The sequence below is a fragment of the Leptosomus discolor genome, chromosome 5 (genome assembly GCF_034619465.1).
Source record: "Leptosomus discolor isolate bLepDis1 chromosome 5, bLepDis1.hap2, whole genome shotgun sequence".
NCBI lineage: Eukaryota > Metazoa > Chordata > Aves > Leptosomiformes > Leptosomidae > Leptosomus > Leptosomus discolor.
The window spans coordinates 2,632,412-2,703,350 of NC_141395.1; the positions used below are offsets into that span (position 1 = coordinate 2,632,412).

Consider the following 70,939-nt stretch of genomic DNA (forward strand, 5'->3'; position numbering starts at 1 on the left):
GGAAATAGCTATCATCTATAGCTATAGCTATCATTTATCCTGGGCTTTTACTTTAAAAGGGGGGATTAAACAGTGTTGGAAACCCTATTTGAAAATCCTACAGCAGTATTTAACAGGAGGATAACTCCCACCCTCAGCCAGCCAGGGCAAACTGGAGGTCGGATGGGAGAAATACAGATCAGGTTCTTTGTCCATGTGAGCCACGTTGGGCAAGACACTTTGGAAACAATCAAATAACACAAGTGATTTAACTTGCTTTCCTAGGGAAGAAACTAGCCCAGAGCTCACCAGCCCGCACCCAGGAGCCCGGCTAGCAAGGTTCGGGTGGAGCGAGCCCAGCTCCCGGCGCTGCAGCCCCCAGCACGTTATTGCCTCTTGTCTTCAGCCAGGCTCGACACGCACCGCTGGAAATATTAACAAATTCACAGCCCTAAGGAAAGTTCTTCTGTTCAGGCACATCATTTCTGCTCCGACACCTGCTGCCCAACCCACAGGGCGCACGCCCGGCACTGAACCTGCTCCTCTGTGCCCACGCTGGGGCTGAAACCCCTCCTGCCCTCAGAAACGCCTGTCCCCCGTGGGCAGGTACCTCCTGGAAGCCCCTCAAATCCCAGTTCCATCCCCACCGCCTCTGCTCCTGGGGAGGTGACTTGGAAACACACGGGCTGGAGACAAGCCAACACCATCTTTGCAATAGAAATGTGTTTGCAACAAAAACGCACCCCAACAAATGCGAGAGAACGGTGCTCTCCGAAAATTTTTTTGCGGGTTTTTTTTTTGCTTCAGACACAAAGACTGGTGTTAATTAAGCAAAGCCGTGAGTGACCACAGCGGACCTTTGTGGGGTCCACCCTTCACAGCAGCCCACGTGGCCCCTGTGCACCCAGCCGCCCAAGGTCAACTCGTGGCAAACGGTCGAGCGAAATGAAAACTCTTCCTGCAGATGTCAACAGAAAAATCAAAGCGGGGAAGATGTTATCAGCGCTGGCACAAATGAGAGATTATCGCATTGCTGCGGCAATAACCTCAAGATAAAGGCAAAAATTCAAAGCAAGCTGATAGTTTATGTTGCTGTAGGAGAACGATGCTGAATAAATTCATCTTCGGCAGTGACACATGGAGCGAGGCATGACCTCCAGACTATTCAAGTGCTTACAACAACATAAGGACACTGATGAATTTGAAGCAGACGTCACTTTGACATATGAGAAAATCCAACGGATTCCGATTACAATATCCCGTGAAGCCATAATTAAGGCCTTTATGGCAACAAAGAAAATTGGATTACATTATTTCAGTGCTAAACAGCCAGAAGATTGCAGGAAAGCCAAGAGTATAGAGCGTAATGAGCCATAGACGTCTCTGACAGTAAACAAAGACATGGGCAATTGCAGGATATTTTTAAGCAGTCTTGTGTCTTTTGAAATGATAGAGGGCAAACCCACGAGTGGCAGCAGAGGAAATCATACCTTCATTTTCTCCTGGTTTCTTCGTACTTCATTTTTCCTAAGTAATCAAAGCAACTCTAAATGCAATCCACACATATTCTCGTTTCCTTCACAGTACGAACCAAGTTCTCTATTGCTGCTTTATTTAAATGAAAGCATCATCCATACCACAATGAGGGTGAGGAATTCCGAAAATCCCCGATAGGCACCGCAACCAACTGAACTTTCCATCCTTCAAAACAGCAAATCAAATCTATAAGAACCAGAATCACCCAAATTGCAAGTGAAAAGCAGGCATGGGGCAGCTCTAAACTATCTAGCCAGCTTAAAACCTTCTCTATTGCATAAATAATAAACAGAGTTTGTGTGTCAGGGAGGAGCATTTCAGAACCTGCCCACATCTCCTCTTCACTGCCTTCCTCCATCAAGCATAGCAGTATCTGCTCCCTCCTCTCCATTGTTTGAAAGAAGCTGGTTCATGGTCAGCAGTCCTCATTTTTGGTTTGCAGTGGTCCAAAAGAGCGGTGATTTGGCTCCTGACAAAATGTCCTTGTCTATGTATGTCCCTGCTCTGAACACAAATCCAAAACTCAGAGCAAAGCTCAGCCAAAACAGCTGATTTTCCTTGGTTCTTTGTCAAAGCCTTGTCAAACTTCAACATTTTGTCAAAAATCCCTCCCAATCCTTGTCAAAATGTTGTCTGATTTTAGCACAAGACATTAAATTACAAAATGATCTCCAAGTAGACAAACTGCGTAAAGCCATACTGAGGCACCCTTTTTTACAACAAACCAACAGAACAAGAGTTACGTTTTACTTAATAAGGGGCCACCACAGTTCCAACTGGCTTTAAAAAAAGCCACATTTTATTTTTCTGCCATGGTCCCTGCCCAGGTGACCGCCTTATCACATGGCCCCCATGCTCTGCATCCAGCTGTGCCTCCAGCTGTGCTCGTTGAGGAACATGGATATTGGAGGCATTGCAATGTGTCCTCACCACACTTCGGCTACAAATCTCAGACACCTAAAGTAAATAAAACTATTGTGTTCTCAAGCCAGAGAATAAATTCATTTTACTCTTCAGTTATACGACAGATTTACCGTGCACTTCGTAAAACATGAATATCATTTGTTTTAATAAAAGGAAGCCCACCAGGGAGTTGGCTTCGTCTTGGCTCTCAATTCATCGTTCGCAGGTCGCGTTTTGCTAGGTTTCTCAGCTGATGGTACATCAGTCACATCCCATCAGATCACAGACAAAGGTGTCAGCGTTCCATAATATTGTTTTTTCTAGTATTCTCCATCCTCTCATACTCTTTCATAAAAAATATGAATGTGTCAAACACCTTTCAGATTTATATTGATTTGCGACAGATCATAAACATTACATCTTCTTCTCTTCACCGAGCAAAAAGAGCTGTGAAAAATTTCATTGCTACTTTGTTTTTTTTTTCAGCAGAATTAGCAAATATCCAGGTGAAGATCCAAGTCAGAAATAATATCTGAAACACCTTATCAAAAATAGATTAATTTTATCAGATTCTTTCAGTGCATGGCCCCATCACTGCTCTTACCACTTGTTTCCTTCTGTGGAGCATAAATTCAGAGATTAATTAAAAATTAGCAGAACAGTGTTCAGGGAGGAATTAAGTGATACGTGAATTCTGGATGAATTTAGCAAATTCAGACATGGCAGAATGTTTCTTCCTACACTTCATTTCAAAATGGCAAAATCGATTCACTTGAAAAAGAAAAGAGGTTAAACAGCAAGATTAATTAACCTCACCCTCCCACCCCCCCAAGATTTCATCTAGGATATAATGAGATGTTTTGGGTTGACCCTAATGGAAAAAAATAAATATTTTATTTCACTTGAATCTACTTTCTCTCAGTTTACCTATTAATTATTTTTAAAAACCCAACTGTACTTCTCTTTCAGTACAAGCAAACTTGAGTTACCTGGAAATCTAATTTCTTTAAATATTCCAAGTCAAGAATTTTTATGGTACGGCAATATTTTGGGGGGTGTAAACTCCCCTCACAACCACCGACGACAAAAAAATAAAGCAGAGCCAGAAGTGCTGATTTGGAAGTCAAATAGCTTTGAGAACATTGCATACGACATCAAATCAGCAGTAATGTCAGGATATCAAACGTGTACCTCGAGCTATATTGGAGTCAATTAAAAAAAAAACACACAATCTACGCTGGGTTTATCAGATTGCTGAAAAATGTCAGAGCTGAAGTTGTTGGGTACACACATGCTACATGTTAGAGTACGTTGACCAAAAGGGCCTTGTGTGTTGGTAAGCCATAAAAGCATCTCCTTTAATACCTATAAAATGAAGCAATAGCTACTTTTCTCTTTTCCTCTTCCAGTATGTAGCTTGTCCAGTGCTGCCCCTGCAGCTGGGGAGCAGGGATGCAGCATCAGCTGCCGAGGTTTGTTCCCTGCATGGGCCAGGCCGGTGTTTGGGACGAGGAGCGATGACCATCAGCAGCATTTATACCCTCTCAGGGCATGGGGCTGCTGCCTCATTCAAAGTACAATAGCCCAAGGTGGGCAGTTGACCGACAGCCTCTGGGAAGCCTTTTGGCCACCAGTCCCCACCAGATGCTGGGATGTCCTGGGCACCCAGCGTCTAGGAGAAAAGCTCTTCCAGGGACCTACCACCACCAGAGGTTTCCCTAACACCAGCCGTCTCCTCCTTTAGGTATTGAACCTGGCCTTTAGCCCCTGACTCAGCCCATTGTGGTTACTGGCTAATGCATTTCTTAGTGGTCACCATCATCAAGCACATCCCTCTATGGCAGCCCACTCCACAGCAGCCACGTGGTCCATGGGGACCAGAAGACCCGACAAAAGAATCACAAATTTCTTCTTCCGCTCCATGTTTTAATTTTCCATCTGAAGCTCATCCCTGTTTTCAGACCCCATCCCAGTCACCCTCCACCCGATCTGCCGAGTAGTGCTGAACACACAGCACCCACTTCCAGCATCGCCAGCTTCCCACAGGATAGCCCACCCAGCCCTGCCGAATCCACGGGTTTCCCAAGGAGAAGGAAGGTAATTGCCATCGCTTTATGACTCATTTAATTACCTTGTGTTATATTGGATTCACACAAAAGTGAGTCAGATTACACACAAAATGATTAACTGATAAAAACAGAATATATTTTCTGTAATTAATTTTTAAATTTTTTATTATTATTATTCTCAATCAATATTCTGCTCTCAGAAAGAACTGCAACAAGGTAAACCTTAACAGGAAAATGGAGACCGTGCCATTGCCTTACACATGGACCCAAACCAAAGAGCTCTGAAATCTTGACCAACAGGGCTAGGAACGATCCAAAACAAAGAGCAGCCTCCTCCCACATTTCCATGAAGCTTTCTGTGCCAGGGCATCGGGATTGCAGGGAGGAGGATGCTCAGAGAGGGGGTGGTCGCACTCTTGGCAAATCGTTTTTCTTTCTATCTCAGAACCGCTTTCAGGAATCCTGGGTACGGCTGAAACCCTTTCAAGCCAGGAAAACACCAGTTTGACTTTTACTGCTTCAGTTAACCAGTGTGGTTATTCCCTACCCCAGGCTGCTATTTCTAACCTCCACCTTCCAACACCGGACCGGAGAGCTCTGCTTCGCAGGAATGTTTGTCTGCACATGTGCACGGAGCCAGCAGCCCTCCCTGCTCTGACAGTGGGGAAGAGCAGGCTACAGCAATTAGCTCCTCTATTTTTCCTCTTCCCTTTCCCTTTCCTATTTTTCCTCTTCTCTTTCCTTTTCCTTCTCCTTTCCTTTCCTTTCCTTTCCTTTCCTTTCCTTTCCTTTCCTTTCCTTTCCTTTCCTTTCCTTTCCTTTCCTTTCCTTTCCTTTCCTTTCCTTTCCTTTCCTTTCCTTTCCTTTCCTTTCCTTTCCTTTCCTTTCCTTTCCTTTCCTTTCCTTTCCTTTCCTTTCCTTTCCTTTCCTTTCCTTTCCTTTCCTTTCCTTTCCTTTCCTTTCCTTTCCTTTCCTTTCCTTTCCTTTCCTTTCCTTTCTTCATTTTTCTCTTCTCTTCTCTTCTCCCTTCCCTTCCCTTCCCTTCCCTTCCCTTCCCTTCCCTTCCCTTCTCTTCTCCCTTCCCTTCCCTTCCCTTCCCTTCCCTTCCCTTCCCTTCCCTTCCCTTCCCTTCCCTTCCCTTCCCTTCCCTTCCCTTCCCTTCCCTTCCCTTCCCTTCCCTTCCCTTCCCTTCCCTTCCCTTCCCTTCCCTTCCCTTCCCTTCCCTTCCCTTCCCTTCCCTTCCCTTCCCTTCCCTTCCCTTCCCTTCCCTTCCCTTCCCTTCCCTTCCCTTCCCTTCCCTTCCTCTTTTCTCCTCTCTTTTTCTCTTTTCTCGTTTTCTCTTTTCTCTTTTCTCTCCTCTCCTCTCCTCTCCTCTCCTCTCCTCTCCTCTCCTCTCCTCTCCTCTCCTCTCCTCTCCTCTCCTCTCCTCTCCTCTCCTCTCCTCTCCTCTCCTCTCCTCTCCTCTCCTCTCCTCTCCTCTCCTCTCCTCTCTCTCTCCTCTCTCTCTCTCCTCTCTCTCTCTCCTCTCCTCTCCTCTCCTCTCCTCTCCTCTCCTCTCCTCTCCTCTCCTCTCCTCTCCTCTCCTCTCCTCTCCTCTCCTCTCCATTCTAATTTCCACTATTCCGTTCTTGGTCCCAAGCAGACATGAGAAGTACCCCGCTCACCCCAGCCCATCCAGGGACTGCACAGAGGCTTCAGCCCTGCTTTGGAGGCACCCCCCGACCACCAGTGAGCCAAGAGAACCAAGCGCCTGGCACAGCTCAGCCAGACCCGGGAAAGAAAGGAGGGCTTCAGCATTTCACCGCTGACCTGGAAGGTGGGGACTTACCCCAGCAGCGGCTGCTGGGTGGGGAGCACACTGCCATGCCCAAAGGCCTTAAGGATGGCTGGGACCCCCCAGGGCACCCCGAAAACGCCTTTGCAGAGCACCGGCTGTGCCAGGCACCAGGCCACTCCCGAGGTGGCAAGCAAGGGGGTGTTCAGACCTGTTCTGGAATAAGAAGGATGACAACATAGTGCAAATTATATGCCCAAAACCCAGAAGATGATGTAAAATCAAGACTTTACGCTTTTCCTTAACATAAATTACATCTTCAGAGAGAGCCTATTTTATATTCTATCTCCCATCCCTCTCACAGGTGAATAATATTCCTCCAGCAGCCAAAGCAATTGCTTCCATGGAAGAGCAATATTAGGAAAGTACTGATGCATTTTATTGACTTGCAAAAGTTTGGCCCAAGTGAGAGAAGTTGAAAAGAGGTCACCAGATGTTTTGGATTAGCACGGGCAGTAGAAATCTCCCGTAAATTAAAGAAGGGGTGATGTTTTAGATGTAAACCTTTTACATCGTGTGCCAGCACCAGCAGCATATGCATGAGAATGGACCCAAAACATGCATTACAGAAAGAGGAAAAAGGTTTGATGGAATTTACAATGAGACAGACACCTATCAAAATGGAATAAAAATGAAGCTAAAAGTCACCTCGGACGTTTATTAAACTTCCCCCTGATTTTGGCCCACAAAAGGATTTGGATTTGATTTAAAGAGGAAGATGATGGCATTCTCTAGTGGTACAAACAACAGGATGGAGCTACCCTGCCATATTCCCACAAAACATCTACCCTAAGACTGGATATTTATATTTTGTTTTCAAAATATATATACAGCAATGCAGCAATTTCTGGCTTGTGCTGCAGCAAGAGGTACAGGGCAGCAACTGCACTCCCTTAATCTGCCAAATGACCACAGAGTCGCCCCACCAGAGAAATACGGGGAGATCACAGGCTTTAGGTAGCAACAGGGGTTTAATTGGGTGCGCTGCTGTGCAATCACGGTACATAAAAACACGTCTGTATCATTCTGGTGTACCTCACTGGGAAGCAAACGACACCATTTTCTCTGCCCTGCCCGTGCACACTCTTTGCCCACTTTCCTGCCTTACAGAAGGGAGCCACCCGCCTGCCAGGTAAAAAGGGAAAATGAGAAAGGAAAACTTGAGCAGACGCTACCCGGCGTGACAGCGGCGTGGTGTACCCACATCCCGGAGACAGGAGGCAGGGACCGGTCACCAGACCTGTCCAAATGAGCTGTGGTATACAGCAGCATCGTTAAAACATATTTTTGCTACAAATGCAAATTCTGAAAGCCGCTTAAACACTATTATAAATATAACACTGGCATGCTTACTAAAAATCACAATTAATTCCAGTCTCCAAAGCCCCTAGGCAGGACATCAGGCCGGAGGGCTGTGAAATGTTCCCTGACGTACACCTACAAAGCCAAGGCAGCAAGGCAAGCTGTCTGCAGGACTTCAGGCTCAGAACAAATTGAAAATCACTAATGGAAGATTGTGCAGTTTGTTCATATTAGGAGCAGTCAAAAATCATACATAATGTAGCAATGTATACGCAACAGCAGGCTCACGCGAGATAATTTAACCATGAGGAAATGGTCTTTGAAGTGGTCCCTGATGAGATTTTGCTTGTTCCTAAGAGAATCCAGATGTATTCCAGAACAGCATTTTAAAACCACTTTCTAAAATTACACCCCCTCCCAGTCATTACGGTGCATTACAGTGACACTCTGCAGTTGGGATTTTATGGGGAAAATTACTTCCGAGTCGTATTTTTCTGTTAAATGCTCCCCCTCCAGTACCCGAAACCCCACTTTGATGCTTGCAGGCATTTCGTTACCTGACATACACATTCCTCGGGCTTTACATTTTGAAGAAGCTACATCATGGGCCAAATTCTGCCTTCTGTTATCCCTGGGAAGCTCATTAAAGGCTATTAATCTTGACTTCATGGGGGTTACGGTACAGTAACTGAAAGTAGAAGTTGGCCTGAACAGTCACGGTTTCACCCCAAAATGTTAACTCGTGGTTTTTACAGCTGCAAAGTGGAGCAAACCAAGGGGAACCAGGCACCCTTCCTCTCTTGGCTGCTCCTTGAGAAGGGAAATTAAGTGCATTATTAAAAGGGCTCCCTGATTTTGCACTTTGATGGGGAACTCCCTGCAAAACCGCAGAGCAGACAGCTCAGGAGGTTTGCAAGCCAGGAATATATAATTTTAAGATTTGTTCTTTACACTGCTTTGTCTCAAACACGATAGAAGCAACGTGCTGGATGCACCAACTGGCTCGGACTGCATAGGTCAAGGATGCCGCAGCTAAAACAGAGATACCCAAACCGCAACAAAGCCCGAATGACTCTCGTCCCGGCTGTAATTGGGTTCCTTACTGGTATTTTAAGTAAGACACAAACACAGACTCCTTGTACATATGTGGGGGGTTGACCCTGGCTGGAGGCCAGGTGCCCACCGAAGCCGCTCTGTCACTCCCCTCCTCAGCTGGACGGGGGAGAGAAAATAGAACGAAAGGCTGGTGGGTCGAGATAAGGGCAGGGAGAGATCACTTACCAGTTACTGCCATGGGCAAAACAGACTCGACTTGGGGAAATTAGTTTAATTTATTGCAAATCAAATCCGAGTAGGGCAATGAGAAATAAAACTGAATCTTAAAACACCTTCCCCCCACCCCTCCCTTCTTCCTGGGCTCAACTTTATTCCCGATTTCTCTCCCTCCTTCCCGTGAGCGGCGCAAGGGGACAGGGAATGGGGGTTGGGGTCAGTCCATCACATGTTGTCTCTGCTGCTCCTTCCTCCTCACTCTTCCCCTGCTCCAACGTGGGGTCCCTCCCAAGGCAGACAGTCCTCCTCCAACTTCTCCAACGTGAGTCCTTCCCAGGGGATGCAGTTCTTCATGAACTGCTCCTGCGTGGGTCCCTCCCATGGGGTGCAGCCCCTCAGGAACAGACCGCTCCAGCGCAGGTCCCCCACAGGCCCACAGCCTGCTCCAGCGTGGGCTCCCCATGGGGTCGCAGAATCCTTCGGGCACCCACCTGCTCTGGCGTGGGGTCCTCCATGGGCTGCAGGTGGGCATCTGCTCCATGAGGACCTCCATGGGCTGCAGGGGGACAGCCTGCACCATGATGGGCTTCACCATGGGCTGCAGGGGGATGTCTGCTCTGGCGCCTGCAGCACCTCTTCCCCCTCCTTCTCCACTGACACTTCCCTGGTGTCTGCAGAGCTGTTTCTCTCACCTATTCTCACTCTTCTCTTCCAGCTGCTGTTGTTCCACCCAGGTATTTTTGTCCCCCTCTTAAATACAGAGGCGCTGCCGCTGCCGCTGGTGAGGTTGGCCTTGGCCAGCGGTGGGTCCGTCTTGGAGCCGCCCGGCATTGGCTCTGTCACGGGGGAAGCTCCCAGCAGCTTCTCACAGAAGCCACCCCTGGAGCCCTGCAGCTACCAAAACCTCGCCACGCAAACCCAGTACAACATATAATTCAGACCTGCAACCTTGCCCTACCATGGCAGGGCTAAGAGAGAGCCTTGCTGTCACCCCCGTGGCTGCAATGACAGCGTCTACCAGCGCTGCAGACCCTCCTCCCACCGAAGCAGCGGTGGCAGATCCTTCCCATGGGATCTGCAAGAGAGGGGATACACCGGGCATCCACATTTCCCATTAGGACAGGGGTCACAAGACCTCTTTTTCTTTCTTTTTCTTGTCTTTTTTTTTAAAGATTTGACCTTCAGAAGGAAATTCATGGGCAACCCTAACAATAACCGACTTCCCCCATCTGCGTTAAGTGCTGGGGAAAGCCATCAGGCAAAGAAAATTGATTCCCTTTCAGAGACAGAAACAGACCCAGAGAGGGATTTCATTTCCCTGTAAGGCTATTATATTCAATGTTAACATTATTTAAAGGGGTTTGAATGGAGCTGTACTCCGCAACATCTCATTATGGAGTAAAATCATCTTAATGATTACGCTCTGCCAATACCCACTGCTTTATGGGCTGCTCTCATTACTGTTAGAGATGCTCTCCGTCTGGGAGTGACGTGCATCTATCACAGCCGCCTTGCAAGGATGAGAAAGAAAAGGAGACCGTCACTGTGCAATAATTGTTGGTGTTTCTGTCTGCAAAATCCCCAAAGTTGTAACAATTCGGTTCAAACACGCGGGATTTTGCATTTTCCTGCAGTGCTTTTTAGCACTAGAAGCCTTCAGAGAGTTTCATACATTAAACATAGGTTCTGTGCTTAATCTATTTGTACTGGCTGTTTCCTTTCCATACGGAACCTGTCAGGAGTTTAAAATAATCTGAAATGTGGTCATTTATTTCCACACTGCATTACTAAGTGTATGAACAGCACTTATCACCCAGTAACACACCTGCACTGCCGGCACCTTTGCATTTGTGGAACTAAACACATTTATTCAAGGGAATAAGTAACATGGACTTTTTACAGCTTTTCTTAGGCTTAGTCACGAAAGCCATTCCAATATTTTTTTTTCCCCCCTGAAAAAGTCTTCCAAGAAAATGAAATAACTCTGGGCTTTATAAAAATATTGCCTGGAAATGTTTGCACTTTCATTGAAAACGCCAAATCCTCTGACCAAACGATGCAAACAACCAAAATGTAAGAGACTGGGAAAAGATGCTTTGAGAAAATGGAACATCTTTTTTTTTTACATGTGGTGTTTGACCAAAAGCACCACAGCAATACGTGTCCTCGGGAGGAAGGCGTGAAGGGGTATTTACTTTTGTGCCTGCACTTTGTAAAACTGTTACAGGAAAAATTCTGTCCCACTTCTGGAGCCAAGAATACGAGGTGCTGGTAGGTTGAAAAGACTTGTTGTTCACTCAAAGAACAACATTAAATACGTTTTTATAGCAAAAGACTTAAGCTCAATAGATTAATCTTCTCAGGAAGGACAAGATTAACAGGTGACTTGGCCGTAATACGGAGCATATCCAATGTGCAGCGCTCTGCAGTCTAACAGGCAACATTATCAAAAGTTACCATAGTTGGAAGTCGAAATTCAGTCTGGTATAACTTAAATTAGATGGATTCCTTTCTGACCTTATGTGTGTTTAATAAAGGGAGCGATTTACCCACTGCAGCATGAATCAGTCATTAGGTCTGGGTCAGCCTTCCCAAGGGCGTGCACCAGGGCTCTCTTCCCTCCCCCTCCCAGCCCTTCTAACTGAAAAGAAATCCTGGCTTTCTAAGCTTTTTTTTCCTACTAATTGAATGCTCTTTAATGCAAACACGCCTATATTTACAACGAATGGGGGAAACATTTCTGCAGAGGCGTTGGTACTCGGTGGAAATACAGTCCTGCGTCGCATTGCAGCTCGTAACTCAAGTGCGTGCCTTGCAAAGACGTTTTATGGCCCTCAGAAGGAATAAATCCAGCACACCACGACCCTACAGCACCCTTGGCAAGTCGCACCCCGCTATGGACATGCAGCAGTGAGAGATTCCCTATCCCCAGATCCCAAAACCCAGCGCTTTCCCTCCGCCCTGGGCTTTGCCTCCCTGCCAGCGGGGGTGGAAAGAAACGGCTCCAATTCTGACGTGTTCCTGCAGACAAATAGAGATTTTTAAACTCCTTTTTTTCCCCCCAGTCTGCTATTAGTGTGATTAATGGAAGGAGAGAAGAACTGGGTAAGGAGAGGATAGAGGCATCCTGCTCCGCCGAGCCACGGCTGTCCGGCCAGCAGCCCACCCCTCCAATTGGAGATGGATGAGGTTGCTTCATGCTGGGAAGAGAAGCCAAGAAGCCAAGCTGAAATCCCGTCCCAAAACCGTGTTTAATATTTATAGCCGCACTATAGCACCAGGAGGATAAATCACACATGGGTTTTGAATTACTGGCGAGTTTTCCCCGCTCTGTCCTCTTCACCTCCAGCAGCAGCAGCAGTACCTCCATATGGAAGCATCTCAGCTACTCACCCAGCCAGCTCTGCAGACAGAAAGCAATTTGCCAGTCAACATACGCATTAACCAGAAAATCCCCCCAGGCAAAATTCCTACATGAGGCTCAATGAGCCGCAGATACCTTAGCGGAGTCCCCAAGCCCTCCAATGACTGGGTTTTAATAACTTTAATAAGTCCAATACTGTGAGCTAAAGTTAAAGATTAGGTTTGTAGCTTTTATTGTACTTATTTGGGTGTAGGAGTGTTTTGAATAGCTGGCGAGTGGCTTTAGTTGTTTTCCTTGTCAGCATGTTGGCCCTGGGCGTTGCAATTCAATGCTCAACTCAATTGCTCCGGTTTAACAATTTTTCCTTCTCCCAACTGCTTCAGTTTTCAAAATAGCCCTAAATCGCAAACTGGAAGAAAGAGAAACATGGGGGTTTTATGGGCATTTAAAGTCCACAAGGAGGGAGGTCCGCTCTGAAGAACACTAGCAGGTTCGCCTGTAGGCAGGAGTAGAAAGCCATTTCCAATGTCTCCTTCTGCAACGGTCCCCATCACCCTGCACTGCTCTGAGGAAGGCGGCATCCAGACCCCTGGCACTTACCAAAACCTCAGCAGAATTTATGAACTGCTGCCAGCAGCCTCCGCGCTTGTTAACGCCTCTTCATTTGCAAATCTAACCGCCGGAGAGGTCGGCCCCTCCGCGTACGGGAGACACGGGACTCTGGACCCGTCGCTGGTGGAAGATGCCCAACCGCGCCGACACGCAGCAGCCAGCTCAGCGCCGGTATTTTGTGCTCAGGGAACAGAGCAGCATGGCCAACCCTGCTGCTGCAGGCCACCATCCACAGTGGTCCTTCTTCCGGCATAGCTGCACTTGTGCAAGAAGCTCACTGCTTACAGAAGACCTTTTCCTTCCGAGCCTGTTTCTAGCGCACCAGTGCTGCCGTTACCACTACAAATAGAATCATAAAATGGTTTGGGTTGGAAGGGACCTTTAAAGGTCATCTAGTCCAATCCCCCTGCCCATGCAGTCTAGATCTTCAACTCGATCAGGTTGCTCAGAGCCCAGTCCAGCCTGACCTTGAATGATTCCAGGGATGGGGCTTCTACAGCCTCATCTAACCCACAAATGTTACCAGCTTCAAAGGAATTGTATCACGCATCCATGCGGCCCATAGAAACAAGCAGAGCAAAAGTAAAACTGTAAATTACCTCTTTTATAATGTGAAGATGCTGAGTCATGAGTTAATTAGTGGTAAGTTACATGAGAAAACTCCATCATGAGTCTCCAGCTTTCTGAGTCAGACGCCCACACGTCGGAGGAGGGAAGAAAGAGGGGGAGAACGGCTTGCAAAAGGATGCCCTGAGGAGCAGGACCAGAAGCGAGCGGCCATCCACCCGTCATATAATTCCCAAGAAAGAGTTATATAGAGCATGATGAGAGATGTCAATGCTCAAAAAAAAAAAAAACAAAACCCAACAACAAAAAAAGAAGAAATAAAATGCCAGAACTTACAAGCAACAATTTGCCAGAAAAAGCAAAACAGCTGAGAAGGAGTAATCTGATCCACATTTTTTTCTCGTTTTCTTCATTAATTTTAAATACCAAAACTTACAGGAAGGCAAGCCCTAAAAAAAAGAGAAAAGATTAACTCTTTCTTCTCTGTATGATTAAAGCAGCATAGGTTTTTCTAGTGATCTCTCCCTTCCAATGGAGAGGATGGGACCAGAGACAGCAGGCTGCTGAAGAAGCAGACAGCCATGACAAGGTGGCTGATGCTGAGAGCTAGGCCAGCTTAGATCCCATCAGGGGCTCTAGCCCAACACAGGCGCATGCCTCTGGAGGGGGAGATTTGGGAAAAGCCTCAGAGCTATTGGGCGGTCCTGCCTTCCCTTCACAGGGTGGCTAAGAGGGCAATCCACAGCTTTCCCTCCCGCCGCAGATACCAGGACCAGATGGTCTTCCTGAGATCTGTTCTTTGCCTCTGAATGCCACAGAAATGAGTAATCATCTGCTAAAAAGTGATTTATTCACAAGCCAACCCATGAGAGACTCTCTGGTATAACCGGCTTCTGGTTTGGTTTGGGATTGAGTGCAGAACGTGTCCCTCATCCACTCCCTGTCCTCCTTTCCTTTTCCCTGTCTCTTCCCTATACACAGCCAGAGGGCCACCGCAGTTTGATTAGTAACATCCTAAATGATGGTGGTTTATTCCATTCTGCATTTCTGACAGATGCTAGGATAGCTGGTCCTGAAGGATTTGCTACCTTTTGCACCCAGACTGGTATGAAACAAGGATGTCATCCATTAGTGGAAACACCTTGCAATAAAGATAAGGACACTTGGACCACAGTGGAACCTGTCACTCTGATGTGGTACCGAGCAAGAGCCATCAGGAGAATTAGCAATGCCTCAAAAGTACCAAATCCATTGGGTGCACCAAGTCCCACAGCCTCCACCGCTGCTTGTTGTGAGATGGGAGCTCCAGGTCCCTCTCCAGCCAAGCAGACATGCAACATCCAGACTTACAAGTGTATCACCAAAGGGAAAAACATTCCTGAAATATTTATTGCCAAGAAGCTGCTCCACTGGCGACTCGCAGAGACATTTATCTTTCCAGCTTTAACTCCAACATGCACTTCCTTACCCTGTACCTCTTGTGCAGGAGGATGGTCATGAAGACGAGACCCAAATGTCTCAGACAGCAGAAAGCAGCTGGCTTTCATCTCCCCACCGTGCACTGGTCAGCCCCTGTGTCCTCAAACTGTTTTCATCAAAATTCTCTTTGACCTGAGCGATCCTTTTATTTCCATAAAGGTACAGTGCTCAGAGACTATCCAAGTTTCTATTCCAGCTGAAACCCAAACCAGAGGTGCTCCAGGCCAGGTTGGTTAGGAGAAGTCGGGGAAACCACAGCCCTCATCCTGCAGCCTCGTTCCTCTCCAGCTGGTGGCCACGCTCTGACTAAAGCCACGGTCACACAAGTCACTTTTTGCTTAAAATTCAGAAATAATTTCCCAAATATGAACTGAAGCTTTTTGAGTCCCTATTTCCATGTCCCTCGATTTCAAAGCAGAGTCAGGTGAGCAGCGAGGACCCGGTCCTGCTCTCACCAAAACACCTACTCCTGGGTGCTCTGGCTTTCATCTGAAGTTTCACTTTTTCCCACTGACGAAACCACGATGAGAAAAAGACAGGAAAGAAAAATTCCTGTTCAGTATCTGTTTCCATAGAAACAGCGAAATTAAGAGAGAGACAACTTTTAGCATCACCCAGTCCACACACCTGCCAGGGCAGCCACGAGCACCAGTCGCAGTTTTGAGACCCGCTCACACCTGAGCTGACAAAACGCACCTTCATCTGAATTTTACAGACTTACTGACAACACCGACTTGAGAGCCATCCCAGACAGTTACGCGCTGGGATTTAATCAAGGAGCAAACGCTCCATGTGACCGTCTCCCAAGGGTACTCCTCTGGCTGTGAGCAAGCAGTGACGGGCACGAGACACCCTTACGCTCAGCTCTTGCCTTAGGAGCTCACATATATATTTAACTGACAAGACGCATAAAAATCACTCGCTGAGCAAGGCAAACATGGGAGTTATCTGGATAGGGTTAGCAGGTTTGCAATATCCAGATGGAACACACAGCTCCTCCAAGAATGTGAATATCGGGTTTTTTCCTTTTTTTGGAGCAAATTAATACGGGCCACGAGCCAGACTGTGTCAAGAGGAACGCTCACATAAGGGAAGCAATCACACTGCGGGCCTTTGCCCTAATAAATCACCAACGTATTTCCCATGGCTGCTGGTTTTAGAGCTAGAGCAAACAGACCAAGCAGGTTACCAGCCTGACACTAAGGTCCAGGGATCCCCCTGCTTATGACAAGACATGTACTCCCATCGATGGCTAGGAAGGAGGAATTTCATCTTCTCCTTTGCCTCTCATGTGAACGTTTGGAAGTGAAAACATATGTGCCAAGAAATCCCCAAAGCATTAATGAAAACTGGATGCTACTTCTTGTTACTTTCTAAATTTGATATATAACAGGAACACTGAAAAATGTGCAAAGGAATGTTCTTCCCCTCCTCCACTAAACGACAACAAGCTTTTCCCTGGTAGTTTGCAGCGCCGTCTCTGTTCCATAAAAACACAATAAAAATCACACTGAGAAACACTAGAAGAGATTGACAGAGTAAAATAGGAACAAAGTCTAAAACCAAAAGCATCAAGAATAAGCTCTTAAGTCTCTTCTTCCTGATCTTCCCAATGATCTTCTCCGCTGTTCTGCTTTATTACCTCTCAGAAGGGTTTCAGCTTTAATATATACTGGAATTACTGGGGAAAGGAAACATTTTAAACATTTAGGCATCCTAACTCTTTCAAGAGAGGTTTCTTAACCTTTAATCCTCCTTCCTCCACCCGCGGGCCATGCAATATGCCAGGCAAAAGGTCAGTAATGTGGACAAAGGCAGTAGGCTGAGTCTAACCCACTTTTCTTCTACCCAGGCTATCTGCCATCAGCGCACAAACACACATCACTGACTTTTATTACTGCTAAGGGCCGATGTGCTCAGATTAAATACTGGCAAGTACTTAAACCCCTGGACATCCACGCATGGCCAAGCAGAACAGCCTGTGGGCTTACCTGGGTTAGCTATAAGGGATGGAGAGGGGCACAGCTGGCAGACTGCAGAGCTGGGTCCTCTCCCCAGGAGCTCACGGTTGGCCAACCAGGTCCTCAGCTGATATGAATCGGTGCTGCTCCCTCTACCTGGGGTCTTTTTGGGGGCGAGCAGTTTATCTATGACGAGCTGTGCCCCGCCGTCCCCACCGCTGGAGCTGCTGGCCAGGCTCATTAGGGGCAGCAACCGTCACAAACATCACGATGGACGTGGGGTCTTTGCTGAGATGCCTGCCGCGGCCCCCTGTCACTGCCGAGCACCAAAACACTTCGTCTGTGTTTTGGGATGGTTCCTGGCATGCATTTTCTAAAGCAAACATCAGCAGCAAAATCAGGTCCAGACCCTTAAAGGCTGGGTAGCTCGATAGCAACGCTTAGCACTCCACGATAAATATTCACAAGGCGCTCCAGGGAGCAGTGCTTTCATTTCCTCTGCCCTGTCGCTGACAGGGTGACAGTCCTGCCCTGCATACATCCCCTACATCATCGAGAAGACCAGGGGGACAGGCAAGCTCGAAACGAGACTGCCAGGCAGTAATGTGCTACAAAAGAGACGTGCATACACCACAGCCACCCTGCCTCAGTGACCTTTGAAAACATATTCGCTTTATCCGTTCCATAATGTCATCCCCTTGTGCCCACTCTTACAAGAAATTTCATTTTCTCCACAAGCCACTTCACTCCCGACAAGCTCTCCAAGGAACAGGACAGACATGTGAAAAAGGCGCAGCCACCGGTGTGCGCAGGGACAGAGCAGCACGACCCACCAGCTGAAGGCAGCTTGCCAAAAAGCTTCTTCCTGGTGAAAAAGTGAACACAACAGAAATGGATACAGCTTTAAAAGAGATTCAGCCCTTCTGCTGGTCTTCCACACCAAACTGATTCACCCAACTAAATATTTGGCCTCGAGGCATTCTTCCCCCAAACTGATTTACTCTAAAACTCATTTTATTTAAGGCAGAAAGGATGGGTGAAGGCTGGCAAGCGGCAGCACAAGTCTGCCTCCTCCTTTCTCTCAAGCTATACATGCTATATAGGTTGATCAGAACAGGCTGTGAGCAGCTGAGCTGGGTTTGCTCCCAGGAGATGCTGCAGATGAGTTTCAGCATGATGAAATGATGATCTTACCATGACCTAATGGAGCTTCTTTGTCCGTCTATGGAGAAGCCTTTAATGAGCTCATAGCTCATATGGTTTATCACCATAGTTGGTGATGAGCAACTTTGGAACCGTTGTAGGGAGATGAATAAAGATGCAAGTTTGGATATTCAAGTACACAGAGATATGCTTGATGATGCCTTTTGTTAGACACCCCAGTCACTGATTTATACTCGCTGTCAAATGGAAGCTAAAGATAGTGTTTGGAAGACACCACGCGTTAAAATGTTGGGTCTGCTGTATGGAGCTTAAATAAAACTATATGTTCAAGAAAATTGTATGCACATTGCCATGTCTCTGGGTCTCACGTAGCTCATCCACAGGTTTGGAACAAATATTAATTCAGCTCCAGCTGAACGATACTTCAGCCAAAGCTGCGGCGGTCAAAGCTCTGCATCAACAATGGCCTTAGCCCATTTGGGCACTGGAGATGCACCTACAGATTCAGCCAGGAATCAGTAACATGGACTAGGAATGATCCCTTCCAAAGTAGCACCGCAGTTTGCCCCCACTAGACCCATTTCTTCTGATCACTATTTCTCCAAGAAGAAAACAGGATCAACTGATCATTTACACCACTGATTTTCTTTTTTTTTCAGCAGTTTGAAAGATACTGACAAATAAAAATGCAAAATGATCTGTCCTAAGCAAGCTTTCGGCTGTTCTTTGCAGGCTTAAATTTGAAATGCAGCATGTGGACCCATAGCATTTTATGGTTTCATCATATAAGCAGGGCATTTCAGCTAACTTTAGTCTCCCTTTGATCACCTTACGCGTCTCATCTGTTCATATCACAACTTTTGAAGAGGATGTCTGATGTTTTCTTGTGAAGTTCATGCAAGAAAAGTGAAGAGCCTTTATTTTAGGTTACCTTTGGAAAGGAGGAGGTTGACACGTGCAAAATGTAGTTTTCAGTCATTTGTTTTAGTCATTTCAACACGAGAAAAGGAATCTGTCAAGTGACAAGTTAGTAGGTTGTTTGTTATTCCTAAACTAGTAAAAGAGAATATTAAAAGTACCAGGAATGTGTTCTGGAAATTATACTATTCCTTGTTTTTTCTAAAGCATAAATAAGTGTTGTGCCATGGAATTAGGCCAAAAATGCCTTAGCAAAACAGCAAATTAGGAAGAAGAGTTTGGTGACAGAAGTACGTAATAGCACCTAACCAGATTCATCAGCAGAAGCATTTTGCTCTCCACAATGAAGATGCTCTCCAGGTTAATAGGTTTAGCTCTAGATGTATTACAAGGCAAAATGCAGTAACTTGAATGATTATTAGTTCATCTCATCGTCTCTACCCAAGGCTGATCTACAGAAACAATTTTACCCCCAAAGTACCAGACTGATGCTGGGCAGCCAGGACAGAGAGACTTCACATGTGGATTCTGTCTCATTCCGTGACTCAGGATGAGAAATATTTGGGGAATTACCAATATGCAATCTATCTTAATGTCTCTTTTTTATTCCAGTTTTCATTAAAGGCACCAGAAGGTCTTCTGTCGATTTTAATGCGCTCTGAATGTGGGTAACAAAAGTCCTGATGAGACTTTGCAAGAAGGTTTTCTGGGGCGATCTCTGAAATCCTGGGCACTACCCACCTCCCTCTCCGCAGAGCTGAGTCGTGGATTTGCTCCTAACGCACAGGACAAAAGAGGGCAGGATTCGAAGCATCCCTGCTATCGCACAGCAGCGGCATCCTTCACAGTGACTGATTTCCTCAAGCTTCCAGCCAGGAGGTTTAGTTAAGCTCTGTAAATTTTTACAGAAAGGGCCTCCAACTGTCCCGACTTACATGTCAGAAGAGGTACTTTATCACAACATCCATCATCCATCCCATCTCCTCAAAGTGGGAAGTTTTGCGATATCTGGTTTTACATACTGCCAGATGCTGGGCTCTTTCATTCACTGCCAGACAGGAACAGAGTCTCATAACTCAAAGGCAACACACAATGCCATAAACCTTTTTGCAAGACATACTTCATAACCATGAGGGTTAAAAAGTATGACCCCATATATTTAAAAAACAATAAATGAGGAATCCAGCGGAGCGAGTAGCCCATTAGGCATGGCACTATTGTTTAAGCATGAATTTTGACTTCTCAGGTTTTCTACGAGAACACTTTCCAGATGGAAAAATGAAGACTTACCAAAATAGAAACACCCTCTGAAAAGAATGGTTTTGATACAGTTCTGATGGGAACCTGTCTCCTTACCTGCCACCTAGCACATCTGGCACGCAGACCCAGAGTCGAGCGCCTGGCAGACCATGTTTCAGAGCAGAGGCACGGCTGAGGACCACCACGGCCAAGAGCCGGCACTCAGAGCGCTTCCAGCCTGCCGAGCCTGCTGTCTTTCCCACCAGGAGATCGAGGGGGAAAGCTCTACTTGCCTCTCCTCCTCCTCCTTGCAGATGTCTCCACCCAAGACCTGGGACCTCGGTCATGCAGAACAGCAATGTTCTGGTCTAGTCCCGATGCAAAACGGTCCCTTTTCCAGTTCAAGTTCAATGTGGAACAAATTCAGGTCACACTAAGGTTAGTCCGGGCTATTTCTGGCCTCCAGCCTTAGTGGCAATCTCAGTACTGAGTGTTTGACACCTGAATTCCCTATTTGCTCTCACAAAGAGGCAGATTCAGAGCAGCAGCAACACCTCCCAGTCGTAAATGTAAATACCTCCCAAAACACCCAACCTGCAAACATACCCTGTTCCACTTTCCAGGCAGCCTGGCCATGTTGGATGCAGCAGCATCCCAGAGGTGCTGGTGGAAGTGACACAAGGAGAGAAAAGAGACAGGAATCCCCCCCGACTCCCCTACCATGTCAGCGGGGAGGGCTGAAGGCAGGAGCGGCTCACGCTGCCACCCCAGGAAAAAAGATGCCTGCTTAATCCCTACCAAGCAAATTATAAAGCTTTTAAAGCTCAACCTCCCCCTCTTCAGCCAAACATTAAAGGCTAAAATAAGAACTGAGATGAATTAATGTCTGCCTTGCAGCTTCAGATCCATTCGGGTAACCACCCATCAGGGCTCCTATGCGAAGGAGGTCACCACATCTGGAGAGGGCACATCTCAGTTTAATATGCTGGATAAATTTCTCTCTTTGGTAGAAATGTAAACTGGTAGTTTACAGATACAGGGGAAGTTATGCTGGTAAAGGATTTCCAGTAAAGCTCCCTAAGCTCCGGCAGAGTTAGACCCAGCCAGTTATGGGGGAAATGCTCACTTCCTTCGGATGTTCCTTCAAACGGGCAGGGAACAGAATGAGACACAGAGCAACGCCCTGAGATAAAGGAGGAAATCCCTTTCGGGTTCACAGAAATAAATCCAGGGGGGATGTCTTTCCAAAAAGAAAACAAATCATGCTAAGACTTATCTCCTGCATTTGCACCACTTACTAAAAAGCCTCTTTCCTCAGCGGTAGAAAACAAATCTCCCAGCCTAGTATCTGGAAATGCCAGAAGAAAGCGATTGGTCATATAAACACGCACATTTCCAGGGGAAGTTTACTCTTCCTATAGCCAGAGGATGTTTACTTTTCGAGAAAAAGAGTATGTTAAAACCTTTCTTCCCTTCTACTTCATCACCATTTCACTGGCACTTAGGAACAGACATTCCCCATTTCAAACACAAGGTTTAGCAGGTCAAGTGAAGGGGGAGCCATGGTTGTGTACACAAGAAAAAATAAATAGGGGGAACGAAATTAATAAACAACGAGGTTGAGCTAGACCTCAGAGATGAGAAGTTCCCTGACCAGGGCAGTGACACGGGCAGGCAATGTGACGGCTGAAGGCTGTCAAGCCAAAGAGCAGGAGCCCAGGGCTAAGCTCTGCAGGTCAGACCCACGGTGCTCCTCAGTGTCACAGGGACCACAGGCTGAGAGCCTCCTCCCTCCCTCTGCCATCGCTCACATAGCACTTTTGAACCACGGGGAATGCGGGCGGCACGCTACGAGAGTCGGCTGGCTCTTGGTATGCTCGGTTACTGGCGTGCTGCGAGGAGGTTTTAGAGATCAAAAATCAATGTCAACGATTTTAACTTCGGTTTAACAAAGTCCTAATGAAGTTTAATGGATGCCATTAGGTAAATTGCTAGCACTATCCATCACCGCACAGAAATGGAGAGACTTTAAAACACATTTTAAAGCTTCTTATATAAGTACAATAAGAATAAAGGATATCTCATTATTTTTATGACCACTTAACAAGCTTCTGCAGTATTCAGACAAGCACCTACAAGAAAAAAAACCAACCACTGCTCTTATAATTAGGTACAATCCTGCTGCCTCCAGATGAATCACACGCAACTAACTGCAGGGTAAACTGGGCCATATAAGCAGCAAAGACCCACGTTAAGGATGAAACCCTGGTTTTGGGAAAATAGGCAAAAGCTGCAACTCTTAACGCTTAGGGAAGAATTCCAAAAGCCTCTATTTGGACAGGCTTAAAAAAAATGTACCTTTCAGCTAATGAACAAAGATGAAGACAAAGAGGTTTTGATGAAGGCTTTTTTTTTCCTGCAACAAGTGAAGAGGAAGGACAGGAGAACCCCCTCGAGGCTGGGCTTTATATAGCAGCGTACGTGCTTCAGGAACACTGGCAAGACACACCTCCCCCATGCTGAACAGGACAGGAATCCAAGTCCATCACTCAAACCCCAAGTAAAGAGGTTACAACAGTGGTACCACAGAGTGGAGCAGATCCTGGAGACGCCACGTCCGTACCAGTGCAGGTGCTGGCTGACAAACACCGAACTCTCCAGGAGCATTTGTAATGCATGTTTGTGTGAGAAGAGCCCTCTGGTTTTCAGGAATGCAGAGGCACCTGATCACAGGAAAAGCCCATTTCCACGCTGGATCTCTGGAGTTCTCCAGTGCAATTCCAGGACCTCATCCCATTGAGTTTTGAAGACCTCCAAGGATGGAGTTTCCGCAGCCTCTCTGGGACCCTGGAAGAGCAGAGTGGGGAAGGGCTGAAAATTCGCCCTTCGCTTGTCTGAGGTACCAAAACAGCTTCTCGGAGGCACCTCTGGCTCCTCTGCTTGCAGACCAAGGAATCCAGCAAGGCTGGGGATGGCGAAGGAGAACACCAAGTAGGGCTTGGAGCTCAGTTTTCAGGAAGAGGGTGGTGTTGACCGGGAAAATTTCCTTTCACATCCCTCTCGCTCTGCAGTCGCTGCAGCTGCGGAGACTCTTTCCTGTGCTGCACCCTGTTCAAACCGATGAGAGGAAGCCACTGTCACCAAAAAAAATGTTAAAAAAAAGGCTGATCAGGAAAAAGTAACACAACAGGAAAAGCTGGTCGTGCACTTCAGGTTTCACCATTGAAATTGCTGCAGGTTCCTGGACACAGACTGAGTTTCTTCCATCTTTGTGGAAAGAAGTGTCCAGTTCACTGAACCGACGCGTATTTTTCAGAACAGACTTTAAGACGAGGAATTAGGTATCATCTTGCGTGCATTCCTTCCTCTCCCCCAAACTGAGAAAAGTCATCTCCGAGGGAGGAATTTAATCAAAGCCAGCTGCTAATTACTTTCCTGACACCAGGGGAGAAGAATGTTGGCATCAGAAAGATCTGGAAGATTTTCATTATTAATATTTGATAAATCTGTAATTGGATCGTTTGATTTTGCAGTCTCCTTTGACTAGAGGTAGAAACTTTATTGAAATTAATCTTTATGAATTCAGGCCACAAACTTCAGGGGATGATAACTTATTGATTGATTTGAGTATCTTGAAGTGCTAACCCTGCAGATAAGATAAATTGGGATTGCCTAAGGACAAGTCAGCACAGACTGAATGTAATCCAGAGCGCTTTCCTATTAGAGGAAATAAATTACGTTCAGTAAAGAGTTAAAGTTGAATTTCTCTCGCCTTTTTTTGCTGAAGTTCAGAGATTCGACATGAATATTTAATTTAAAAGCAAATGAGAATTAAGTGTGCTAACATTGAATTAATAAAATAGTTGAGTAGCATGCAATAGCGAGCAAATGTTCTCAAGAAAAAACCCTAAGATTAAAATTGCAACACTAAGTTATCTAATATATTGTTTAGAATTGGACATAAGAATTTTCTCTCAATCCTAATAAAATAAAGCAGAAATTCTATTAAATGCAGGGAGAACACTGTAGGGCTGAATATTATTACTATGAACCACAAAAACAATTTCTTGCTCCGATTTTTAGCTCTCGAGTTACGTATTGAAACCTTCAGAACTGGGTTCATGCTAATAACACAGCAGCAGAGCAAAAAAAAAATTGTCCAGAAATATCTGGTTTATAACTAAAGTAAATTAAAGGCCATGTGCACATTCACTGAGGGATCTGAACGCCCAGGCTTTTATTTTGAAGGCAAGAGATTAAAGTTCCCTTTCCTTACCCAGCATCGCTGCTTTGAACAGGCAGCAAAGAAATGGCAAAAAATAAGAAAGAAGAGTCTTAATCCCAGTGTTCCAACCTGGCTCGTGCGTGTTTCCCCGCCACTGCAGAAGCAAACAGCAATACAGCTCTTTCATACCAGCTCTAAAGGAGATTTGGGTTTGGGCACCTCTCCCCTGATATTTTTAATTCAGCATTTAAATAGTTGCATTAGTATGCGCAGCACTTTCCCCATATGCAAGTAGGGAGGTTTTTGCTCAAAGAACCCATGATCTAAATTAAATCACAATATTGGAAAAAAAAGACAAAAACGCTACCTGAAAACAATGCTGCGCCTTAGGCGAGCTACAAAGCTTCCTCCCTTCCCCTTTGCATCGCTGCCAAGGTTTTTGAGAAGGCAAGATACAGAGGGCGATCGCTGGCGCTAGGCCAACAAAAAAAAGACTGAACTTGAAGACAAAGATGATGAGGCTGTTCAGCGCAGTCCCTGTGGAAGGCTATTCCAGACCCAGAATTAAAAAAAAATTGATGAAGAGAGCTTTGTTAGAAAAGCTAGAAAGGTGTAGCATAGGAGAAGTCACGGATTTGGTAGATTTGCCATGACAGCTGAAGTGTTTGAAGCGGATGAGGAAAAAGGCAAATACAAAGATGAAAAAGAAGGAGCTAAGATGATCCTTCCTACAAATACTCTTCAGGCCAGAGGGGGACAAGCGTGTCACGTTGCAGGTGCCATTAAAAACCAAGAGGACAGCAATCTGAGCCCAGGTGATGTACTGCAAAACCAGTAGAATTCTGCAAACGAAGAGGGAGCGTGTGCAGGAACTCTACACACGTGCAGGGATGTGGCTTTGGAAGCAGAACCCTGGCTGAGCTCCCTGACTTCGACATACATCCTGCGGGGAGAGACCCATCTACTCAGCAGAACCCACAGAGTCAGTAGGGCTCAATCCCAAAATTAAGCTACCTCGGTATTGCTCGTTTTTCTTGGAGCAACAAAGACTTGCCCACAACCACAGCTTGGAGCATCTTCAACCGCAGACGGCGAGCAGTGTGAAGTAAAACCATGAGCCCTTCTCTTTGCCGTGGAGCTCTGGAGAGTCCTGTGTGGGGCTTCCAGCCGAATCCTACTGCCAAGCGGCTCTGTCACCACACAAAGGAGAATGCTTTCGATGCGTACGTATGGGTCTGCATCAACAACTTCTGCAGTTAATTAACTTTCTGTAGCAGCAAGCACAGAAATCAACAGATATTTAAGAGCTCTGCCCATGGAATTACCTCAACCCAGCTCATAATGGAAAAGTTTATTTTCAATAAATGCTGGCTTTGTAAGCAAACCGCAGCCGAGATCCCAATTAGGAGGCCCAAGGAGAAAGGGTGGAAAACCGAAGCCTTTCCATAACGAAGGGGAAAAAAAGAGAGAGAAAGAAAGAAAAAAAGTGCCTTTGGTTCATTGAAGGAAGGGTTTTATTCATATTTTGTAAAACAGTTATTTGAGGAAACGACACACCGCCCTGAAGGAGCAGGTCTGTCAGCAGAGGTGGCCTTTACGCTCCCCGTTCTCACGGACCTTCCAGGAAATCCCGGGACCCAGCGGCTCTCCCGGGGCTGAGCAGCTCCCCCTGCATCTCCCTCAATAACCCCCCGCCCCCTCCCTCTTTCCTTCATTTCCCACTTCGCTGTATTCCCCGGCCCCGGAAAGCCCCAGGCGAGGGCGGGTACCGGCAGCCCGGCTGGCGTTCCGTGACTGACTCCTGGCGCACCCCACGGGTACTGCAGCCGCCGGTGACACCCGCTGCTGCCACCACGACCCCGAGGAGCCCCCGCAGGGGCCCCCATGGGCGCCAAGACAAGGAGAAACCCCAGCCCCGGGGGCTGCGGCCCGCCCGCCCCCTCCCCGCACCGCCCGGCGGCCGCGGCCGGGCCCCGGCCTCTCCCTTCCGGCCCTTCCCACCGCCCCATCCTCGGCCCGAAGCAATCGACCGCCGAACGACTCGCCCCGCCTCGTCTCGGTCCGCGCGCTAATCGAGGTGTCGGTGGATCGGCTCGCTCGGCTTGGGGACGGGCCGGGGCGGGCGCGCGTCGCGAGGTGCGCCGGTAGGCGGGGTGGGGAGGGCGGCGGGCGCCATTTTGCAGGAAGAGGTGAGGGGCGCGGGGGTTCCGCCGTCTCCGGTGTTGCCTCAGGGGCGACCCCGCTGGGCTTCCCTCTCCCTGAGCCCGTCGGCCGCCGCTGCCAGCTGGGCCTGCAACGAGCGGGCGGCGCCGCGGGGCTTTGTGGGGCCGTTGTCGGGGCTGGGGGGCGGCCGTGAGGGGGTGGGCAGGAGGAGAGGCCGCTCTGAGGCCGGGCGGTGCTTCGGAGGCCAGTGCGTTCGCTTCTCTTCCAGGGGCAGCCGGGCCTTTAGGCGAGAGGGAGCCCAACCGTCTGCCATGGCCAGTGTGAGTAACGCGGATCCCCGCCTCCCCGGCCGTAGCGCCGCCGCGGCCGCCGCCGGCCCGCGGGACGGGGGGGGGGGGGGGGGGGGAGCTGTGAGCCCGTCCCTGCGCCTCGTCCCGCTGGGAAGGCGAACCGGCGCGGCCGCAGGGAGTCAGCAGCGCTTCTCCGTGTTGTGCGGGACGCTTGCGGTTTGTTTCCGCTTTAAAGCTGTCCTTAAGTCACTGTGCTTGCGGGGGATTCGTTGGTAAAAGTCTGAGTTACACCAAGGTACATTTTTATTAGAAAGCTGTCCTGCCAGCTAAGGTTTTGCTAGCTGTGGGTATCGTGGTAATAATCGAATTGAGGATTAAGCAGGCTCTGTTTTGTTGAGTTTTTTTAAATGCCATGAATTAAGATGAAATACTCGGGTTCACCAGCGTGCTTTCAGGCTGAATAACGAAACGTGCTTTTTTGATTTAGCCTTGCCGCAAAGACATGAATAATTTAATGATTTCAGCGGTGTTTTTTCGCTTGTGTAATGCTAGCTCTGTAAATATTTGCATAAGTGAGCTCAGTCAACATATCTGTAATTAACGCTAACATCTCCATGTTAAGTGATCCTGATTATAGGAAAAAGACCTGCTTTTCTTGTAATTACGTGTCTGCTGTAATTGTTTACATCTGTTTTCTCTGTAATATAGTTATGTGAAAATTAATTTCAACAGTGCTTTTACATAGTAGAGGAAAAAAGGTTCAGTTGGAATTGGCAGATGTTTGCTGTTCTTACAGGAACCTTTTAAGCCTCGTGGTGTTTCAGAACTAGACAGCTCAAGGCCTTACCTGTAAATACAGGATTTAAGTCAGAAAATCAAACATGCCTTTATGCATTTGAGGCTTCATGATGCCGGTAGGACTTATTGGACGTTGTATGTTTGTGTAGAGGTGGTATGTAAGAACCTGATACTTACTGATTTAGGTCCTGATACTTAAAATAGAGTTTTTGTCTTAAACATACAAATAATACCATTTTCTCATTTTTTTGGGGAGTAACCTTGTTGCATACGTATTTAGCACACATGCAGAAACTTTGATAGAATCAAGAATACAGCACTTAAGGAAAATCCCTGTGTGTTAGTTTCTGGAAAGAATTACTTTCCCTCACCTGGAAAATAAAGTTTTACAAAACACACATGCTGTGGCAGGTGGGATTTATATTTTCCAGTAACGCATGCTTTTGTGCAACTGTAGTTAAGAGTATTAGTAGTTTTGTGGTGGAGTTTAGTCTGTATTTTTTTTTTTAAATTCATTCTAACTCTACATTTTGAGTGTTTGACTGGTTATTTTTCATGTTATGCGTGTGTAAATGCACCATGAAAGCTGTCAATCTATTTTTAAAGTATAAAAAATAGGTCCGATTTTTCAGTTTAATTGCATCACCTGGATATTTCTTCATTAAAAAAAAAAAAGAAAAAACAGCACAAAAGCCACAGTAACAGTTGCTCGCGTTGCTAGTTGAGATTCTGCCATTGGGCCTCAGAGTTAATCCTCGTGGTGAGGAGCTGTTAGCTCCTGGAGCCCTGTTGCTGAGGCTGTTGGCATGCTCAGGGGGATGGCGTTGCATCACCTTCTGTTTACTGTGAGGCTGAATTGGTTTCTGATGGAATTACCTTCAGCACCTGGGAGTTAACGTTGACAGCACAACTCCGTGGCCTGAAGCAGATTTTTCTGGTGTATTCCAAGACCATGGAATTCATAAAACTTGTATGGCTTATTGGCATTTGGACCACCACGCTGGTCTGTTTGCAGTAACTCTTGTTTGTAAACACATGAACCACGGAGTTTGCAAATCCAAGTCACACCGGCTGCCCTCACGGAGGTTGTGCACATGTGAAGTGTGATTTGAGAGCAGAAGAAAGAAGCCAAAATGACCGTCCCTACCTGTTTTGGTGCACATATCTGCTGGCGTAGTTCAGAGCTGGTGGTGTGTCTCCTTTGCTGGTGAAGAAATGCATGTAAGCACACGTGTACGCGTGGTTCTAGGTGCCAGCTGCAAGCTGCATCGGGAGTGAAGCAGTCTTGTGTCTCCCTCGGGTCTTTTCAGCAGTGGGAATGTCGGCTGGCTGACGTTTGTGCTGGCCTTCAGTGCAGAGGTCTGGGATACCAGTGTTCATTAACACTGGTTCTAGGTATTCCTGCTAATCAGTCTTGTGGTTGGATTGTGGCACGCACGGGAACAATGACATGCATGGCAATAGTCACGGAAACAGTCCTCATCCATACCTTGGTTTAGTTTGTGGCGTTTCAGCTATTTAAACTTTTCAGAGTCTTTTCCTCACACGAGAAGGCCTTTCAGTAAGTGCTTTCGAGGCTTTGCCTTTACTTAGAATACTATTGCTAGTAAAATATAAAAGTAGTAATAAAATACTTTCGAAACCTGATTTTACAGAAACACAGTTGATCATAATTAAAATTGTAATTTAATTATCGAGTGAGGATTTCTCTTGTGATCCGCAGAGCTGTACTTTAAGTGAAATACTAAACTAATATTTTTGCTAGCGGTATGTAATGCTTACTTTGTTTTTGTCTTCTCAGGTGCTCTGTAACAGAGCAAGACTGGTCACCTACCTACCAGGGTTTTATTCCTTAGTCAAAAGAGTTGTAAATCCCAAGGCTTTTTCTACAGCAGGTTCCTCTGGCTCAGATGAGCCTCATGTTGCTGCTACACCTCCAGATTTATGTAAGAAAAAGCAAATTCATTTTCTTTGAATTCGTGTGCTATCAAAGCTTTGCACCCCCTATAAATTTGGGGGTTCTGAAGTGTGCTTATGGCAGGGCCCCAACTCTTCTGTGTGCATTGTGGTTACTTTGGTTGTATGTGATTGTGGTCACATACAGAAATTTGTATGGGGGAAGGCTTTTTCTTTTTTTTTTTTTTTTTCTTTCCTTTCTCTTTAGATGTGATGACTAAAGCAAGGCCTTGATTTTTGCAGGTCCAAGAACCGTATGGCCAGATGAAGTAATGGGTCCATTTGGTCCTCAGGACCAGAGATTCCAGTTGCCTGGTAATATTGGTTTTGACTGTCACCTAAATGGCACCGCTTCTCAGAAGAAAAGTGAAGTTTCAAAAAACCTCCCTGATATATTAGCAGAGCCTTCAGCGAGTGAAAGGCATGAATTTGTAATGGCACAGTACATAAACGAATTTCAGGTAAGACAGGGATTTTTCTATGTGAAATGGATAGTTAAGAAAACATAACTAATCTCTCTTCCTCCCAAAAAAAACTTATTGGTGATTTTCTCTGGATGGTTTTGAAAGATGAACTTCAGCTGGGGTAGGCAAGAGACTACATAAAACCTAGCTGAAGTTTTTTCTTTTAGGAGAAAGAAGTATTTCAGGGTGTGGTTTGTTGTGTTGGTTTTTTTTTTTGACTAAGCAGCACTTAGTGGAATAGCATTTTAGTAGTGACTTAATTTTATGGATATGGGAAAAGAAAACTTCAGTTTCAAAACTTACTGTTTACCGAGTCTCACCACCAGTTACCAAATGGTAGTTTCTTCAGTATTTCATTTAATGGATCTGGACTTAGGTAGTTTGGACAGTGTTTAGATGCAACTGCTTAGTTCTGACAAGCGTTGAGTTCACACAGGAGAAGCAGATGAATGTCCCTGAGCCTCAGGGACTGCGCTTTGCTGATGGCAGAGCTTGCAGCGAGTCAGATGAGTTACTGACAATAGGCCACTCGGCAATTGCCGGCGTGATCACAGCATTTCCACAACTGTTAGGTGCTGCTGGCTCAGCTTTCCAGGCTCTCGGCGTTTGTGACGTGCCCAGACTTTGGAAGTCAACTAGCAAACCTCCATTGTAAAAATGCCGTATGGTGGGTTTTTGTAAATGTAGGGTTCTATTCCAAAGTGTTCAGAAAACATAAGCTTCTGGTGAGCTCCCCAGATTCTGTTTTCAGCTTGTGTGCATCATAGTTTGTGCTGAAAGCCCAACAGAAAATTCTAGTCTTTGGTTTTAGTGCCAGCCAGGTGCACTGAATGCATGTCTGCTTTCTAGTGAGGTTACTGGTGTAAGAAAATGCCCAGTGCAACTGTTGCTGTCCGAAATGGGGATGGAGAAACTGGAAAGAGCAGAGGCAGGTTTTGCAACTGCGATTCAGGAAGCGGTCAACAAGAGTCAGCTCCGCTTCCTACCGGTGGTGTTTAGGTCAGCAGCAGCATTTAGCTAACAAAAATGCTGAACTACTCACCTTAGGAGAGGACCCGATGGGATCAGCTGAATACAGGAACCTCCCGTAGGCTGCTGCAGCCAGCAGGGGAGAAGCTCAGCGCTGCTGAAGCTCCTGCAGCAGCCCTTGAACCAGGCAGAGAAACATCAAGGCTGCTCTGAGCTCTCTGTGTACCCGAGGTTGATGTATTGGTTTTATCTGAGCGGAGTAAATGGCCCTGCCAGCCTATCGAGGTCAGCCAGTGGTGTGGATCTTTGGGAAGTGGCCATAGTCTGTGGATGGTCGCGTGCCCAGCGAGCGTACGGACCATGCAAGCGGTGTTCAGGCAGGTAGAGTGGGAGTAGTGTGCAAGAAATCACGATGAACTGCCACTCTTGGGAAGGGAAGCATCCTGGAGTTAGGGAGAAAAGAAGGGGTTTACCAGCATAATGGCGTGGCTCGTGGACTTAAGGTACCAACCGATCTGTGCCGGGGACTTTGCCATCGCGATGCAAGGTACCTGTGGGAACTGCAGGGACTGTCTGTTGGTGTGTTTGTTTTCTGATGGTTTGGTTCTGGGTTTTTCCCTGGTGATGGGTAAGTTCTAGAACAAAAACACCAGGCGCGCTGTTTTAGGTAATAGTTTTCTCTAGGGAGAACTTTGAGGTGCAGACGGGTGTTAGGTAGGACTTAGTGTACTACTCAACGTTGTAATAGCAGCCTTAGAGAAACTTGCTGAAATTCCTTGTAAACTATGGTGTAGTTAGAGCTAGAAAACCTGTATTAAGGCATTCTATGCCTGTTGCATAACAATTGCTATCCTAAAGGAGGCAGCTGTTTGTCACTACCTTCTCGAGGGTATGTTATCTGTCCTAACTTACAGGTGCTTCGTTTGTAATGTACCCACAAGAATTTGTTTGGGTTTTTAGTCGTGAGTTTTTTATTTAGAAATTATGGAACTAAAAAAACCTGTGAAGATTAAAAATGGTATCGTTGAAAACTGTTCTGCTTTTCAAGCTACCACAGCTATAGCTGAAAATACTGATAGTTCAGTGCTCTAGAACTTTACCTGAGCCAGAATAAAACTTTATTTTAATGTGTGTATATGTGAAATCTGTTGCTGTTGTATTGAATCCTTAAGGCCGTTGTTTCAGAAGGATTTAAAAAAAAATGTCTGTATTGGTTAAGGCTTTGAGAGAATACAGTTTCAGTAAGACATAAACCTTGAAATTTCTACATAGGTTTAATAGGTGATACCTACATCTGTTCCACTTTTCTAATATTTGAAAAATTTTAAGTCTCATTGCAAATGATCTTTCTGCGAAACGGCTTGAGTGTGTCAGTGGACATTTAATCACAAGAACATAGTCTGGTGTACAACGTTATTCCTGTTACGTATTAACGCACGAGAAAGTTACAGTTTTCTTTTTTCTTTTTTTTCTCAGGGTGCTGACATTCCACAGAAACAGCAGATCAATAACGCTGAAACTTACTTTGAAAACGCCAAGGTAGAATGTGCAGTACAAGCTTGTCCTGAACTGTTACGAAAAGGTATATTTTCACTTTCATTGACAGCTAAGAAATTATAGCTTTTAAAACATAAACATATGTAAGTAAACGCTCTGATACCACAGAATGTGTGGAAGACGAGGGTAATCCAGAGTTAATGTTTTACGAAAGAAAAATGCACACTATAAAATGAAAGCTGAAACTTTGCTGTTGACAATACTCAGTATTTCATATAAAATTCAATGCTGCTTAAATTCAAGATCAGCTGGGGCGGGGAGTAGCTTTCAGCTGCTTCTCCAGTGTCAGGTGGATTCTGGAGCTAATTCACTCTCCTAAAACCAGTTTGTGGTGAAAGCAAATCTTTTGGCATTGCTTCTCAGTAAAACAGCAAATTGAAATTATGAAACTTCTGAAAGCATTGGTGTTGTGTCTGTCTATAATTTGTTCAAGAAGGAAATGATTGAAATTAAATTGGAATAAAACCTTCTAATTTTAAAAGTGATATACTGAAAGAGAGAAGTGACTGAAACCTAGCTGGAATCTTGGTCTAGCTGCTGAAGCCAGCAGACTTTTCAGAGACTAGGAAAGGTTGAACCTTTGGACTTTCCGTTCTGGAAGGTGCTTTTTTTTCCCTCCCCCACTGAAAACAAGGCTCCATGAAGCCTAATCGTGGCTTTGCTGCTTCGCGTGTGTTCCTGCTTGTGGTCCAACAGCTGATGTAGAGAAAGAACCATGATGGATTTGGACCTGTTGTGCTCTGGGGGAAGAACTGTCACAGCTCGTGTCGATAGTGCGCTACTGATACGGAATCTCCTGAAAGACTGAATGTAGGAATTTGGTGTGTAACGTGGCTTAGCCAGTTCTCATGTTTGTAGGGAGCTGTGGTGGTGTTCGGTTCAAAATACTAAAATATTACTATTGGGTTTGCATCTCTGCGAAGAAAACCGTTTGTTTGCACATTCTGAAGTGTAGTAGTGGGGCTTTTATCATCTTTCAATTAAACAGGAGGTCTTGAACTAGCAAACTCCACTCCCTGAGTTGCTTGTGACAGGACTTCACTGAGGTGCGTTGGTTTCCACATAAGCAACGTCAGCATTTCAGACCAGCATGCTCTCTGCTGGATCTGAACACACACGTATCTTGGATTTAAATGAAAGGAAGGCTCTAAAGTAGGGCCAGTAATTTGTCTAGAATTGAAAAATTGTGAGTAAAATGTGAGAGCAAGCCATAACGTGCTGGTTTCACCTTTTTTTTTTTTTAGACTTCGAGTCAATGTTTCCAGAGGTGAGTGCCAGCCGTTTAACAGTACTGACTGTCACCCAGAAGACTAAAAATGATATGACTGCGTGGAGTCAAGAAGTGGAGGATGAGAGAGAAATGCTGTTAGAAAATGTAAGTAGCTGAGGTTAGCATGGGCTTAGTTTTGTTTGTAGGTGAATCTGTTGTGAATCATGCGTTTTGGTCAATTTCTGGTTCTGGTAGTAATTACTGTATTACTTTTTAGAGCTTTTTTGAGCTAATCCTATGTTCTCTTACTGATAAAATGGAGGTAAGTTTTTCCAGTATTGTAGCTTTTTGACTGCTCTACATGAAATGTCTCTCAGAACTATTCAATTCTGTATCGTGGGGTGAGTCAAAAGTGTGCTGAAATGTTTTATTAATTTACTGTAGCATTTTACAAGATCCTTGGTTGTTTTCCTGTTGCAGTTAAAGGGCAGCAACTATTTTTCTCACCTTATTTCAGCCTTGGTACAACGCATTTTGTACAATTTCACTGCTCTCTCTGTTCTTCTGTGACCCAATTGAGATTCCAGTACAGAGTCTGTCGATGAGAGCGTTCTTACACATAAAAAAAGTGGTTACTCTGGGTTTTTTTTTCCTATTCTGATAATGGGTGTCGTTAATGCTTTCAGCCTGGGCATCAGTTATATTTATTACATCTTAACCTCATGAACTTTGTCGTCTTGTTCTGTTGCCACTAGAGGTCTCCCTGAAAATCGCTTTTATTTCACGTTCTTCAGACTTTTTGGTGTGTACTCCAGCAGGTGTCGGTGTTCACCACCGCTGTAGTTCTTTTCTTAGCCCCTCAAACCACACCTTTTCTATGTATTATTAGATATAATTTTTCTAAAACTAGTAAAATTCATCCTGTGGGGTTTTCATCTGTACAGTGAGGGTGATATTTATGTTTGAAAATAGCCTGGTAATGTCCTCTTCAGTCCTGTAAATTGCAAACATGGCCTGTATAAAGCCGTGTAAGGGTGACCACAAAACAGGAAGAAGCAGTCTGACGGATCAACATAAAGATTACACACAAATTAAAATTCCCTTCATTTTAGTGTGTTCTTCTCTTTGAATTATTTATGGTCTGTTGGTCTTTGGCATTGTAATCTGGTCTAATTATATGTTAATTGGCATCTTTCTTCCTTGTGCACCTCCCTGTCAAGTCTAATATAGTCAGTGTAGGGGTGTTAGGATGTTGGATGTAACCTCCCAGCCGAAAGGTTACTAACAGCAAATTCACAAGAAAATGGTCTGTCTGTTTGCTTCATAGGTGGTTAGAAGTAGCCTTAAAAGTACTGATTTCACGTGAGAGACTTGTACTAAGGTAATGAGGCTCTGTACCCCCAAATCTAAATGTTTACAGTAGTGAACCTCAAGTGTTCATGACCTTGCTCTGCATGATTGCTGAGGGGTTCTTGCAACACTGGGTCGAAAGATGTACTGTATCAGAAATGTAGTGCCTAAAATGCTGTCTTTGGATGGATATTTGTGACTTATATTTGTGACTTGATCTGCAGTGGAAACGTAGTTAATATCAGAGCCATCCAACCTCAAAATACAGAACAGCTTACTGTAACGGATAAACTTCCCTAATTTTGGACCATTACAGGCCTGAAGCTGAGTAACTACAATAATATTTCTATGGGTTTGAAACCTTGAGCTGCTAAGGGCACTAATTACAGAGAACAACCCAATTTTTGTAACTGAAAGTAAATAAAGTATTATATTTATTCTGAAGTTAGAAATATTTTTTTTCATGGGATTAGGGAATTTCTTTCACGTTTTGAGGAAGCTTTGTGAATTCTATTTGTGATTTGCTCTAGCTCAGCGTATCCAGCTGTTTAGATCCTTTAAGCTCTTCCAAGAGGGGAAGGTTTTGGTGATGTGGTACAGAACAGGGAACTTCTTGGCATGTCGCTTAATTGAAAATATACAATTTTCAGGAACGTCAGCTGGTGTCCTCCAGTGTAATTGAAACACGACCTACAACTTTGACAATCAAATAGTGGGAGAGTTTAAAATCATCATTCATCCTGACCCCCAATTAATTACAAAAAGAGAAATGGTGTAGATTTGTGTAAAAGTCAAGTGCTTATGGAACTGTTTGCTGTCATGATGCGAAACTAAAACGTTCTTTAAAATCACTTGTGGTTAAACACTTGTAGTGCAGGAAGAAGTACATGATGCTGTCCTGTTGGCTGAGATAAGACCTTACAGCAAAAGTGTTTTTCTTGTATTTATAAAAATATATTGAATGCTACATTTAGTGTCAAATTTGTGGAGTTTAGGTGAGATCTGTAAACTCATGGGAATAACACAGAAATACCTGAAGTAATGGTTGACTTCTTAAAGAGGAGAACAGGTATGATTGCAATCTGCATGAATAATCAAAGCAATTGCATTATTCCTTGTACAAGCTGTTAATCCATTACTGACCGGCACAAGGAACATTTTTAAATCTCATATGATTAGAGTAGCCTAATGTATGCCCTTAATTCTAATCCTCTTAATATTATTAATATTTTTATTGAAAGTGTGCTGAATTTCTCATTTATTAGTAGAGGCCAAAAGAAATCTGTGCTTGTCCGTTTTCAGGATGTTTTATACGTGTTCTGATGTGTGTGTATGTATGTAACAAAACTCGCATTCAGTATTCTTCCTTCCTTTTATTTTCTTCAAGTTCATTAATGGTGCCAAGGAAATCTGCTATGCAATTTGTTCTGAAGGCTATTGGGCTGACTTCATCGATCCATCCTCAGGACTGGCAGTAAGTTCTGGGCTGGGTGGAAGGCACAGCACGCACCGCTATGCCCTCACTAGCAGTGGTTTTTGTGTTCCCTATGGGTCAAACCCAACTTTTTCATATGGCCCAAAAGCTGTTATCGTAGGATAATTCCTTTCATAAATTCCTGAGCCAGTTCCTGTCCTGTGTCAGCTGTAGTTGCCCTTGGCACTTCGGAGAAGGTTGTTCCTCCATGAAGGTGGATTTTAGATAACTGTGGAAGTTTTATGCCCAAAAGCTCTTGGTCACTGGGAGGGAATAACTAGCCCATTGCACAGGGTCCTGACACCTCTTTGTGTAGATGGAGGGGATTAAAAAGTCTCCTTGCACTAGTTAGAAATACCTTTGTTATGTAGAACAAATGAGTAGCTTGTTCCTGTTAAACAGCGTTGGCATTCGTTAGGAGATTACACCCGTTCTCTGGAGGAGCTGACAGTTTCTTACCAAGACATCTGTAAAACATAGTCTTAAAACTTAGAAAGGAGAATTGAGGAAGCTTCTACCAAAACATGAGCATATGTATTTTTGTCTGAGAACTGTTGAAACCATATCATGGTTGAACATAATCATGGCAAAGCTCAGTTTAGTGGCTTTTTATTTAAAAACACTAGGAAAGGCCGTGATTTATTGTGTCGACAGAGGCAAATAGGTTTAATGGGGGATAAAGTGGACAGGCGGATGAAGGTGTGCATGGTGCTTGAAAGCTACCCAGAAATTCTGTGCATTTAAAGAATAGTTATGCACTGATGCAGGTCAGGTTCATTCTTCAGGCTCCAGTTCAGCAGTGACATCCTTACTGATAACCTGTTCTTCAGGAGCAGGCTTTTGGTCAGAAGGTAAAGCAACTGAAGTACCTGTTTCCAATTCAAGCACATTTTTGCTCTTCAAAGCACCTTGCTTTACAGGGGGCTCCTGGAGAAGGTACATGTCTTATTTTTGCTATTTCATGGAAGGGTTCTGTCCTTAATGCCTGTACAAGTAGAAGAACCTTTCCGAAGCACTCGAGGGTTGTTTTGTGTGTGTGATGGATTGGACGTGCAAGCACACTGATACGCCTCCAGAATCTTTAAATATGGGGTACCAGTATAACCAGAGGTACTCTGCTTCCTTTCCTGGGCAGATGTCGTGGATAAAACTGTGCATAAAACTTTCTCCCCCAGATGTAACTAGTACTTCTGGGCTTAGGTTTTGTTTTGAAAAGGGGGAGTTCTGATGTTTTAAACGCTCTTGGCAATGTTCACCTGAAAAAATTCTCTCTTTTTCCACCTAGTTTTTTGGACCTTACACAAACAACACTCTGTTTGAAACAGATGAACGCTACCGCCACTTGGGGTTTTCCGTCGATGATCTTGGCTGCTGCAAAGTTATTCGTCACAACATCTGGGGTACTCACGTGGTGGTAGGAAGCATCTTCACTAACGCTGAACCGGACAGCCCCATCATGAGAAAACTAAGTGGAAACTAGCAGTCCTCAGGTTTCACAAGTCCTCACGACCCTTGCGTTCTTTTACTTGATGATTCTCTCTAAACGTTGTCAGGAAATGTCACGCTTTGAAGTATTCTTGGATAATAAAGTAGCTGTTATTTATTTTAGTCTTTGTGAATACATGTTCACCACATGTGACTTGGAACATGAATTGACGACGTTCAAACAGATACCTTTATGTGCCATTTGAGTTTTAAGCTGTGAGTTTCCTTCATCTTGAATGAGTTTAAACGTACATGTACATAGTTATCTGCGTATCCTTTTTTTAAAAGTGGCTTACAGGCCACACTTCTTAACCATTTTGTCTTTCAGTGTCCAACAAGTCCATGCTCTTAGCATTATAAAGCCGGGTGCCACTGAAGCTTGTATGAATTTTGCTGCTTAGTAGAATGGCAAAAAAGTGGAATAAGGAATAACATTGTTCTCCCAGAATACAGAACTTAATAAAAACTGCAGAAGTTAATGCTGGAGTAATCACTCGTTGGCTGTTCCAAAATGAGAATAATAAGAGCAGCTTTCAGTGGTCTCTGAGTGCAAGAAGTACTTCAGTAGGGAAGCGTTCACTTGACTGCTACATCCAGAGACTCAGTAAAATTATTCTAGAAACAGTCATCTCAAATGTTTTTTTTTGGCTTCCCATTGCTTGCAATTTTATTTTTCTCAGTGTTAGCTAATTATATTTAACTGGTTTATGTATGTAAATGTAATATAAAGTTGCTTTTGTAACTTTTAGGTCATTAAATACATTGAGGGCCGGAATAATAGGGCGATGCTTGGGTATCATGATTGCTTTCCTGTACTTGGATGCAATTTAGACTTACCTCTGGAATTTTGGAATGCCTGTGCAAAGAGCAATTATGATCAATTACTGCAATTATGATCAATTATAAAAATATTTCAACAGGAAGGTTTCAGTAAACTACTCAGTCTCTTCAGGTATCCTAAAAACAATCGGGTCAATTGAAGTTACCGGAGGAGGAACATGAGGAAAATTCAAGGCAGCTGAAATACCCGAACCATCAGCTGCCTCCCTACAGTGAGGAGGTAACAAGCCAGATTTTAATCTCATGGCAGCCGATTATCGGGGCCGTTTGTTAATACCCCCTGCAGTAGCTGTGCCAGTCCGTGCGACAATGGGAATCCTTCAGTCGTGACCAGAACGTCGTGCAGCTCCTGGCTGGATAACGGCCGCACAAGGCGATGATCCGAGAGGTTTGGCTTCCTTTCGGCTAGCTAGGGATTTTAATCATTGTGTATTTTTCCAGTGTTAATTAACAGTTATGGATTTAAAACTTGCTTTATATTTGCATAATACTTCTGTTCCCTACTCGGGGTCTAAGCCAGTTGCCACCAAAGTCTTTTTGTTGGCTTTAGTGGGTTTAGAACCGGATCCTTTACCAAGTGCCTGTACCTGTCCTTGTTAATGATTGCTGCAAGCCCACGACTTTGCTGGGTCACGGAGGTGGAAGTGAGGAAGACTCTCCACGGGAGAAGTGAGTGCTGCCTGCTCTAGACTCACTCGCTAAGCCAGCAGCTCAGGGTTATCCTGCTCACCCACCGTCGCTGTCATCACCGTTGGCTCTCGCCTGGGCACATCCCAAGGTGGAAGTGCTATGGCTGTTGGGGCAGGAGTTGGTTCTTGCTGTGTCGTGGACTTTGTGCCGTATTTCCAGAGCCCAAGTTCTTGACCTCTGCTTTACTATCCAAGAAAGCTGTATTACTTCAGAGTCTTCTATTGATATTTTTTTTCCTCATTCTCGTTAAGAGGATTAAAAAAGCTTGAGAAGCTACAACGTGTCTTGTCTGTTTGCAAAATACAGCTGTTTTCCAGAACACATTCGCTCATTTGATGAAAGAGGGTTGGTCTCTCTCTCTGGATGGTAGAGTACCGTGTTGTGGGTTCTGTGAAGTTGTTCACTTACATTTTGACTATCCTGAAGACTCTTGATGCTCTCTGTTCTTCAGGTGGCTTTGCTGTACTTGTGGGAGCTGTCAGGCAGCTATTCAAATTAAGCTTGGGATGCTAGTTTTTGAGTTTGTGTTCCGTAAAGGGCCTTTACAGTGGCTTTTCAAATGGCTTCAAGCCGAGGCAAAAATCTCCCTGGAGAGCGTGGGAGTTCCAGGGCAGAATTTGAGGGGCAGTATGATTTCCTGGTGCTTTTCTAAACAAAATTTTCTCAAAAGAGGCTAGAACAGTTCCCTCGCCTCAGAAGAGCGATGCTGTGCATTAGTTCACTTGCTACTGTGAAATAAAAGTTCTTGAGTACAGTGTGATTGACTGTACTTCTGATAATAAGAACCAAAACTTCCAGCGTTAGGAAATTCATTCCTTCCTAGAGTAAAGAGACAAACACGTGAGAAGAGCTGTTGTAGTGAGGTCACGTCTCTTTCCTTAGCAGAGCTGACCGCTCTGGGGGAAGTACTGGTTTTCTTAATCCAGAGAGGCTATTTCTAAAAGTCATTATTACCAAATATACCAGAATTTATTATTTTTGTGACAAACTCCGCAAAAACTGTATTTAAAGTGGTGGTGCTGGGCAGCCCTGTCTGAAGGACCTTTGCAAGCACATCAGTGTACGTGGAGAACGTACTTCGGGTGATGCAAGTCTAGAAGTTAGTTGTAGTCAAAAGGCTAAAGAAATGTCTCATCATTTCAGTGCCCTAAGATGGGAGATAAAAGTCTTTCCACAGAATTCCTAGTGAAGGTGAGGAGAAAAATTCCAGAGTTGCCTTTTCCTCAATTAAAATACCTTAGTACTAATCTTACACAAGCTGTTACCCTGGTGAAGTTCCACACTGACATAGTCTGCTGAGTAGCTGGTAGCATCACTGCTAAGTAGTGGCGAGAGGATTTTGAGTTACAAAACTAAGTTTGAAACCAGGCTTAAAGGGATAAATACGCAGAGCGAGATACTGAGAGAAATGGGCAGCTCACGGCTGGAAAGGGGTGTTCGCCTGCCCTGTGGAAGACAAAAGCCCTCGCTGCGTGTCTGAGCTCGGTGGAATGGGATGACGTTGCTTTGTTGGTTGGATCAGTACAGGGAAATAATTACCTTGAGGTCTTTGGTGCGGTGATTGGGGTCTTTCCACCTGAAGCCTCCTAAAGCTTTTACTCAGACACTGGTGGAAATGTCGAAGTAGTGAGTATTAAGACCTTTCCATTTTCAGTAAGTGGAAAGCTTCCCTGGCGTTTGGTGTCGTGACTGTTCATGGGAAAGCTGTGCTACAGTGAGAGCTAATTGTAAGAGCTGGGCTGTTACCTAATTAACCCACGTAACAACACGAGATGGCTGTGGTGGGTAGGACCGGGTAGAGGGTTGTGTGTGGAGGAGCCTATTCCACATCTGCTCGACCACGTTGGTTCAGTTCAGTGAGTTCATTGATTTATTTATGATAAGTGAAATGTAATAGTGAAATCACTGTACGACTTGCCCCACGCTCAATCCTTCTAAAGCCTCTTTTTTTATGAAGTCACATCTTTTTTCACTCGTCATCCTCAAAACCATCACGCAAACTTACCTTCCCTGTGCGTACACTTACAGAGAAGAGGGAAGACAAGCCGGGTGGTCAAATGGCTCCTGTTTATGAGAGCATCAGTCGTGAAGAACCCTGTTCTCCTTCCAGCAGCAGCCACCTGGCTGGATAAAAGCTCTCAAAACGAGCCAGAGGGTCAACGCTGTCTCTTGGGGGAGAAGGCCCCTTATCTCGGACTGACATCTTGGCTGCAGGCTTGTGCCCTTCCTTGCTAAGGGCAGTGTCGTTCACCACCAGATACTCTGGTTCGTAAACCCTCACGGCTGTAACTTTAGAGAGCTCCACGTAGCTGCCCCGGAAAGGTGAGGCCGCAGGACACGAGCTGCCTTGTCACGGTAACCTGCGTGCAGCGCGGTCTGCGAGCTTGTCTTGCTCGAAAGGCTTCTGCCCCCTCAGGCTGGACTGATTGCTGAAATCTGGATATCTAATGGAAAACCCCATGAATTTGGAAGAACCGAGCCTGCGCTGCTGCTGAACCGATCTGCAATGAGTACAGCGTGGCAGTACAGGTTTTTACTCGGAGTGACTCGTGGGATCCAAGACATCAGAGCGCACTTGCCGTGGGGTTCCCCCCCCCCCCCGCCTCGCTGCACCCTTAGGCAGCAGCAGAGCAGCTCGCCGCGCAGTTTGCCCGCTGGACTGAAAGAAGCGTGAAAGCTGCTGGCTCGACACGCGTGTGGAATTGATCGTCGTGGGTGCACGGTCTGAAATGTCTGACAGGTCCGGGTGAGGAGGTTATTGTCGTCTCGTTGTGTTACGAGATACACAGCACGTGTATTTCTGAAATCACGTACTTCAGAAACGAGGTAACTTGTTAAACCGCAGTGTTACCGCTTAGTTCTGCCCGTGTGACCGTTTATATTAAACGAATTCTCTCCCTTGCTCTCGAGCTGGCCCTTCGTGGACACCGATCACAGCCCTTGCAGTTGGTAGCGAGCGAGCGGCAGAGGCGGAAGGCTGGCTGATGGAGAGCGAGCCGTATCTGTGAATTCACTGGTGAGGGCTGGAATGCCTCGCTTAATCCAAAGTGAAACATCCCGTGTTTGGATATTGGTACATATTTATTCTTCCACCAAAACAGGGCGTTTTCATGCAAAATTTGCCAACGTTTCTGCCTATTTTTTTTTCAGTTTTTCTTACAGAAAGCCAAAATCCATACGCAATTACCGATGTTCTCTCTGCATAGCTGTTTTTACCATGTATCATAGACTCACAGAACGGTTTGGGCTGGAAGGGACCTTAAAGACCACCCAGTTCCACCCCCCTGCCCTGGGCAGGGACACCTACCACCAGACCAGGTCGCTCCCAGCCCCATCCAGCCTGGCCTTGAGCCCTGCCAGGGAGGGGGCAGCCACAGCCTCTCTGGACGATATATACATGTCAGTAGTTATCTTTTTTTACTTATTCTGTCCCTATGAATATAAAAGTTGTGATCAGGAAAATGCTCTGGTTTAAGCTTTTAAACAGTGGAATTTGACACTGTTTTTTAGGACCCGCAGGGAAATCCATGGAAATTACCCAAAGTTGCGTTTTCGTAGCTCGCGTCTCCGTAGCCTTCGTGGCTCTTGACAAAGTCTGGCTGAGCAGACGCAGAGCACGAACGCTACCAGTATGCTTGAGTTCGCTCCCTGCTGTTGAAACCGAGGTACCCTCCTGCTATCGCAGAGCCCTGGTTAGATATTAGCTCGGGCTGACACTGGGACTGTAAATACACGAAATAGCGGAGCAGTGAATTATTTCCTAAGGAAGACAATCGGAAGGCCGTAGTGCTGCTGCTCGGGGACCGGCCTGTGTGTGCTTGAGGGCAAAAAAAAAGCCCCTTGTAGCATGTTCTCACACGCTGGCTGCGTTGTTTTGCCTCTTCGTGTCAATACTTCATTGTATGTAATTGTTCTAATTGGATGCAATTCTGAGTTGTTGGGGGTTTTGTAGCTTGAAAAAGCGTCGGATGGGAAGGCGCCGTGTACAGCGTGGTGTGCTGCGAAAGGGAACGTGATGGCTGGTCCAAAAAAGCGTCCTCTGTGCCATTGCCACGTCAGGAATGAGGTCAGTCAGAATTTCCAGCAGAGGAAACTAATTACAGATAAGATACTAATATAGAGTAAAAACTCCTACCCTTTATTTTAAGGGATTACCTTTCCTCTTCAAGCATAACTTCATATTTTAAGGGATTACCTTTCCTCTTCAAGCATAACTTCAGCAGAGCTGGGGTTTAATTGCAATTAAAGTGGTGAAGCACTGAAGTTTCCACCCTGCTATTGGCCAAAGAACTCCCATCAGCCTTCAAAACCTCAGCTACCCCTGGGCACTCATTGCTGCCACTGATAGGCCCTGGGTGCCTTTTTTTTTTTTGACTTTTTGGGGCAGTTGCCCGGCTGTTTTAAATCATTTCATTGAGGCCAACTCCACCTGCTCTAATTTCCACCAAATAGAGGTGCAGCTCATCGTGCTTTGACGCGCTGAGGAAGGTCAGACGTTGCCATGCGTGCTGTCTGTTCCACGCAGGTCGCTTGGAGCCCTTTGTGCCCGTGAGTTTTCGTGCAGGCTGGCACTTGCATAGGGGAACTTTTCCCTACATGTGGAAGTTGTCCACGAGCTACATGCCCGTATGCACACACGCGCCCGAGGCTCGCAGCAGCTGCTTGGTGACAACAATAGCGGCTTGTACCAGCTGCAAGAATAAGTTATGTGTTGGCTTTTTCGTAGGATCCTGCTCTGTTATAATTCTCTTTGTTTCCAGGGGAATAACGGCGTCTGACAGCCGCCTTTGTCGGGAGCAGGCCTTTGCCAGGGGACGCATGCAGCGTCGACGATACGTCCCGCTTAGGCCTGGTTTAGAGGTGCAAACGTTTATTTTTGCTGCGTGAGGGTTTTCTGTTGATATGCAGGGTTTGACCTTAGGGTGTGTACACCACCGTGGGCCTCACCCACCTGGCTGAGACCGAGTCCTTTGCTCGTGGTCGTGCCCTGAACGTTACGCTCGGACACAAAACCCAGTGAAGTTGTAGCAGGAGCACAGCGAAGCTGGAGTTGAGAGACACCAAACAAACCCCATTTTCCAGTTAAACAGAAAACCCCTTCCCTCGCCCGCTGGTTACAGGGGGGTAATCGGGGCTCGACGCGCTGCGGCTCGTTCCCCCCAGCCCTGCCTGGCTCATTCTGCAGCACGGCTCTTTCGCCGATCCCCGCCGCTTCGGAGAGGATTTGGTCAACGTTGGATCGCCTCGACGTGGGTCAGTTGTGTCTGTGAGATGCCCGCAGCCTTTTGGCTCTGAATACCGTGAAAATAATTTAAATTGCTGGGTGAGTACTTGGGTCTTGAGGCTGTGGAGACCCTATAAATGTTCTACAGGTTTTGGAGGGGCTTTTTTTGGGCTTGTGCTGGGGAGGGGTGGGGGGGGGAAGGCTCAGGCAAGGGGCAGTCCCGTGTGGTTGTAGGAATTCCTGCTTGGTTCGCAGGTGGCTGCAAACCTCCTGCTGCCTCTGAGCAGCCGCGTGAGGAAGGAGACCCAAGCCTGACATCTGATGCAGTCGTTGCTGAGAAGATGATGGGGTGACCCAGTAATTTACTAATTTGAGTCGAACTTAAACACCAGAGTGGAGCCGACGGCCTCAAGCTAAAGGTGGTTATGTAGTTACTTTCCAGGACTGCTTTGTTTCTTGGCAGGAGTTAGATATATTTCTCTTTTTGTTTTGTCCAGTGATCTCTGCTCCCTCTAAGGGAGAGTGTTGTGTGGCAAGTGTGGTTTGAGCCCAGAAGTGCAAAAAATGTCAAGAATATTGAAAAAGAGAGGTTGGTGATGAAGAGTGAGAGGTGCAGGAGCGAGGTACGTTTGTGTAGAGGTGTGGAAAAAGAAACTGGAGTGTGAGAGGAGAGGGCAGGATTGTTGCTGGCTTGGTACTTTGGAGTCAGAGAGAGGAAAGAGATCCGAAAAGTTCAGAATTTAGAGACAAAAGCATGGACAGTAACGTCAGTAATTCTTACAGGCCAGAGTCAGAGTAGGAACCAAAGGAAACCCAGGTATTTAACTCATCCTGTTATTTATGAAAGTCGCCCAGAGCAAGGCATGGCTTCCAGCTGGGGGAATTCCCTACAAATCAACATCCTCCTTGTTGTGCCCACAGAGTTCGAGTGATGGGACCCCCTGTTCCTGCCCCTTCTCCTCCTGCTGCCCCTCTAATCCCCACCGTCCACACAAAACGTGACCGTGTCCTTCCTAAAACCGCTCAGCAGAGTGCTGCTCGTGCAGGCGTCACTTCCAGCATCTTGTCCCTTCCCGAGGGGACACGTCCCATTTAGTGACCCAAATGTTCCACAGAAACAGAAACCAAGGCGGGGGCTGGCCCGCGGCACGTGGGGTTGGATCTCTGCAGCCCCCCAAGGCCACTGCTCTTCCAGCTGATCTCATTGAAGGTGTGAGTGCCACACACCTTTTGCCAGCTTTCTTTTTCCCCTCTTTTTTCCCCTCTTTTTTTCCCCTCTTTTTTTCCCCTCTTTTTTTCCCCTCTTTTTTTCCCCTCTTTTTTTCCCCTCTTTTTTTCCCCTCTTTTTTTCCCCTCTTTTTTTCCCCTCTTTTTTTCCCCTCTTTTTTTCCCCTCTTTTTTTCCCCTCTTTTTTTCCCCTCTTTTTTCCCCTCTTTTTTTCCCCTCTTTTTTCCCCCTCTTTTTTCCCCCTCTTTTTTCCCCCTCTTTTTTTCCCCTCTTTTTTTCCCCTCTTTTTTTCCCCTCTTTTTTTCCCCTCTTTTTTTCCCCTCTTTTTTTCCCCTCTTTTTTTCCCCTCTTTTTTTCCCCTCTTTTTTCCCCTCTTTTTTCCCCCTCTTTTTTCCCCCTCTTTTTTCCCCCTCTTTTTTCCCCCTCTTTTTTCCCCCTCTTTTTTCCCCCTCTTTTTTCCCCCTCTTTTTTCCCCCTCTTTTTTCCCCCTCTTTTTTCCCCCTCTTTTTTCCCCCTCTTTTTTCCCCCTCTTTTTTCCCCCTCTTTTTTCCCCTCTTTTTTCCCCCTCTTTTTTCCCCCTCTTTTTTCCCCCTCTTTTTTCCCCCTCTTTTTTCCCCCTCTTTTTTCCCCCTCTTTTTTCCCCCTCTTTTTTCCCCCTCTTTTTTCCCCCTCTTTTTTCCCCCTCTTTTTTCCCCCTCTTTTTTCCCCCTCTTTTTTCCCCCTCTTTTTTCCCCCTCTTTTTTCCCCCTCTTTTTTCCCCCTCTTTTTTCCCCCTCTTTTTTCCCCCTCTTTTTTCCCCCTCTTTTTTCCCCCTCTTTTTTCCCCCTCTTTTTTCCCTCCTTCCTCAAAAACCTCAATAATAACTACCTATATAGCGAATTGTTCTACTTGGAAAACTATTTGTCAGCCACTTCAGTGCAGGGCTCCTGGGCTGTGTAGCCTGTCACTACGGACTGTGCATGTTCACCAACAGTCTGTGACCCTCTTGTCCTCCTCCACACGCATGTCCTGTCCTCATGTTTCTGAAGAGACGTCTAGAGCGAAGCATGGCGTGTGCTCTATGTGCACACGTGTGGTGCTTACAGACAAGCAGATGCCTGCCTGGCTCTCCCATGAGTTGAGGCTTCACATCCACACACAGAGTCAGAGGCTGAAAAATCGACCTCTGAACATAGAAATGCCTTATAAAGGAGGGTTTTCACAAACAAAACTAATAGATCAGGGTCACTGGTGTGCCACATTGGCAGTTTCAGAATAATTTCTCTCTCTGCCAGCCGTTTCTTACTGTTCAGGATTTCTGCTGGGACTGATGCTGGAGAGTTGCTGCAGACTCGCTGATTGTTTGGAAGGGGTCTTGGGAGGCCGTCAGGTCCAACCCCTGCTCCCTGTGGGGCCAGCTGGCAAATCTGGGAGTTTGGAAAGAGACTGAAATGTCAATCCAATGGACCCTTTCCATCCCTGCTCCTGCCTACCCATTGAAACAAAAATTGGTTCTGAAAACCTGTTGAAAATTTCTCAATGAAAATTTAGCTGAAAAGGCATCTATTATTCCCAAAATTATAGTGTAATGAATGAGGTTTTCTGCTACACACTGACAACCACAGCAAGGATAAGAAATAGCCGGGTTGTTTTTGCTCTTGGTGAGTATGCCACCATCACCCATTGAGGAAAGAGATTGTGATCTCACCTGGAGAAAAGCCAAAGGCTGGTGGTGGAGCTTTGAGCCCAGCACCCAAACCCACAATCCGCACGAAACCCAACACTAAATAATAGTTTTAAGCTGACTGTGGCTTTTATCTTCCATGGGCTGCTGCGGTGCCTTGAGCATAGTAGCCCTTCACCCTGGCAATGGCAATTCTTGCTTTAATTTGGTTTTTTCCAGAAAGGCTCAGGCTGCTATTTCAGGAGCTGCACAAACACAAAGGTCTCATCGGTGTGGAGGCTGACAGGGGAGACCTAACAGGATTATGAGCCTGAAATTTCATGCAGCTGGGTGTTATGCTTCACTGAGAAAGTAATCTCTACTGCTAAAACTGCGGGGTCCGGCAGGTTGGAAAAGCTTTAAGAAAAGCAAATACAGGCTGAGGGCTGGGCTTCGGGGAGGGGTTTGTGTCTCAAAGAGGCACAGTGATACCCCAATAGAGACTAAAAGCGATGGCTGGTAGAAAAAGTTGGGAAATAAACCTGTTGGAATATGGTTCCGCTGGAGAAAATGAAAAATTTTGGTTTTCAGGTGGCAACCCATCATTTTGGTTGTGAAAACAGCCACGTGTGGGTGCGTGTGTTGCACCCTACCTGTGCTTAGGTTGGTAAGGTATGAGCTGAGCACGAACCGTCAGAAATACCCATTCCAGGTGGTCAGCTGTGGGGTCAGTAAAATCAACCCCGCGTCCTTCTGTTCCCAGTGACACCTGCCGTGGGCTTTAGATGCAGCTCTTGAGCTTGGCTGGCCAGAAACAGCACTGCACGGCACACAGCCTCACAGCAGGAGGATTATTTAAGTTTCTACAGGAAAAAAACCCGAGCAAGTTACCCCTTTAAAATAGTTACCTACTTAAAATACCCTCCTTCCAGCACCTGCCAGCAGAAAGGACTTGGCTGGCAGCCCCTTACCACCACCCCAAACCGACGCTTTTCAAGGAGGAGGCTGGGGTTAGCCATTTCCAACACGTGTGGACTGACAAGTTGAGGTTTAGCCTGTCTTCAGGAAAGCTTGATAGGAACATCTGCAGCACAACTAAAACCTATTGAAATTTTACATGGGTGAGTAGTGAAATGTTCATAAACGTCAGCAAAGCTGGCTTGCTCACGTTGCCTCTCAGCATAAAAACCTCTGGGAGGCTTTTTTTGACAGCTTGGTATCACTTTCTTTGTTTTTCCAGTATCATCAGCCCTACGTTGGGTCTGTTTGCCTTTGTTGTGGATAGGATCCATCATGTTGAAGATATTCTGCTGTTTTGTTTTTAGCCTTGTAAGGCTGAGCTCCGTGGGATGAAATGTGTAAATGCTACATGCCTAAAACTTGATGAAATCTTTAAGAAGGAAGAGGAAACCTTAAACCCCAGAAATTCATGTAAGTTGAAGTAGACACATTTAAAATGCTTCCAAATATACAATGTCAACGCTAAAGGAAGGAAGTTTTTAGATCAGCCTGGGCAATGATTGGCTAAGGAGGGATCCAAGTGGAAGTCAGGATTAATGTCAAGGGGAATCCCATCCAGAGACGAGTGAAGAGAAACTGATGCAAGAGCCAGTGAAATGATCTGGTGAGGTTGGAAGCCCAGTTTGACCTGCAGCAGAGAGTGTGGGGGGTACAAGGACTCTGCTGTAGGGGGTACAAGGACTTTGAGTCAGAGGGCTGGTTCCCATCTCGGTTTTTAAAGTCTGAATTGATGCCTTTTGGGGCATCGCCATTTCCGTGGTGTGCACCTTCAGGTCATGAGAGTTAACTTATGCTGGCCCTTGATTCCGTAACAGACATATTTGAAGTACATTTTCCATTTCCTTTCCCACTACCTACATATAGGAATGGTGATAACTTTTTTTCCCAGAATCAGAATTCAACTTGTTGGCAGTTTCGTGGTCGAAAGAGCAAGTCGTGGTGCAGAGTCCTCTCCCCAGCCTTGAACAGGAATGTATGGGAACCTCCTGGCGTTAGTGACACACTTGGAGCATAACCTTTGCTGGTTGCTTGAGCCTCTTTAAGGGGCTAAAAATGCTCTCAAAAGCTTTGCCCAGCCGGTTAGTACAAAGTGGTTTTAGTAGGACTGTGCTGGATTTTGGCTCGTGATGGAGAAGAGGTTCTCAGGTGTCCCCCCCCAAAAAAGTATTGGAAATTACAGCTGCTGCCGTCAGGAGGTTCAGCATCGCTTTGGTGCCTTGGTGCTGGGTGGGTTTTGCATGAACTGGGCTGCTGAAAGCTGGACTGGGCCGCTTGAGGACTTGCCCAAGAAAGCAGGAGAAGGCTTGTGTCTGGTGGTGTGTGAGGGGAGGAAAAGAGCTACAGGGTCGAGATGAATTGTTTTTACTGACAATGAATTCAACTGCTTTGCAGAAATTAAAGCAAAGTGTTTGTTAACTCACATCTGCCTTCAGCTCCCTGCCCTGTAATGCCAAAAATCCGTAAGCTAGAGAGGTGATGCAAGCCCGGGTGCCCCGAGGGTCCTCCTGTTCCTGACCCTGAGCAGGGACTGGCAGTTCTCAGAGGCACCTCTTGAAATGGGGTGACAAAGTCTCTTGCCTCAAGGCGTGTTTGTAAGACAAAGGTGAACGTGGAACCGCCTGTGCTACTGTAAATTGCATTTATTCAACTTAAAGATGTGGGAATCTGGGCGGTGCAGAAGCACCATGGGCTGCCTCCAGCTTCACATTATCCACAGATAACTTTGTCTGAACCCTTTCATGAGCTACATGAAGTCGTTTACATCCAAGTAATTGTTGGTTTCAGGAATGGAAATTAGAAATAATTGCGTGAAAACCCCCAGAACACGCTGGGACTAAATCAGTGTGACAGCACAATTATGGAAAACGTAAAGCTTTCCCAGAACGGGCAGGGGAAAGGAAGATCCAGGAGTCACAAACTAAACAGGAACCTCCTCAGACTCATTTTATTAAATGCCCAACAGAACACAATTTGCAATGAATAGCCATGGGAGCTCAACAGGAGGAAACCATGGGGAAGATTCATTATCTACGGGAGGAGTTAAAACAAAATAACAAAATTCTCTGAATACAGCTTAGCTGCTTTTTTTTTTTTTTTTTTTTTTTTTGCTAGTAGGACATCAGAGAAAGGAAAAGCGGACAAGAGTCCCAGCACAGGGGGTGACATCGCATCAACGACCAGGGCTGGTGACAGGAATTCTACATTATCAGGCACCTCGCACGTCATCTGAATATTTAAAACATTTATTTATACAAATGTACAGCATTTACAAGAGTTAAAAAATTTAGACATTTATAAGCACTATCACATATATAGAACCTATATAAATACGGTGCAGCTCAGCATTTATGTGCTTTCAAAGCCCCCAGCAGCTCTGCAGGCGGACGGGGCACACGGACCTGCTGGCCCGGGGAGGATCCTGTGCAGGTTCCCCGCTCGGTCTCAGTCACCTGAACGTCCCCTTTGAAGCCACCATCCATCATCCTCGTACCACAGCCGGAGGTAGCAGCTCAGTTGGGCAGGGCTCAGGTCCCTGTTGAAGAGCACAACTAGGGCACACCAGTGGGGGGACAGGGACCAGCACAGCCCAAGAACTGGGCCTTTCTCCAGCTGCAGCGACGTCGTGGGCAGAGCAGAGCTGGCGATGGGCTTAGGAGTGGCTCCTGCTCAGGTACTTGCGAAGCGCTGGGCTTGGCGTAACCGCCTGGCTGGCAGCTGGACACCCTAGGAGGGATGTAAGATTTATATCCAAGCTATTTTTTTCTAGGCACGTCCATCGTGTGCCTGAGCTGAGACAATTTACCCATCCACCTTAGCTTACGGTGAATCAGCCCCTAAAATATGACTTTTCCTCCACTGACTACAAAGGGTGTAGAAGTAACCGGCTTGGTTTAACACCTCTACAACACCAATAACTAAATTTGACCCGTGGCATTCCAGTCTTTGTGGGTAGAGTGTGCTACCAGGTACCCAAAAAGGTCTCTGGTCTGTCTGAGCTCCATCTAAACCCAGTATGAAGATTCTGTCTGTCGGTGCACACGATGAGCCAGCTAGCACTGGAGCCCAAGTCATCTCACCGAAGGCACCGCACCTTTCCTGGGGTGGCAGTTGTCCTAAAAGTCCAACATCTTATGAAGAAATTGAGCCCCTCCTGCCGCTCAGCCCGTGTGGTTATACAGAACTAGCTCACAGTTACCATACCACAGGTTAGGCTTGTTAAATAACAACAAAACTGCAAAAATATATGGGAAATAGAGGGAGAAGCCAGAAAATGCAGCCAGAAGCTTGACTGTAAGCTGTTGACCAAGGCAGCCAGCTCAGGTTAGGAGGTAACATCTGCTTCTCGCTGCTGGTCAGGTATCTTATTGAGTGACTCCTGAATGCACATGGTGAACAGCAAGGCCCAAAGTAAAAAAGCAAAGCCTTAAAATGTCCAGCTGAGCTGCCACCACCAGCATGTGAGCCCTGAGGACGGTGGGGAGCTCCCCACGAGGGGCTACTGCTGGCCACGTGCGATAGGGCTCAAGCCTCAAGCCCACCTTGGTTGAGCAGACAGGCAAGACGTTCAGGAGCAATCCCCGATTTCCCACGCTTCGTGCACCGCGCTGGTTTTCCGACACGCCTTCTCAAAGCACATGTCCCTCCTCCTGCCCAAAAGCGCTGCCGAAACGCTTGGCCAATGTTTAACCCCCCCCCCAACAACGCAGAAGAATGGCTGAACCACTGAGCATGGTCCTTCTAGACTTAAACTCTTCCTTTTTCACAGGATGACAATAATAAATAAATACTTAAATTGCTGTCAGAGAAGCCGTAACCCCCTTCACCTCACTCTCCCCTCAACCCCTACAGAGTAAGTGCCCATGAATCAGCACTGGGCTTCCTCTGCTCAGGAAAGCTTGCAAAGGAGGGGGACAGGCTTTAGAAAGACTGTTGGGTTGGTTATTTTTCTTTCCCAGGGTCTCCAGAGATAGCTCTAACTTGCATAAAACAGCGGATTGCAACCACCCTCTTAACACTCGCGATCTGCGAGCAAGTCACAGGAGAATTGCAAGGACAGCAAAACGCAAGGGTGGTCTGAGAGCGAGGGCAGCCTTTCCTCCAAAAAAAGTCAGTTTGATATAAAAAGTTAAAAAGAGGAAAGAAACAGTGTTCAGAGTTCAATTTCACAACGATGTATATATACATTTTTTTTAAAAAAAAAATCACTCAGCGAAGCACACCGAGGCTTCCAGCCTGCTTGCCTTCCCCAGAGAAATCACCTCAAGCTAAACTGGGAGCAAGTGCTGCTCGCGGTCTTCCTCCTCCTCCTTCAATAGCACTCCCCGGAGTGCAAGTGGAGTTCACTCCAAAGGCCACAAAACTCAAAGACAGCACCTTGCACGCTCAGAGCTGCAGATTTCCCACGATTGACGGTATCCGACACGGATGCTGCTGGATGGGGGCCTGCCGGCACTCCCCGGGAGCCCTTTACAAAGCATTTGGGTTCCAGCATTGCCTTCCTTCATCTGTATAACTAACTCACCAAAAAAAAAAAGCACTTCGGAGCATAAGCATACTGTAACTTGCCAAAGCACAAGTCACCTTGGAGCACAAGTAGCCAAAATTGAGCTCATAAAAGAACAATTTAGGACGACAGTGGGGTTTTTTTTTTAAAAAAAAAAAAAAAAGATAAAAAAGTTTAGCTTAACTGTAAAGCAATTCCATGACACCCTGCTTTAATTACTGACCTTGCAAAATAAAGTTGATTCTTTTTAAAAAGTAATGCGAAACATTATATATATATATATATATATATTTAACGATAATTTATATATTACAGGCTTACCCGTTGCAAAACAACTATTTTTTTTTTCTGGCGATATCGGTATTAAGAATCTTTTAAACACTTTAGATCTTACTCAACATACAAAAATAAATATTGCATACATGATTTCCGAGCAAACCAAGCAACACAGGTCACCCGAATAGGGCTGCAGCTAGCGGTAGTCCATACTCCCCAGCGGGAGTGCGTTCACTGAAATAACAGGAGCTATCCAGGATCAGCGCGCTCTCATGCTGCAGAACTGGGGCCAAAATGTGACCACTGGGAGCCCGTTGGCTCGGCAGGCACCAGCATCTCCACCGGAACACCCAGCAGCAATCCATACGCCTTCCTCCTCCTCGCAGCGGCGGGTCAGGGGCCGCACACCCACCTCCCCTCTAGTCACGCCTCAGGAACAGAGGTTTTAGAGTTTCTCTGGTGCAGTTTCTAAACCAGGGAGATTTTTCTGCCCGTCCCAGTGTGTGCTGTTACGGAGGTGGCTCTTCGTGCTGCTGGTGGGCCGCCTCGGAGGAAGCATCTGTGCGCGACGCTGGCCTGATCCAAGCTGCTGCTGCTCCCTTGACCTCATCCCTTCCACCTACTGCTGCCCTGCTACCACCACCTGCCCTCTCCGAGAGGAGCAGGAGAGGTGGGGAGACTGCAAAGATATACTGACTATATGTTATCTACCGTATCTTCTCCAAACAGGTTAACGAGACACCAGAGTTAGTGCTCTGACAAACTATAACAAGAAAGTTTCAAATGAGTAAGTGACGATACTAGCAGCTGGCAGTGATATAGTACTTTTAAATAACATTTCTTCACGGGAAAAAAAAAAGACAAGCATTAAGTCCCATGGATTCTGGGAACATTTTGCATGAGTTTCTTCAGAAAACAGTAGAGAAACATATGATGGTTTTACCCCCTTCAAATACGTCTACATCCCAGGCTTACCGGTTCATCATTAACAACGAATAAGGAGGAAAACCAGTCTTTCAAGGACAACTCCACAGCGCGGGCTCCGTAGGGAGCTGTTGAACGCTCGCGCAGATGTTCTCGCCCAGCTCAGCTGTCCGGGCCCGCCAGGCGTGGCAGCGTGACCCAGTGCTGTGACATCAACCCCAACCAGAGACACGCCGTTGTCAGCAGGGCGGGATGTGAAAGTCTCTGTGTCTTGTTGAGGGGGGAGAGCGTTGTAAATACGGCGTCTGTTGCGTTCCTCGGGAGGGGCAAGTTGCAGATGCTTCCTTCGCAGCAGGAGGTGCAGATCTGAAAGAAACCAGTTTATAACTTGGTTATTTGAAAATTACCAATACCAGTGAATGAAGACATAGGGAAGATGATACGACATTTGCAAAGGGGCACAGTGGCCAGCCTGATTTTTGTTTTCCCCCTTTTTTTCCTTTTGCCCCCTTTTTTTTTAAATCAATCTGCTTGGAGAACATTTTCACCCGTACAGGAACGATACGTTGGCTAGCACAAGGGGAACGCATCCATTTTTGAAGAGGTTATTTTCTTTTCTACTCTAAATAAGTCAACTGTTGCAAACCAGTGGTGTTTGGCTGAAGCAGAGCTCACAGGTCAGAACTCCAAAAAAAAAAAATCAGTATTTATTCATAGAGGGTTTTTTTCCTCGCCTATCACCTAGCGTGCAGGCACTGGAGGGACAGACAATTCCTGTGCCCCCCCATAAGGACACGCAGCTCTGCCTTCTCAGGGCTAGGAAGGGCCAGCTGCAGAACCCTGCCAGAGCACAGAGATTTAGAGCAGCAAGACTAACGCACCCGAGGCCGAGAGAGCATAAAAATCACGTGCAGAACAGAGACGGGGCTGCAGTCTGCCTGGCAGCTCAGAAAGCTCTTTTATTTTAACCTGCTGGAGAAGTTCAAAAAGGTCGACCTTCAGAAAAATCTTTTCTAAATAAACCATTCAATTCAGCTATAGAACGTTTGCTCCAAAGCTTCCAGGGCTTTTCCCCACCCGTTTCAGCAAGAAAACCACGAGCTGGTCGGCGAGCACCCGTTGCAGAGCAGAGGGGGCGAAACACGGTGCAATTCTGCAGGCAAAGCGGAGGAGTGCTTTGCTCCCCTGAGCTGCTGGCAGGGGAGTTATTTAAAGAGATTATTCTTTTGTTCTGGGAGAGGTTTTGCCTTTGTTTAGGTAACAAATGGAAATGAGCTGGAGCTCGTTAACAAGAGAAACTTCATTTTTGACGATGCTGATTTACCCACTGAACCAGTCAGACTTCTGGTGGAGGCCAGAAGGATTCTGCCGAGTTTTCACATGAGAAAAAGGCAAATTTTGTCCTATACCTTGTATTCCTCGTGCTTTACATATGTGCATCCTGTTGACAGACAGTCCTCTAACGGCACGCAGCGTTTGGTGACAGACACACTCTCTCCAGTAACTTTCATCATGTGTTGGCTAAAGCAGTATCTCGTACCTAGAAAGACAGAAAAATGCATTTACCTGCCAAATTCAAGTTTTGTGATAGTCTACAAATAGGAAAGAGGTCTTTGATTTTTTAAAAAAACTTGGGATTTAAAAAAAAATATATATATAATTTTGATGTGTTTGTTGCAACATAAACAGCACTGAATACACACGCCCACACCCCAAGCTCTGGTGGTTTCAAAACCTGAGGTTTCAAAGCACTTCAGAACATGGAGGTTTGTTCCCAGCACTAATGTGGGCCTCTGAAAAGAATAAAGAAATGCCCGTTGGATAATCAAGTTATGGAGGGAGGTTCAGATAAACACCCCAAATCTTGTGTACTCTTAGTTTTACAGAAATTGTCTCTAAAAAAAGAACATATTCACAACACCTCTTTATGCCTGAAGCTAACTTCCATTTGTATAGGTTTATTTTTTTCCTAGCTTCACGCATAACCATTAATTCTGTAGAACTCCTAAAGCCTCACGCGTTGGAGATGCCTTTGCCTAGATCCTAACAGCCCCTGTAAGCTGTCCTCGCTGCTCACGCTCTGATCCTGGCTCTCCCGCAGCTCCTGCACAGCCCACAGAAGATCCTTTATCCTCTCTGTCGCTTAGTTTTATCATCTATAAAATAATGCCAAAATACCAGCAGAATAGTTGGGGAGGATTTATGTATTTCTCAGTTTCCCAGTCTTTGGAAAAAGCACCATGAAGAGGACCGTGTCCCCGGTATTCCCATCGCACCGCCTGCACGCTTCTCCTGTCGGCTCCCTCATCCCCAAGGGAGACCATCCTCCTCCTCCTCCTCCTCCTCCTTTTTTAAGCTACTCCTCTAGTGTCACCTGTAAAACGCACAGAAAATTCAAAGCAGGATGACTGACAAATGCTGCGGTTATCCTCAGGCATAAAGGGATTTGGGTTTGTTTCATGCTTTGGTCGTCAGAAGGAAGCTGAAGGTGCTGTTCCCCTACTGAGCACTCCAAGATGAAAACACTGGATTTTTCAACACAGGAAACATGCCATTATATATTTCTTCTCTAAATTATACCTTGCCGCTTGTTAATCAACCTTATTATTAATAAAATTGTTGCTTTCACAGGGGGAAATAAAGGAGGGTAATTAGTTTAAAGTGAACATTCCTGTTCAGCCCTCGTCTCCGACGGGCAAAGCCCTGCATGCTCCTCATGTTTTAGGCATTCGGCAGCAGCCGGGCGAGATTGCCGACCGAGCACGTTATTCATTAGGCAATAAAACCCCCCAGACTTCTGTCCTATCTCTGACCTGCTCTTAACTCCAGTGCGATATCCGCAGCAAACAGACGTCGGTTATCACCCGAGCCCGGTGGTGCTCGGCGGGCTGGCTTCCTTCAAACCGGCCAGGGCTGCCACGCGCGGCTTTGAAGGCGTTTTCCAGGCCCTGCTGCCCGAAGGGGTGAAGCTCGCCGGGGAGCACTCCGTGCGCAACGGCTTTGAGCGTCTCCGAGGACCATCTCTGGAAGTGCCATTCCCCAGAAAAATCTCCGTGTGCATCTTTGGAGCTTTATTCCTCCTGCAATGGCTCTGTCTGTGTAGTGGAGCTCACCCTTGACAAGTCCCAGATGGAACAAATACAGCTTCTAGCACCCCATAACTCTTTTAAGGCTCTTTCATTCTTTCTTCCAAGTGTGTTTTTAGAAAATATTGTGCAACCCTCTTGGAAATACGTATATGTACGGAGGACCAAGCCTGCCTCTCCTCGCACAGCCATCGCTGATGGGTATCATCTCCTGCAAGGCAAGGCTGTGCCTACAGAGTAAGGCCACAATAAGCAACAAAACCCACTCACTCAAATTAATATTAACTTCTGCACGGCCTTGTGGTCTGCCCCTCTTCTCAGAGCAGGCTAAGCACAATGACGGGGTTTATGAAAAGGATTGGGCTGGAGAGCCCAGAGCAAAGCAGAGGTGGGGAACATCACCGCATCTAACCCGTAACAACTGCTCTGCAGATCGGGAGGCTGCCGGCCGGAGGGGCAGAGGAGGGACTCCAGGCTGAGCCTGTGAAGAACACAGGCCCAATGCTATAAAAATTTTACCAAAAATAGCGGAGAAATTTGGAGCAGTTAAAATAAAACATTGCAGCATGAAAGTAAGGTGGTGCCCAAGCCAGGCAGCAGCGTGGTCACAAGGTAAGGACAGGTCTTGGTGGTACCGTGCCAAAACAGCGCGGATTTGTGTTTCCTGAATTTTGCAGTTCCAGGGTGTCTTTAAAGGTGCTTGAGAACCAGGCCGATTGTGGTGTGATATTCAGGCTATCCAACAACACATCCCATTACAAAAGCATTAGAAAATTAGGTTGTTGCTCTGTGTGATTATCTGGGGTATTTTTAGGGCTGTCGATTTACGCTGACCCCCGGCGTGATAGGTGACACCATCCCCTCTTCTTTTGCATTTTCCCTTCCTCTAGTGCAATGTCTTGCAGAGATTGCACAACGCACTTCAGCTACGAGGGATCTCCAAACCTCTATAGACAACAGACCACCTCAGTCTCGACCGACCAGGAGTGGTGCTGACCTACAGCAGCATCACCTAATGGCTGAGATGCACATTGTCCATGGGGTCCACCTCAGGGGCAACCTCCTGTACCCTTAAAGGAAGCACGAATGAAGAAACCAGCTACTGAAACCAGAAGTCATGGTGCAGACCAACGTCCAGGCTAAATGTTAGCAAGCCAGCCCCACATGTCGGTACCAGCAAGGCTGGTACGTGTCTCCAGTAGGAGAAACTGGACCTCTCTGCTTTAAACTGGGTAAGGAAACACTGAATCCAGTATTTTGAAGGACCCAGAGTCCCATGTTGACTTTTGAGAGCCCACTTCCCAAACCACAGCCTCTAACAGCGCTAGAACATCACCTTGGTGGTCATGGCCATCATCCCCTTCATGAGTTGTCAGCTCTCCCACAGACTGTCCAAAACCAGAGTACTGGGAGTATTTTGAGTGCACTATTTCCATACAGATTAGCTCACTAACACAGTTTCTGCTTGAGCTGGAGCTAATAACTAACAGAAAACAAGGTTAATGCATAGCAGGAGGCCTGCCTTCTAGGAAATGCTTTTTCTAGTCTCTGCTCAATGCAGGGACTCAGTTTCAAACTGAAAGAGGGGAGATTTCAGTTAGAGATGAGGAAGAAGTTCTTCACTGTGAGGGCGGTGAGGCACTGGCACAGGTTGCCCAGAGAAGCTGTGGCTGCCCCCTCCCTGGCAGGGCTCAAGGCCAGGCTGGATGGGGCTGGGAGCAACCTGCTCTGGTGGGAGGTGTCCCTGCCCAGGGCAGGGGGGTGGAACTGGATGGTCTTTAAGGTCCCTTCCAGCCCAAATTGTTCTGTGATTTTATTTACTCTCCATTATAACGAATTTTGTTTACTCAAATTGCAGTTCCCTTTAAGTCCTACATTATAGTTAATGAAAATATTTTACTTGGTTTTACCATCATTCGGTCTTTAAAAAAATAATAATAACAGGATGGAGTTTTGTCGTTTTCTCCCACCACTTAACCCAAGCAAAACAGCCAGGGTTTGGATCACTGCGGCGAGGGTGGCCGCGCCACAAGCGTGCCCCTCTGGATCCCAGAGAGAAGGTGACTGCCCAAGCAGGTAACCCCAGGAGTCACCCCTCAAACCTGAGCTTGCGTTTCTGTGGCTTCCTTTTACACAAACTCCAAATCACGTTTGCAAATCAAAGCCACAAGGAAAAAAAGCTGCCTTAATAAAAGCTTTCTGACGCGAAAGCTTATCGGACGTAAAGCCAAAAGACACCAATACAAGCTGTCGGTGACGAAGCATCCTGAAGCAACGGCTGATTTCTGCAGAGTGGGGAGCAATGACGTTATCAGCTTTGCTTCTGGCTTTGCTTCCACTGCAACAGAAAAGGGACAGAGCCTTTAAGCCACAGTGCCCGTCCCCTTTCTCCGCTGAAACACAGGAATTACTGACTCAGCAGTTTCGCCTTCGCAGCTGCTGTCACACCACGGGGGTCCCCTGGGCTCACCCAAAAGCCAGCAGCGAGGGGCTGGGGGGTCCATGCCACAGGCAGGGCTGGGCTCCAGCCCCCAGGCACGCAGTGCTGGGGCAGTCTGGGCACTAACACGCTGTGCCTGGAATAAAACGTTATCGGATCCTGCCAGTTTAAGGAGATAAGAAGTCCTCTGTGCTGAAGATTAAAGATCGACTCCGATTTCCAGCTAACCCCTTCTCGTGGCTGAAACCCCATCCTTGCTTCATGAAGTGGGTGTTTGTACCAGCAGGCAGCTCTGGTCTGGATGAACATGGCTGAGGAGTTAGAGACGCACCAAAGCCTGGTGTACCTGTATCAGCCTAGTAAGAACTAGCTTCACTTTCCAGATTAGCATTATTTTTTTGGTCAAGCCATTTCTTCTGGCTGTTACTAAAGGCAGATCTTGGAGTCACACAGCTCTCCTTGCAGAGGGATCTTGCCATTTAAATACCAGCTACTCCTGCCAAGGCAGGGAGTGTCCGTGAATACTGGTCTCATCTGATGCCAGCCAGCCTGATCTCTTTTATCGTGGTTGATGTCGTGCTGATTTCAGCTCAAAGCAAATACGTTCTCGGACAGATAACGTGCTGTGACACAGGCTGCAAACACAGCTGGTTCGTCCCCGCAGTGCAGGTCACTGTCTTTCTCCTTCCAAAATAAATATTTTGTGAGGGCACATGTAATGTCCCACAACAGACCGCAGACATCCTGGATAGATGCTGAACGGGGCTGACGAGCCTACAGAAAGCACCAGGGGAGCGGTGAGCCCCGGCAGCATCCCTCTGCCCGCCCAACCCCGGCTGCCTTCCTCCCGCGGGTGGTTGCCACACTGGTGGGGACACAGCCCGCGCCCAGCCCAACTCACCGGCTTTGTCATGAGCTGTGGGCAACCTTGATGCCTTGTGAGGGTCTCAACAGAGAAGGGGTAAGGGAGGGGGAGATCTGGGGCTCTCACCGACACCAGGATCTGATATTTGGGTGTCTGTACGCCAAAGCCTTTCCTGAGCTATTCCCCACTTCAGGCTCTGATGGGAGTTATGAGCCCAAAATACTGAAAATATCTTGATGCCAGCTGAAAAGAGGCAGGCTCGGCTGCCCTGAGGTGTGGGCTTCTGCCATAGGGGAGGGAAGCAAACAAAGCAAGAACCAGTCCCGGTCTCACCAGTAAGAGAAACACAACCCTTAAATAAACATCAGGCTGATTTAATTTAATGAGTACGGGGAGTAGATGAAAGTCCTAAACTTCATCCTCCGCAAAGAGACAGAAAAGCTTAAAGGATTACTCATATCGCTTACACATCTTCCTTGTTGAGGAGGCTTAAACAAGCAGGAGCAGCAATCACCAGCATCCGAGTGCTCTCCAGGAATAATGGGGGCTCAGTGCTGTCCTGCGGCAGGGACAGCGAGCGGTTGTTGTGAGGTGGGTTTAAATTAAACGCTAGCATGCAGCTGGTTACCTCTTGGACAATAGACATCCGGAGCCCATCGGTTGCACTCATAATTATCTGCCGCCTTTTCGCAGGTGAAACACTTAAATCCGTGAGGATACGGCGTGGCTGAAAGGCATAGACAATACGCAGTCAAAACGAGCCAATAAATCTGGTCCTACTATGCTTTTCAGAGGCACACAGCAACGTTTGTTCTCTTTAGACATACCTTTCTCCAAGGATACCTGTCAGCTTCATCAAGGTGGTCCTGATTTGTAAAAATCCTGCCACCAATAGCAGGAAAGGCACGTACAGATACAATAAGGACTCAGTTCAGCCGGGTTTACCCAGCAAAAGGGCCCACTGCTGACTTCAAAGGAACTAATGTGAGCAAGGAGTACTTATTCTCTTGGTATCAGAGCTCACATCCAATACTGGTACTTTATCAGTTCTGATAACAAAATATCAGATGGATTAAAATACTTCTGGAAACCATCCCGCCGAGGGAACGAGCTACCCCTTTTGAAGGCAGGCTGATGTCCCCAAAGGAAAGAAAAATCAATTTGCTAATCCTCTAGTTTTTAACAGCAGACTCCATCCTAATTTATCTCACCAAACAGAGAGTGTAACTTCTTAAGTGCTCTCCTGGCAGGGCTTCTGTAGCACATTCAATACATCTTCAAGATGCTGCCACTTTCTCAGAAGCCAAATGGTGAACGGGTCACGTTTATCTCCATGGGGCAAAGTAAGCTGAACCTCTGCGTCCCCGTGGGCCACATCTCACCTCTCCCTCCTCTTCGCCTCCTCCCCTTGCCCACGAGCTCTGGACCAGACCCCATTCAGGTACAAGGGGTGAAGCAAGAGGCATTCGCAGCTTGTTTCCCTGGGCTCCTCTGGGTAAGGGCCAGCAAGTCCCCTGGGAGCATCTCTGACGGGGCTGGTGCTGCCCTCAAGGAACAGCTTGGGGTGGGACAACACAACAGCGCTAATTAAATCCACCCCTCTCACCCTCGACCTCTAGCAGGTCGTGGTCATGGCATAAACCAGAAATTTCATCTTGCTTGTACAGAGCATCAATTTTTCAGCCAAATTCAGAAAGACAGTGAGTTTTCCCTGGGAACAGATGGCAGGCACGGCTCTCTTCTTCTAGAATTAAATAAGTGTGTGTATCTGATGAAGTGAGCAGCCTAGTGAAAGGAGAGTCCACGGAAGATGTAACGATGCGTAACTTTGCTATAGTATTGTTTCAGGGAGTTACTGAAATAAGGGCAGGAGCGGTTCGTGCCACAGCTGCTAAGGGTGGCGTTTGGCCCTTGCTCACAGCTATCGATGTGTCTGGGCAAACCGTGTGGCCCTGGGGCTTGGTCTTGTGGCCAGAGGTATTCCTGAGGTGCAGAAAATAGCAAACAAAAAGCCCCTGACGTGCTCAGCAACGGCCTGTCACCCTATCTGTCCTTTAATCCCTCTGGCAAGCAACCGTCTGGCTTTATATCAGCTGGTTTTATATCAACTAGTTTTATGAATACTGGGAGTAGTTATTTAATCTTTGCTCAGCACTCAGCTCAACCCCGATGGTCCTGCTGCCTTAACACACGCTTGCCCTCACCCCTACCCCTCGCGCCGCGGCCGCCCCGTGGCTTTGCAGCCCGCGCAATGGTGGCTTACTGGAAGGGTGGAGGTAGACGATGTCCTTCACGGTGAAGTCCCTGGGCTGCACGGGTGGCAGGCAGCCGGCCAGCAGGCTGAGCAGCAGCACCCACGCCGGCGTGGGCTGCGAGGCCATCGCCGGGCGAGGACGTACTCATGCGGCGGCCGAAAAAAGCTCACCTGGGCAATGGGAGAGAACGAGGGTCAGCAGAGCCCAGTCACGAAGAACCTGGCCACCCAGCAACCCAGCCTCACCAAAACCATGAACCTCCAGCTGCCCTCCCCGTGGGGGGGAGTGGGGCGGGCAGCAGTGTGGTTACTTTGGCTCAGCTTTGGTGACGTTCCTGGCACCGCCTGGGAAAAGGACCCGGGCAAACCCTCTCCTGGCCAGAGAGCTGCGAACGGGAGCCAAGGGGAAGGGTGTTTGGGTTTGTCATCGTTTGCAATAACCTCAGTAGGACGTTGGTAAAGTCATCAGAGACTGCGCTGCGACGGGATTTAACTGCTTCTTTTAGAGAATACTGGAAAACTGCAGAATTAGACCGGGAAGAAAGGAAACAGGGTAGCTGGAGACCCTTTGGGATGTCTAGGGGAGCAGCGATGGGTCTCCCACACCCACACTCCAACACAGGCTCGCACCCTTCAAAAATGCACCTTTTTGGCAAACCAGAAGCTCCACATCACTTTCCACATATCTCTGGAAAGGCGAGGAGCTCCAGCTGCTCCAGGTTGTCTCTACCTTCAGCTGTTAATAACATAAAGTGATTATTGCATTTTCCTCATCCATATTCCAAAGGCTTTTATTCCCTCTGTGGCGCTGCTGACAAAAGATGCAGCACATTTTGGCCACGTCCCTGAAGGAAGGGAACTAATTCAAGCAGAAAGAACTATCCACTGTAGTACCACTTGTGAAGCTGTCCCCAAACCAGCAGCTTTCAGGAGCATCCCGATCCCTGTGCACGGGCTGTGGGGAGCCATCCAGGAACAGACAACGCTAATGCATCGTTAAACACACAGCTCATATTATTGCAATTCCTTATAAGTGATGAAAACGTGCCCTGAAAACCTAGCGGGACAGGAAAGCTCTGAGAGGACATGGCTGCCGAGCCAGGCAGGAGCCACTGGTTTCCCCTGGCCGCTGGCATCCATCCAGAACACACAGGGTTGGGTTTTTTCCCCCCCAGACTGACCAAGAGATCTGCAAAACGCAGATATTTCCTAAGCAGCTTTGAAAGCATGGTAGCCATTATTTAATAAATCAAATTTTTGAGGGTTTGGGTTGGGTTTTTTTTCAGGAAAGATGTTCCAGGGCGGGGATGTAACCTTCCGCCTCTGGCTCCAAGTGTTTGCCTGGCAGCAGAGACCCACACAGGACTAGCGGCGCAAGGGGGGCTGTCGTTATCCTTGGCTCTTATCTGAAAACAGCCCTTTTATTAAAACACCATGAAATCCATAAAAACAGTGAAGGAAACAGATAACACCTAGCGTGGTGCATTAAACTTTGTTGATTTAACCTTACGAAGGGGGAAAAGCCAATTTCCATTCTGTTTACTCCACAGATGCGTATCAGCCAGGGGAAAATGAAATCCTGATTAGACGCAGAAAGGAAATAAAACAAGCCCCTCCCAGTCACATGAAAGAACTGGGACCAGCAGCACTCTGTGGGGACTGGAGGAAGAGCCCCCAGCAGTGCCAGCCGGAGCGCACCTCCGCGAGGGAGCCAGGTACGTGCGTGGATTCGGGACTATTCACGTTTTTGAGCTCCTCATGGCTAAACACACATGGGCCTGGAGCTGAGGTGGCCAAATGTTGACGCTGATGGTCCCAAGCCGAGGACAACAGGAGCCACCGGCTGCATGAGCCACGGCACTGGGTAGACGCGCTCCACTCCGGGAGAGTTTGCTTTCAGGGCACGTGTCTATACGTAACACCAGTCACACGTGGTGCTCAGCTCGAGGAAACAAGAGGGGTTTGGACTCCTGAGCTGAGCCCCTCCTTTCCTAAGCAAGAGGAGATCTGTCCTCCACCGCGCACACGTCAGCCTCTCTGCTCACTGCTTGGCCAGAGCCGCTCAACCATGGGTTTTCACGGGTGGAAATTGCTTAATATTCATACTGTTGGAATAATGAAGGTTTGGAGGAGAGAGGGGTTTGGGGATTGTTGTTTTCCCTCAAGCAAAACAAGGCAGGTTTCACAAGGCCCGTTATTCAAGAAATCAGGAGTTTGCAGTGAAACGGTGGGTTCGCATGGTCTCAGCAGCAATCCTGCGTTACAGTACAAAAAAATTAGAACCCCCATCCCAAAGAGAGGAGCTCCTCCTAGCTCAAGGGAAGCTCTTAGCAACAACATACAATTAACACATGCTATCAGACGAGAACATAAGGGACAAACAGCAATATTTTAAGTTAAAACGTAGCAAGATTAAAGTAATGGCAAGAATCCCAGGTATAATAAGAAAATAATCTGTTGGATTTTCTCATCGTAATCACGAAAAGCACTTGTATTTGCAGTACTGATCGAAGCCTTCCAGTGGAGGACACCAGTTTTCCCTCTATCATACATGGTCCCTTTTATGGGACCAATTGCTTATTCAGCCACTCTCCGAATGTCTGTGTGTAACAGTCAATACTTGCCTAGCTGTCAGATTCAGAAGACAAATGGCTGTTAGTCCTGCCTGAAAGGTTGGCAGAAATCCTCCATCTGCACGCTAAAAATACTCGCATCGTGCCTCTTGTAATTACAAGTAGCTTAATCGCCAGCACCACTTCTAATGAGCTGCAAAAAAACGCAAACGAATATACAGAATTCACTTCCCCACCTCTATTTTATGTGTTTGAAAGATTTAATCATAGGTAAGAAGTTAAAATTTTAAAAAATAATTAAAAAAAAAAAAAACCAACACCCTCTGTGTAACAAAACAATCCTGAGCAGACCAGAGCAAGGCCAGCCTGGCCACTGCTTTGAACCGTGGCACTTACTGAGGTAGAAATTATTGAACAGAACACCTGCCACCGTTACAGTCTCTGCTCTTCACAGCAAGCGTGTTCTACTTGGTCATTTCATACACACATGGGTAGTATAAAAATAGGTACTTCCGTGTACGCACTGTCAGAAACCCAAATACTCAGTATTTCACAAAGACTTGGAGTATGTACACATGGTTACACGTAGTTCTGTCTTTCACAGGGGGCAGAATACACATACAGATGTACTACACCCAACTGAGAAAATATTCGTTGATGTTTGAGGTGAGTTCTTCTTTCACGAAGAGTGGACTATCAAAAACTATTTTGAATAAAAGCAAACATATTCAGTAATTACTGTTGGGCCCAATCGTTCTCTCTGTTTTTACACCCACATGTAAAGATAAAATGTAATTGCTTTTTTGTTTTTAAAGGAAGGTGAGATAGATATATATAGATATAGATATATAGATATATGGATACACTGCCTTAAAACCTGCAGACATTCGACAAAAAATTGTTTCCCGTTCACTTTTTTCCCCAAAATCATCCAAAATTACATTTTTCTGCAAAGATGGCTTCTCTTCATGAAGCCTATAAGCCCTAAGAAGCTTCGTCAAGGGCATGAAGGCTTTTCCTGTTGCTCACAAGCCCCTTTTATTTCATGGCTTTCAGCCAAAACTGCCCAAACGTCGCACAAAAATATTTTTTTCCAAATAGTTATTGCTGACGTGTTGGCTACTACAGTGCTAAACCTCTGCTCGCAGCTCGGGCTTGCTCTCCAGCGTACGGGCACGTATTTTTTCCTTCTGAATTAACTCGGCTCCTTTCCAGACGTAGTAGCCTCTCGTGCACAGCAGACTGCATGCACCAACCTAATAGAAAATGGCATGGCCCGCTCTGAATTTGATACCGGATTGCAGTTAGGGGAAATAGTCACATGGTATTTAGATCATACAGTCTGTTTATAAAAGGTCTTGGGCGCTGACACAGAAATTTTAGTTAACTCAATCTTTCCAGCTTCACCAGCACCTTTCAGACGGAAAGGCATCCCCATCCCTGCTCTCCAGCAGGATTACTTCTTCCTGCCCTTTGCCCTGACACGGCGCTATGGACATTAACCATTAAATTCCCTAAGCAGCAGCCCAATTGCCCATTTGTCAGGTCTCATTAGGGTGGCGACATGTCGTCCTCGCTGTCACCAGCGCCGGGGACAATGGAAGGTCCCTGTCCTCCATGGAAGGACTGGGGAGCCCTCGAGCAGAGGCGTTGCTGAACATCAGACCTCCGGTTCCGGGGGGGGAGACACATTGTCGGAGATGACAGTTATTTGTGAGGAGGTAGCTGTCCCTCCTTCCCCTCTTGCAAGCTCGGTGGGTACCTGCTAGCCGGCCTTGACTGGAGGCCACAAGCTGGGCTGCTGCCAGCTGCAAGGCTGCAGCAAATGTTGCAGCATTTCAGGAGGGGAAAAAAGAAAAAAAAAAAAAAAGTCAGACACCAAATCTTCCTGTACAAAGATTCAGCCAAAGCCAGGCATGAAGGAATTCCTGGTTTGTGGGCATTTCTGTGGTTCTCCTCCTCATGGGCGTACAGCACATGGTGCGGTGGTCAGTGCCCCTCCACCTCCTTCCCACAGGAGAGGAAGCGGTGCCCTGCTTTCCCTGGACATCTGATGCAGACAGAGGTTGCCCAGATTCACAGGAGGCTGATGCCTGGTATAACTTGTGCTGATATCTTGGCTCCACCTTCCTCCGACATCTCCTCCTTGCTGTCTGGGCCCCATCTCCAAGTTTTATAGCTTACTACCTCATTTCACCCTGAAGACGTTTTCTCGTTTTCTCTTATCTCTTCCCTTGGAAGAGCCTCCATCTCAGAGTGCCCTAAAGCAACACTTCCCTCAGAAAAACAAAACAGGGAAAGCAAATAAAAGCTCCCTCTCAGCAGGCAGCAGGCAGCCTTAAAGCAGCAAGCACAGCACGCCAAAGCAGCAACACCTGTGAGAAACTGAGAAACCACGGCACACGTCATTTGCTCTTGTGAATTCCACTTTGCAAGGTCACCTGGACCATCCTTCGACTGTGCTATGATGATTATTCATCAGCGATAAATTAATTCAAAGGAACTACAACCAGTGTGACAGTGCTGGAAGATCTGTTCCTGGATGTAAAGTCTACCCAGCAGTAACTCCTCTTTATGCACATGATCAATGTGACTTTCCCAAATAACGTAAGAATTCGTAGAATGATAGAATCACAGAGCACCAGGTTGGAAGTGACCTCAAGGATCATCTGGTCCAACCTTTCTTGGCAAAACCACTGTTCTTTGGATTTCCCTTCTGCCAGTTCACATGAAGCTACAGGTTGGAATTCCAACTGCTGAATCTCATAGGTTTCCGTTTGCACCCCTCTACAGCTTCAAAAACTAAACCCCAACTCTCTGTCTGTCTCATGTCATCACTGTCCAAAGACAAATCTGAATTGCAAGGGAAGGTTTCCCACCTACCAGCTGTGCAGGATTCTGGGGAGCAATCCCAGAGACTACTTCCAACATTGCCAGCTCTAATTGCAGTTTTCCTCCTCCACCTCTATCCTGCTCATTTTTTACCTTTTTTTTTTTTTTAAAAAAAAACAACCCAACAACCTATTCTGTTTATTTCTTGTCTTCTGGTTCCTACCACACATGTCAGAAAGGTTTTGATCAAAAATCGGAGTTCATAGGAATTGCCTTCAAATCCAGCTTCTTTCCACTTGGCATTTAGAGAATTTTCTTTGCTGTTTGGCCCCGGGGATGGTTAAATCCATGTTACCCTCCAGATAACATGGGATGTAGTGAACCACATGCAACTACCCAAGGAACCCCTAGGAGCTCTTGCAAAGGGGTTCGCTACCTCTCCTCAATTACAGTAAGCAAGAGTAATTAAACAATCAAACACAATTAGTGCACAAATTACTCCCAGAAATGTGGACGATCTAATCGCCTTGCTGCTAATTACAAAGCCTGTAGTTCATTGAGCTAAAAGCCCGAGTCCTGGGGAAGTGAAGGGGGGTACAATATGTTCCCTCTCACGCCGTCTTCCCTCGGGTGCAATTTAATCTTTCACAAGATGTGCTTTCAAGATTATTTTAGGAGAAGCAGCACATTGCTTCTATTTTCAACCTGTGTTACATATATTTTCAGTCTGAGTAGTGAAATCTTAACTTTTCTTGGGCCCTGTGCAAACCCTTCATCTTTTAACGAGTTGTTGTATAATGTCACTTCTATTCATGCATCCCCAGAGGATAGTTTGGCTTCAGATAAACACAGAGGCGAGGTGAAACAGATATATTTCACTTGAGTATTTCAGATACTTAGTGTTTGCCACGAATGACAGAAACACGTTAGCTTAAAAATCAGGCAGGCCATGATGTTCATAGGAGAAAATACAATTTATGGCCAATTAGTTGTCAAACGAAGAAGGCAAGATATTCAAATTAGACGTAATTCATTCCCATTTCACTCCACCACATACAACACACAGCGGCGCAGGGCCATGACTTATTTTTTTCCTTTAAATTAGACCTCCTAGTCAAAAGAGTGCGACCGTGAACGCTTCTGAATGTGCAGAGAGATGGACGCAGATGAGCTGGCAAGTCATTTCAAGGCCTTTCCCCCAGGTTTTCACACGGCCTGCAAAGGAGGCAGCGGGGGCAGCGAGCCCTGAACTCAATGGGCTGCGTGAGATCCAGGTTCGGGAAGTTTGGAAGCCGCCCTCACCCCTCCCGCGTCCCACGGCACACGGGCTGACCTCAATGTGCGGGGAGCCCCCAGACAGCCCGGCTCCGCGCAGACAGAGGATAAGGAAACCATGCGTGAGCACGGAAATCCTGGGATTTTCCTGCTAATAAGAAGCAAAAAAAAAAAAACCAACCCAGCCGTTGAGTTCCAGCAGCCGGGCCCCTCTGCAAAGGGGAAGAGCGGGGGCTAAATTTTTTCCTAAATAAACATTGAAGTTCACTGGGGCAACCGAGAGCTCCTCCCTCCAAGGCAGGGATGCGATTTCTGCCGACCGCACGTTGCATCCATCTCCTTTTTTTGCTCCTCGTGGAAAAAAGGCGGCGCGAGGCTCCGCGCCGCTGGCCCCAGGGCGCCCGACAAGGGTGTTTCAGGGAGGGGAGGCTGCGACTGCTGGTGCGAGGTCGGTGGCCCCACCGTGAAACGGTGCTGGCAGCTGGCGGGGTGGTGGTCCTCTGCAAGGGAAAAGTAAAACAAGGTCCTGAGCCTGTGCTGTAGGTTACGTTTGGGTGAGGCTCGGTAAGCCAACAGCAATTGGGATCATCCTGGACCATCTTTCCTACTTATATTTAACCCGATAAGCAGAGGCATTCCAGTGAAAACAGGGGGAAGCCCTGACAGTACAGCTGTGCAACGCACCCTCCAGGAAAAAGGGAAAAATTTTGCAGCACGTTACCAAATAAAATGTAGGCCAAGGGTAAGAGATGCCAAAGAGACAAGTGAAATCAAACAAAACAGGAGTACGTATCCCACGCTTACGAAGAGATAGCTGGCAAATGATCTAATCTGCAACCAAGACACGAAACTTTTCAAGAAAATAGTTTCCTAGTCTATGTCCCAGGCTAGCAGATACATATACAGAGTGGTTTTAAACGAATGAGATGATCCCACTGAGCTTTTAAGGTTACGTTTTTATTAAGTCTAGAAAATTGGGACAGTCTAGAGACCAGGATGATGATCAGCACAAACTCAGTATTTCTAAAGGATCAAAGGGATGACTGCTTAGCCTAAGGTCAGTCCTGGGTAAACTCACACAACAGTTTATTTGTGCTACAGCAACAAACGTTTCAGGTTGTAAAAAT

The 70,939-nt window shown here is 46.5% G+C and overlaps 2 protein-coding genes across 2 annotated transcripts; one reads left to right on the forward strand and one right to left on the reverse strand.

Moving 5' to 3' along the window:
- The first annotated feature begins 26,595 nt into the window (after positions 1-26,595).
- MMADHC (metabolism of cobalamin associated D) lies at positions 26,596-38,619 on the forward strand. The gene is made up of 8 exons (XM_086465727.1): positions 26,596-26,613; positions 26,856-26,907; positions 29,477-29,621; positions 29,875-30,092; positions 32,541-32,646; positions 33,866-33,996; positions 36,569-36,655; positions 37,941-38,619. Exons 2-8 carry the CDS (start codon positions 26,899-26,901, stop codon positions 38,133-38,135), a joined length of 891 nt encoding a protein of 296 aa, XP_086321853.1. The 5' UTR covers positions 26,596-26,613; positions 26,856-26,898; the 3' UTR covers positions 38,136-38,619.
- Positions 38,620-54,649: 16,030 nt separating this feature from the next.
- On the reverse strand, positions 54,650-63,259 carry LYPD6 (LY6/PLAUR domain containing 6). Its single transcript, XM_009946240.1, has 4 exons — positions 63,142-63,259; positions 61,507-61,605; positions 55,897-56,027; positions 54,650-54,853 (listed from the first exon to the last, which is right to left on the reverse strand). Exons 1-4 carry the CDS (start codon positions 63,257-63,259, stop codon positions 54,650-54,652), a joined length of 552 nt encoding a protein of 183 aa, XP_009944542.1.
- Between the last annotated feature and the right edge of the window lie 7,680 nt (positions 63,260-70,939).

Coding starts and splice junctions, on each gene's coding strand:
- MMADHC (XM_086465727.1), top strand. Junction 30,093..32,540: donor AGTACATAAACGAATTTCAG/GTAAGACAGGGA, acceptor TTTTTTTCTCAG/GGTGCTGACATTCCACAGAA. Junction 36,656..37,940: donor ATCCATCCTCAGGACTGGCA/GTAAGTTCTGGG, acceptor TTTTCCACCTAG/TTTTTTGGACCTTACACAAA.
- LYPD6 (XM_009946240.1), bottom strand. CDS start 63,259: ATGGCCTCGCAGCCCACGCCGGCGTGGGTGCTGCTGCTCAGCCTGCTG. Junction 61,606..63,141: donor CGTCTACCTCCACCCTTCCA/GTAAGCCACCAT, acceptor TATGCCTTTCAG/CCACGCCGTATCCTCACGGA. Junction 56,028..61,506: donor GGATGTCTATTGTCCAAGAG/GTAACCAGCTGC, acceptor CTGTCTTTCTAG/GTACGAGATACTGCTTTAGC.